Raw genomic sequence first — 72,089 nt, 5'->3', positions numbered from 1 at the left:
ATCACATGACTGTGAACAAGGAGAATTTAAGAGATTTTCGAAGTCTCAAAAATGCTGGAGTAGTAAAGTTTGGCAACAATCAGAAGTGTCAAGTCAAGAGATATGGGAAAATCAAAAATGGAAAATTCACAGTGAATCGTGTTGCATATGTTGAAGGTCTTCAACATAACTTGATTAGTGTTTCTCAACTTGTAGTGGGCACTAGCAATCAAGTTCTCTTTAACAAAAAAGGAAGTGTCATTTCGAATGTTAACACAAAAGAAATATTACTGAGATCTAAACGAAAGGTGACATGTTCACTCTGGACATCAATCCAATTGTAGGCAAACCAGCAGTATGTCTTCTTTCGAAAGCTACATCTGATTTAAGCTGGTTATTGCATCGAAGACTTTCACATCTCAACTTTCGAAACATCAATAAACTTGTGGTACAAGATCTAGTAAGAGGTTTACCTGTACTTAAATTTGACAATGATTCTTTATGTGCAGCTTATGAAGTTGGCAAGCAACATAAACAAGGTCATCCAATCACAATTGATTCGAAAATTGTTGCACCTCTGGAGTTGTTACATATTGATTTGTGTGGCCCTTCGATTGTTTCAACTCTCAACAATAAACGGTACATTTTAGTTATTGTTGATGATTTTTACAGATTTACGTAGGCTTATTTTCTCAGGCTCAAATCTGAAGTTGCACAAATCATGATTGACTTCATCAAAAAGATGGAAACCACGCTAAAGAAAATTGTTCGAAAAATCAAGAGTGATCATGGAACTGAATTTAAGAACAATGTTCTTGATTCATTTTTGGTAGACAAAGGGATTTCACATATTTTTCATCTCCATACACACCACAACAAAATGGTGTTGTAGAAGGAAGGAATCGCTCATTATGCGAAGCAGCAAGAACCATGTTGGCATATGCGAATTTACCTCAATATCTATGGGCTGAAGCTGTTTCAACTGCATGTTTTACTCACAACAGATTGTTTATTCATCGTCGGTTTAATATTACACCATACGAAATTTTGAATAATCGTAAACCTAATGTGAAGTTCTTTCATGTTTTCGGATGTAGGTGCTTTATTATGAATCTCAAGGATCATCTTTCGAAATTTCAAGAAAAAGCTGATGAAGGGATTTTTCTTAGATATTCGCACAATTCTGTTGCATATCAAGTGTTAAATAAGTGAACACAAAAAGTGGAAGAAACTTTCAATCTCACATTCGATGATTACTATATTAAACAAAATGGGCATACATTTGCAAATCATCCAATTTTGCAAGAAACTCAAGTTGAAACTGAAACTATACAAATGGATGATACTGATTATGATTTGATTTTTGGTATTTCAGATCATGCAGTTGATGCTGAAGTTCATGATCCTGATAATCACAAACCAGAATTTGCAAAGTTAACTGATGAATCTACATCAACTTCACAACAAAGCGAAAGTATGCAAAACAGTCCAGTGGAGGGGGAGTTATTGGATTCGAATACTTTAAATGATGAAGAGCATTCTTTCGAGGGGGAGAAAGATCAAATGAATGTTGAAGTTGAGGTGGAGCATGTTGTTGAGGGGGAGCATAATGTTGATGATGCTTGCTCGAATGCAGGCTCAGAAAATGATGAAATATACGAAGATGCACCTTTGGAATTTGATCCAGCATATACAACAATGGAAAAATGGACAAGAAATCATCCGAAAGATCAAGTAATTGGGAATCCACAAGGAGGAGTTATGATAAGAGCTCAAATTCATGCAAAGCATGAGGTATTGAATACTCATCAAGAATTTTGCATGTTTAATGTTTTCATATCTAAAATTGAACCAAAAACAGTTAAGAATGCAATGGAACACTCAGATTGGGTTGTTGCAATGCAATCTGAATTGTCAGAATTTGAACGAAACAAGGTTTGGAGATTAATTCCTAAACCTGAAAATATTTCGATTGTCGGGTTAAAATGGATTTTCAAAAATAAACCGACAAAGATGGAAACATTGTTCGAAACAAAGCCAGACTTGTTGTAAAAGGATATTCACAATAAGAAGGAATCAACTATGAAGAAACTTTTGCCCCTGTCGCAAGACTTGAGGCGGTTCGAATATTTCTGGCTTATGCAACTCACAAAGATTTTGATATTTATCAAATGGACGTGAAGTGTGCATTTTTAAATGGAGAGCTTGAAGAAATTGTTTATGTGGAACAACCTCCAGGTTTTATTAACGAAGAATATCCTATTCATGTTTATGTTTTATATAAGGCAGTTTATGGTTTGAAACAAGCACCACGAGCATGGTATGCAACTCTTACATCATTTTTGAAACAATCTAAATTTAAACAAGGATCTGTTGATCCCACTTTATTTCAAAAGAAAGTAGGGACTCATCTTATGCTTGTTCAAATTTATGTTGATGATATTATTTTTGGCTCGACTGACCCTGCTTTGTCTAGAGAATTCGAAGATTTGATGAAAAGCAAGTTTGAAATGAGCATGATGGGAAAAATCAATAATTTTCTTGGCTTGAATATTCGTCAAAACAGAGAAGGGATTTTCATTAATCAGGAAAAATATACAAAAAATCTGCTAGAAAATTTTGGATTGACGAATAGCACAAAGCTTTGTGTACCAATGGCAACGGGCATAAAGCTAATACCATTGTTAGACAAACCTGTTGTTGATATAATGTTGTATAGGAGTATGATTGGTTCATTACTTTATCTTACAGCAAGTAGACATGATATCATGTTTTCTGTGTGTAATTGTGCAAGGTATCCGTTTAATCCACGCGAACCACATCTAACTACTATGAAGAATATTTTCGTTATCTTAAAGGAACAATTTCGTTAGGATTGCGGTATCCTTCGAAAACTGGATTCTTCGTTCAAGCATACTCAGATGCAGACTTGGGTGGTTGCAATCTTGATCGAAAAAACACAAGTGGAGGATGTCAATTTGTTGATGGCAAATTAGTCAGTTGGCAGTCGAAAAAGCAAATGTGTGTGTCAATTTCCACAACTGAAGCAGAATATGTGGTTGTTGTTGCTTGCACTTCACAAATAATATGGATCCAAAGTCAATTACGTGATTATGCAATTAATATGAAATGATTCCATTATATTGTGATTCTCAAAGTGCAATAAGAATATGTCATAATCCTGTGCAGCATTCGAAGACTAAGCACATAGCTCTTCGTTATCATTTTATTAAAGATCACGTAGAGGATGGGAACATTGAAGTACATTCCGTGAAAAAAACTGATCAGTTAGTTGATATTTTCACGAAACCTTTGGATGAAAAGTCATTTGTGAGAATAATAGAAGGGCTTGGAATGATCGATGGGAATTTTGTTCCATGCGAAAAAGAAGAATGATGGGTGACAAAGAATGAATAAGAGGGTTGTATAAAACATAAAGCAAAGTCATTCAGTATTCAGTGGTTACTGTTCATGGTCAACGCTTTGACCACTTCGAATTCGCATGTTTGATACTTATTTTCAGCGTTGAGTTAGTGGTTACTGTTCATGGTCAACGCTTCGAATTCGTATATTTGTCACTCTTAAAGGAATGGAAAACATTCGTTTGTTCGCAACAAATTTAGTCTCCTTGTCATTTTTTCGAAAAATCAAAAATCCAAAAAGATATTCTTTTGTTTTGTTTTTTATATTTTCAAAAAATCAAAAATCCAAAAAGATTTTCTTTTGTTTTGTTCTTTTTTTTATATTTTCGAAAAATCAAAAATCCAAAAAGATTTTATTTTGTTTTGTCCTTCATTTTTTAGAAAAATCAAAATTCCAAAAAGATTTTCTTTTGTTTTGTTTTTTTTAATTTTCGAAAAATAAAAAATGCAAAAAGATTTTATTTTGTTATGTCTTTATTTTCGAAAAATTTGAAAACAACAAAAATATTTTTATTTTTTTTCAGAATTTATTGCAGATTATGATGATGATTCAGAGGGGACAATGCAAGCAGTATAAGGGTCAGGTAAAAAAATCGTATGAATCGATATGTTTCTCATTATTCAAACTAGTTACGATGTCCTTAGAAGCATGCTGATGCGTGTTGTCCAAAGCCTCCATGGCTCAATGTGTGTGTACGAAAGCCTTAATGAAAATTTTCATTCGGAAATTTCTTCCCAATCAGGCTTATATACACATTAGTCTTTGAGCTACCTTACTCTTCTCAAACTGAGTAAAGAGTTTTCTGTTTGGTCCAAAACATAACAGAGGTACTTTTCGTGTCTTATACCAATATTTTTCATCAATAATATTCTTACACGATCACACACAAAGACGTATATCCGAGAGGTCTCTGATCAAACCCATCGAGACTTAGATATATAACAACTATGTGTTTATGATCTGACATCATGAGTCCGTGATGAAAGTGAAACCCAAACATCTTGAAAATTAAGGAATTGATGGGGAACATTGTTCCAGATATATAGGAAACTTTTGTATCTGTACCAAGGTTCAAAACTCCAAATCATATTCATTTCGAATGAGTGGTCTTGATCAAACATTCGAAACCCATGATGTTTGTTACCCAACAAGATCCAATACACAATTTTTTTTTATGAATATGATTTTAGTGTGAGTTTTATTCGAATGTCCTAGTTATGTTAAAAAAAATTCCTTGTCACTGACTACACTTGTCAAACAAGTAATTTCTATTACACTTTATCACCTTATGTTTAGGTTGACATGTAACAGAATTTTAAACCTACCCACGAAGCATTTTCAAAAGAAGCCCGTTGATACTTATTTAAAAGTATTCGGTTGGACTTCACGGGAACATACACAAGCTGTTGATCATCTTTCTTGATGATTAACGAAGCAACCTTTGCCTGGGGTTTAACTGCCTTCGTGTCAAATTGCATTTTTGACATCACCACATTCCAAAAAAAAATTATAATTGTTTCTTGTCTAACTTTCTTTGGAACACTGCACACACGAAATCCTTGAGGTTCTGAGTAATACCAACTTAGGCTGATGATTTCGAACATTTGGCATATGAGTTCTCTTTTAATCCCAAAAGTGAAAGAGCCTTACTTCCATTCGAAGGGATCTCACGGTTACAATTCTCTTGAGGGAATAATGATAGGCTGTTTATCCATGACGTATGGTATTATGTCTGGTTTTCTAGGTGAAGTGATAGCTACTTTTTGATGCATGGCTATCTTTACGCAATAATGGTCCGATTTTAAAGGTGCCACGTCGGATATCATTAAATGCATCCCGCTTCAAATTCAAATCATTCAGGGTTACTTATAAAAGGGGGTTCAAGAGTACTTTATACGTTTACGCGATCAAACTCAAAGATTTCCAAATTCTCTGTTCTTGATCTTCTTCAAACCCTAACAATGGCAACTGCTGCTCTTGTTGATCCTTCAACTGAAGATATTTCCTCTGCTCCAGTTATGAAGATTCAATGTACAAATTATTATGTCAATGGTGAAATTTCTCAATGTCCAGAGGAACTCAAGATGCTTATTGTTGCTTTAAAACACTCTATTTTATCCAAAGCAATGTTCAATTCCTTTTCTGTTCCGATATCCTGGCTTTCTCAAGCAGGATCTATTGCCACATATAACAAAGCCTCTGATTTGATAACTTTCCACCTGATCAATGACAAAGAGGTTAGGCTTTCCAAGAAACTATTTTGCCAGATTCTTGATATTCCGAATACCCCTCCTTTTGCTGAATTTCAATTTCCCCAAATTATTCATATGTTTAATGAAATGGGATATCAGCCCCCATTGTCAAAAATAAGTGATTTTAAGAAGTCTGGACTTCTAAAAGTATGGAATTTCTTGTTTGGGATCTGCGTTGTTTAACCGGAAGAACAGTTGGGTTAGACAAAAGAAGGATGGAAGTTTACGCCATGGTGGCAGGATTATACTATGATCTTCCAGCAAATTACTCTACACAACTATGGAAGGAATTCCAAAAAGGTGTAGAACATATGGATGTTGTTCATGGCATTTCATGTGCTCGGTACTGGAGCCTTATTTTGTCACATTTTTACAATAAGGAAGGCATCTTGGTTTCAAATGAAGAAGAGAATCTTACTTTTCAAGATTATCACTTTCCGAAGGAGGTTGTTGATGATGCTGATGAATTTCCACACGTTGCTCGGATTCCAGATGCGATGCTTAAAAGGGTGGATCCTAAGAATCCTGTTTTGATTGCCTACCTGAAAACAATCGATTCATCAATTCCAACGGGAATTTTGTTGCCACGAGAAGAAAATAAATCAAAAAAGTCAAAGAAGGTTGCTCCTGCTTCATCTGAAGAACAGAAAAAGGGTTCGAAATCCTCTAAGTTTCCAAAGCTGCAGACTGAAAATGTTGAAGTGACAGTTGATGAAACAAATGTGATTGAGCCAATTGTGGAAGAGACTCAAGAGAATGTTATTATTCCTTCGAAAACTGGATGTTTCGAAGAATCAAGATGAAATCTACTCACAAACGAAAGTCATCATCACTGAACTGGTTCGCAAACCTCAAATTAATCACCAAGGAGTTTTAATTCGTGATATACCTGCTCCTGTTTCTCCCGGGTCCAAGAAATGAGTAGCAGAAGATATGGCAAAATACTTGTCACAACCGAAGAAGAAGAAGACGAAGAAGTCTCAAAAGCTTTTTTTATCTACTGAGTCTACAGACAAAGATGAACGAATACCACAAACTCCATAGTTCACTCCTATCATTACAAGTTCCATTCCTGAGAATACTGTTATCATACCACCTGAAGTTTCGATTGCCGAGTCAATTTTTGAGGAGGTTCGAACTTCAGGCATCCCTGCACACGTATCTGATACGGATGCAAATTGCAACAAGGGTGAAGGAGGTTCGAAAGATGCAGATCAAGGTCCAATTATCTTTACACCAACATCTCCTATTCCTCTCACATCATCCACTGTTTCGCCAACCTTTGAACATATCATCAATCAACCATTCACTCCCATTTTTCCTTCTCAATCCACTGATACACCCAAACCATCTTCACCAACTGACACTGATAATGAAGGGTTTGGCGATACGTTCGAAAATCTGGAATTCAATGAAGATGAAGAAAAATTTCCTAATCACATGTTGATGAAAATGAAGCAATACAAAATTCTCAATCAAAAGTTGAACTCCATCATTCAATCCCAAGCTGATCTTGGAGGAAGTTCATCTATTTCTACTTTGAAGGTTGATTCCATGCTCAAGATGTTCGAATAAAGAGTAATCAACAAAGTTTCTGGAATGTTGAAAGCCTCAGAGTCTGCTATTTTAGAGAAGGTTGATTACACAGATCAGAATTCTGAGCATCGTGTTAAAACTCTTTGGTATGATTTTATAGGAGAAGTTAAGAATTTGAAAAGCACAACAAAAGAACGTCATGTTCTTTTTGTTCAGGAGGTGAAGAAGGTGAAGGAGGACGTTAACTCACAAATTCATGAACTTCGTGAAGATATGAAAAAGGAAATTATTTATGTTCAACATGATTATGCATCCTTACATCAGAAGGTCGATATCATTTGTGATGTTGTAACTCGTTTTGTCAAGCTATTTGAAGATTTGAGTCTTCAAATAAATCAAATCTCCAAATCTGAAAGTGAAAATTTTGAAGGTGTGATGAAGTTATTAAAGGAATTGAAGGAGATCTCAACAAAAACGGTTTTGTCCCCGTTGATTACTCCATAATTTTTATCTCAGAAGTTTGTGCAGTTCGAAGCCATAGTTAACAAGCAACTTTCTCCACTATTTCGCACATCCAGTCTTCTTCCCTCAACTACTGCCCCTCCTGTTTTCACAGGGGTGCAAGGAGGAGAAAGGAAGTCAGCAGAAGAAGAAGCAAAAGTGTTGGGCAAGGTATTTTCTTCAAACATCCCTTCAACCAAACCAGTGATAGTGTCTGTCGAACTAGTGACTTCAACAATCGTAACAACATTGCCAATTACAAGAACAATTTCGAAAGGAATTGTAATTGGTAAACCTTTGGAATCTGGATGAAGTCATTCGAAGCCAAAAGAGGTAACCATAGACAAAGGAAAATCAATTCTTGTGGAAAAAACTAAAGAAGAAAAGAAGGTTGAGGCTGAAGTTGAGATTGAAAAGATTAGAATCGTTCAAAGTATAATGGCTCATAGGGCTAATGATCCGAAGGGGATGGATAAAGGTGATTCGGAAAAACACTATAACTATGAAACAATTGAAGCCAAGGTTGCTTTCAACCACATGTATACATTCGAAAAGAAGCCTAAGCAAAGTTATGTGATCACAAATTCTGATGTTTGCCAGTTGGATTTCCCTATAAATGAGATGATGTTTATCATGCCTCAATTCAAAGATGAAGGGAATTTCAAAGAAAATGATGAAGGGACTCATATGAAAATTCGTTTTCATGCGGTACTTCGCAAAGCTCCTGAGGATGTTTGGTCACTGATCAAGATTAAGAAGGTGATAAGCATGAAAAAGGATGTTGTTTTTTAAAACACAATCCAAGATATCAAGTATGTGGTTTCTAGGGCGAATGGAAAAACATGCGAATTCACGATTGCAGATTTTCCTCTGATGAACTTGTATGACCTTATACAAGTTGCATTACTTTTGAAAGACAAATCTCTTTCTTTTCTTCAAAACACGGATCTAGAGGAATTCAAACTTGGAGTTTCTCACATCAAGATCTTCATTGAGAATTACTACGAGTGTCTAGCTCTAACTGATGTGGAGTTGGCAACTGCCAAGGGAGTGGAGATAAATGCTCTAATGGCTCCTTCAAAGACACAGGCTGAGCTAAAGAAATATGTTGATGGAGAAATTTGTCTTAAGCCATTTGGGATAGCTTTTGCTGGAAAGGATAAAGCTGGAAAGGCGAAGCGGTTTTTATTCCAAGCTAGCGAAGTGAAGAGATATTCTACATCTCAATATACAAACTTGATTGTTCGTATGAACCAATGCAAGAAAAACAATGAAGGGTACAAGAAGGAGTTGAAGAAAGTTATTTGTTGGTATACTGAGGTTCGAAGAGTTTTGCTATACTCCATTACACTTCTCACAAACTGAAGACTTCGACTTTTATTACAAAGGGGGAGATTGTTAGAGTCAAAATGTTGTAATGAGTCGAAATTTGTCTTTAGTATCTTCGAACATTTTTGTAATGTATTTTACTAGGGCATAATATTCGAAGCATTATGTTTAGTCCTTAGTATATTTTTTTTGTATGCTTTCATCTCCTATAAATAGGAGTAGTTACAAGTGTCTTAGTAACGAACTCTTTACAGAACTTTCATTTGTACTCTGTAAAATTGATAAAGCGTAATAGAGCCAAACATATCATATTTACATCGGTGTTCAAATCTTTCAATCTTACTTTAAATTTACATTCTAATTCAATCAACACTTGATTCTTTGTCTCATCATAAACAGCACGGAACACATGAACATTTAGCCTAAATACTTCTTGTCTATTAATTATTTTAAGGAAGTCAGTCGCATCGAAATTACAGTCTTTGATTAATTTGTTATACTTGAGGAACTAGAAAGTTATAATATAAAAACTAAATGAAAGTAGATTAATAATTTATGCATTTAGGCATTGATGAGCACATGATACCTAAAAGAAAAAAGATGGTTGGAAAATGTGCAAACTTAGAATGGTGTTTTGTATTAATAGTTTAAAATGGTGTGAATTAAGGTTTAAATACAAAAAGAGAGCACTTACCAACTCTGATATAGTATAGAGCAAGTTCCTTGAAAATGGCAATCTTTACTATATCAGTCTATTCACTCTATTCACGAAGCTCCATCTATATGCATTGTTTAATGTAGAAGTGTTGGGTCTAAAAATTGGTTTATACTTTCCTTTTCTAAGAATTTATTGTTTTTAGTCTTGGGAGAAAATATGTTTGGATTTATCTATAGCTAGGACCGAAAACCCATGTGTTTTTGGTCTAGCATTTGCGTTTGGGCCTTGGGTTTTCGATCCATATATACATACACACACACACACACACACACACACATATATATATATATATATATATATATATATATATCTTGTCATTAGGAGTGTGGGTGGGGGGGGTGAGACAAAAGTTGAGGGGTGTTCTAGAGAGAGAAAGTTGGAGAGAAGAAGTGTGTGTGTGTGTGTGTGTGTGCGTGTATAAGTCTGATGTTTTTTCATCATTCTTATCTTGAATACAATGAAGATCCATCAAGTTCTTCTTCTTCTCCTTCTTCTCTATTTGATCTTGCATCATCCACTTGATTGGGATTCTGCACCATCAAGTGGATTGGATTGATACGTCAAGCGAATTCGGTGACTTACAGTTTGTATCGGAGCTTGGATTGTATCAATCTCTTTATCAAGATCTGGAGCGTTTTTGCACCATTTCTTGAAACATTTTACGTTTTTGGATAGCTTTTGAAAAAATATTGGGGTTTTTTTTTTCGTGTTTTTCATATAAATGAGTTTTTGATCGAGTTTTGGAGCTAAAAAGGTGAAAAAATCGTGTTTTTTTAACGTAAATTTGTGAGATCTAGCGGCCATTTTCGAACAGTAGGTTGCGTGTCCGAGTTGTTTTCGGCTTGAAACTCATTTGCGGTAAGCAGCATTTACAGCTGAAGTGTTATAGTCGAAATTTGTTTTCGGCCTCAGACGTTTTCGGCTTCGAACATTGCCCATGTGTTCGGTCAGCAATTCTAGCACTTGTTCGGTCGAGTCCTCGTTTGTGGTCCTCGCAGGTTAGTAGCTTCATTTGTGGTCAGCAGTCTTGTTCAGCAGCGAATATATAAATGTCTTGGTAGGAGCAAGGATCAAACCCTGGTCTCTCATAGCTACAACCCACATCCTTACCAATCGCTCTAGCAACATTTTCCATGATTAGTTCAAACAGCCTCGCTGTTTCGATCCTATTTTCGGAATTTTGACAATTTTAGCCCAAATATTAATTTTTCAAATTTTAAAATTTCATTTTCAGACCAAAAGTTTGACTTTTAATTTTTTACTATCATTTTCAACTTTTGAACTTAAAATTTGACTTTGACTTTCAAGTTTGACCTTTGACTTTAAACTTTGACTTTCTCGTTTAACCTTAAAATTTTCACTTTTAGCTTTTCGGTTTGACTTTTAAGTTTGATTTTTTAGATTTGACTTTTAAGGTTTCAAGTCAAAGGGAAATTTTTGATAAAGAATGAGTTCTTCAAATACTAAAGTCAATGAAGTTTCATGTTCTCAATCCTGTGAAGCTACTATTAAATTTCTCCGAGATCAAATCGATTTATTAAAAAGAGAAAATGAGGACCTTAAGTACGAAGGCTATACTCTTCGGAAAGGTCAAAAACCTTTAAAAGCACAATTAGAGGCTAAAATTAAGGATTTTAGGAAACTTCAGGAAGAATACAGTAATAAATGTGTGAATTGTGACTATGTTAAGGAACAACTTGCTAACTTGACTACCGAACCTGATGCATTAAAAGATAAATATAAAGATGATAAATTCAACTTTAAGAAATTTGATGTGTCAAGTAAGGTAGTTGCATCCATGATTGAGAAACAATTAACATTTAAAGATAATCAAACTAAGGGTCTAGGATATCACAGTGTGCCTCCTCTTTTCAATGATAGTTATAACCCACCCTTGAGACCAACGAGGAAGAAATACTTGTTCGGTATGGACAAACCCGTGTACCAGCTCCAGTTAAGACTGAACAATCTGGGCAAACTGAGAATATTAAGGAGAACGTTTTTGATGATTCTACTTCTTGTGTAGGTAAAGTAGTGGAAGATGAGAACAAGGAGAATAATGTTGAACAAACAAATGACTCATTGAACTTTGAATCTGTTGCTTGTAATCAACCTATTGTTGGTAAATATAGGCTACCAATTTAAGCAAAACAGAGTACATGTTGGAACTGTGCTTGTGGGAACAATCAAAGAAAGGAAAGGGCGTGCTACCAGGGGCAAGCAGAAACAATTCCTACATGAAGAAAAAGACGTATTTTCACTGCAGAACGCCTGGACACATTGCCAGAAATTGTCCAAATCGCGCATATGTTCCCTACTATGCTCAAGGTTGGCAAAATGCGCCAAGAGGGAGATTTTCCAAAAGAAATCATTCGAGGCCATGCTCAAACATTGATATCTGGAACGCCAAAAAGGCCAAGAATCCAACTCCCAAGGTCAATATTGGAATGTATGACAAGAAGCAAAATTTAAAAGATGCTCTAGTGAAACCAAGACCGGTTAGGTTAAAGTCATCTCGACAGCCAGTTTCAAGTTCAAAAGCAAGTGACAAGGAATCCATCTGATCGAACAAGAAATGGGTTAAACCCGACTACAGATGAGTACCAAAGGTTCAATCTCCCAAATCTTCCAATGATTCTAATATTTCTTGATCTTTTGTTTATGATGAATAGGATAAGTCATGGGAGAGAGTACCTTGCATTGATGACAAAAGTCAACCTAGCTTCAAAATGGACTGGGTTCCAAAGACTAATTAATCCCTCACTCTATGTCGGAACGGTTATGGAGGCATATCATCATACTTCAACTTGTTGATACTAGTTGTTCCAAGCACATGATAAGGGACATCTCTCAACCGTACAACACTCAGAACTTTAAGAGAGGGTATGTGTCCTTTGCAGGAAAGGAAGAAAGGAAAGGATCACACATCGGGTTTGTGCTTAACGATGTGAGGATTTTTTTGGATCCGTTCTGAAATTGAAATATGCGTACTATTCTCAGATCTTCTGGATGTAAATTCAATTCGTGACTTACAGTTTGAGTTTTCTTCTCGATACTCCTTTACAATGGTTCATTTTGAAGACAATCTCTTATTTTCTTATATTTTTTCGTTTGTAGGTATTGTTTGTTGGGATGTGATATGAAGTATAGTGCTAAAGGGCAATATGAAATTTTTGTAATACACTGAAGCCAAATTGCCTAGACTCTATGTTCAATGTGCTGGTAGGCACAAAGAATTTAAAAGGACTAGACAATATGGACTTAGATAGTTTCATTTGGACTGACCATACGAAACTCGAGTAGATTGAGCAGTGAGATAAACATGGGAACCTGCGAGATACACTAAAAGTTAATTATCTAGAACTGTGACTCAACATTTCCTTGACGTATGGACTTATGTCCTAAATTTCAGTATTGATAGGGCAACTGGGGATTCTGATAAAGAAGGTTTGTAGGAAATTATTTTCTTGCTTTTTATATGTTAGTCATATGTTGCCTCCTTTGCGTGATTGGAATATATCCAACCTGGAATGCAACATATGCAAATCTATCTCTATGCATCTCGATATCTATGCAATTCTTTCTATCTGTTAGCCATATGTTGTCCCCTCTGTGTGATCAAAAGATCCGACCTGGGACACAACATGTGCACCCTACTATCTCTGTAACCCTTTATCTATATTAGTCATATGTTGTTCCCTCTGTGTGATTGGAAAACATCCAACCTAGGATACAACATATGCATTTGTATTTCTGGCTTCTTTCTTAATGATTGAATATTCACCCAAAGTAAAGAGTTCTTTGGAAGTTCTTGATTACTGGGGTATGTCGGGAAGTGGGAAACACGTTCTAGTACATCTAAAATTGAATCATTTAATAGGTTGTTTGCAGAGCTTGCTGGTTAATTTAAGTGGACAAGAATATACGTGGTCGTCATCAGTTAAATGTCCATTTAGGAATATAGATCACAATGTCTTGTCACTTATAATCTGTCAAACTTTCCCACATCCTTTGTATTTAAGTGGACCACAATACCGGTGATTGGCCAAATCTAGACATGCAGGCGTCTGCTGATAAACGATATTGGATTGCCTTACAATTTTCATCCCAAATTAGTCTTAAATTTAGCTATTATTTTTGTTTTTGTTAAAGTTGTTCATAGTTCTCCTCTATGCACAAATTTAGGGGGAGAATTAAATATTTTAAAAAACCCAAACAAAAATCAGCAAACCAAAATTCCAAAATAGTGTTATTTCTGTTTTTTATTTCTTTTTCAGAAAAATATAAAAAAAAATCCAAAAATATATTTGTTTCTATTTTATTTTATTTTTTAGAAAATATGAAAAATCCAAAAATATTGTGTGCTAAGTTTTCTTTTAGTTTTGTTTTTATCTCAAATTTTCTTTTTCTTGAAAAGTGAATTCAAATGTTGATGAGACTTATGGAGACTGTATCGAAAATTTCGAGCCAAGGCTTTATCCGTGGTTGTCGAATAATATTCATTCGAAGGAACAAGAAATGGAGATTATTCTTTCAACATTCAATCCTTCATCTCTAAAAGCATGGTGAAGCTATATTTGATGAATATGTGACAGATTGCATTGGAATCTCCTCAATCAATTTGTTGCTATCTATGAACCTGCTGAAGTGGTTCAGAAGATTCGTTCTCTGTTTTCCTCTCTGGGGATTCTCAAGCTGAAAGTGATGATTTTCAAGAATCTTTTCAAGAAGCCTCCATACCCAACGTGCGTTCAAAGTCAAATTTTGAAGAAATGCCCAACTGTTCAAGATGAAGTCACTCATCTTGAAGTCGTAAAAAAGATGAAGATTAATGTTGAATCCAAGCTCATATTGAAGATTGACAAGCAAAGCAAGTTACAATTTTAGGGGGAGGTTGTTGGGTCAAAAGAAAAGAAAGCTATAAACCAAGGGGGAGATTGTTGGGTCTAAAAATCGGTTTATACTTTGCTTTTCTAAGCATTTATTGTTTTTAGTCTTGGGCAAAAATAGTTTTGAGTTTATTTGTAGCTTGGACCTAAAACCCATGTGTTTTCGGTTTAGCATTTGAGTTTGGGCTCTGGGTTTTCGGTCCATATATATATATATATATATATATATATATATATATATATATATAAGAGTGTGTGTGTGCGGGGGGGGGGGGGTGAGACACAAGTTGGGCATTATTGTAAGGAGGGGTGTTATAGAGAAAGAAAGTTAATGAGAAGAAGGTTGTATGTGTGTGAATCTTATGTTTGTTCATCATTCTTACCTTGAATACATTGAAGATTCATCAAGTTCTTCTTTTTCTTCTTCTTCTTCTTCTACTACTACTACTACTACTACTACTTCTCCTTCTTCATCATCTTCTTCTACTCTCTATTTGATCTGGCATCATCCACTTGATTGGGATACTGCACCGTTAAGTGGATCGGATTTATACATCAAGCGAATTTGGGGACTTACAAGAAGCTATGATCAGTTTTGGATCCTAATCAAGGAAAGCATTATTAGTTTTATGTTCAACCATTATTAAATATCTTAAGTGCCCAATGTCATTATAACAAAATCAACTAATTATGGTACCTTCACCATAGCTATAAAACTATCACACCCACATCTTCCATGCACCCTATTTTAACAGTTACAATTATATATATATTTCAACATAAATATAAAAATACACCTAGCAAATTTTAATCAAAATAACATCTTAGACCATTGTGTCACTTAAAAATTCTAATGGCATCTACCTAACCGAAAAATATTATGCATCATGTTCGTGAAATTGGAGCATAATTTGAGTAATTTTATTATTTACGACTTAAAGCTAACAAGATTTCTTAGTTCCTGCATATGCATCTTTAGTTTGACTCCATAAGGTGGTCAAAGTAGACTAGAGAATAATCCATAAAACTCGTAATTCAGAAAAAAGAGCCTTGATTCATAATTACAAAATATCAATCTACCACAAACAATATCATTACCATATTCTAATCACTATAATTAAACAGGGTTAAAATAATCAATATGATAAGCATTAACAACTTGCAGACATAAATGTAAAACAGTGACCATTTGGAAGATCGACTATAAATGTGAATTGTACTAACGAAAACTTAAAGTAGCAGTATTCAATCTAAAAGGAGAAGTGTCTAGTGGATGAACTATCAAACTTTCAACATTCAAAATGTCAAATAAAGTCATACAAAGCAAAAGATCAATTTTCTAGTGCTAATCTCCAATTAAATTCTAGCAAACAAATGTAAGTGTTTTGCATAAGAGAATAAGGTTGACTTACCACGTGACGGCTTGGGGAAACGAAGTAAGAGCGATGAGCTGTTTGTCCTTTGGGAACGCAGAGAGCAGAAATCGATAAGTCGGAGTAGCCAACGCTATAGCTGTGGTAGAGACTACTGTGATTTAACGGAAAAGGAATTGCAAGCAAACATAGCGTAGGAGGAAAAGGAATGTTGTGAAGATTCAGGTTAACAAGAAACTACATGGTTTAACAACAAACAAGAAATCCACTGACGAAATCACCGAAGAAAATGTCAAAGGAGAATTTCAAGTGTTTTTCGTCACTAGAAAGTAAATGGTAAAGGCAGAGATGCGGATTCTGGCCGCCGTGGGGCAGCATTCTCTTTTTTCTCAAGGTTTTTCTCAATCTCACTCAAGCACGATCTAAGACATATTAAGTACATAACCTCATTTAGACAAAGGTTTAGAAGGGGGGAGACATCGATCCCGTGTTTGTATTAATGTTTTAGTTTGAACATGATTCCTTGAATGTTTTTAATTGTCATTTGGATGTCTAAGACTTAAGTTTCAAAAAATTCAGATATGTTTGCATCAAGAACTTATTCATGTTTAATTATCAATTTTATTTATGGAATTTGACACACGAACACACAAACCCAAATCTAACCCACGAACATTATCACACCCCAAAACAGGAACGATGGAAACGTTCGGGGGTGGAGGACGTCATGTTTAGTATCACAAGACATGCATCACAGTAATCAAAGTAATAAAAAATCATTTCATTAGAAAGAAAGTGTTTACAAAGTATGTAGTTTACAAAACATAGACTACATAGATAAATAACAAAACAAGACTTGAAGCTATTATGCTCCATCTTATAAATTCCCAGTGCGCGTACCTGTTTGCTAGTTTCCTGAGAATAAAAGTTATTTTGAAAGAGAGGATCAGCATTTAAGCTGGTGAGTTCATAAGATTCTAGTGATGTAAGTAAGTTGTAAGAAAGTTGTAGTAATTTGTATGTTCTGTTTAGAAAAGTTTGCCTGTTCCTCCAAAAAAATCCTATATTTCCTACTTTGATGGAAGTACAAATGACTCTACAATCCTTTCTATGAGTACTAAGTGGATACAAGTTATATAAAACCCAGAGTAAACAAACAATCGATTGTGTGTATCTACCCTAAGCCCACAACCAAACAAGGAAAAGGGAATAAGGTGGATGGCACACATCCCATTGGTTGTTAGCTCTTCGTTGTGTATAACCCAGGTGTATTCACTTGGTACTCACGGAGTTAACTGTAATAGTTCCTTTGTATTTGATGAAAATATTCTTTAAGAAAACCCTTATTTCTTTTAGTAAAATTGGTAACCACCATGGTTCCTTCTGTAATCTCCTAGCTTATACTAGCTATGTATAATCTAATATCGAACAGATAGTTAATTGTGTGAATCTTCCTTAAGCCCACAACCATACAAGGAACAGGAAATGAAGTAGAAAGCACACATCTAACTATCTATCGGGTATTAATCATATATAACCATGATGTATAAACTAAGGTATTATAGAATTAACCACCTAAAGTCCTTTAAGTTATACTGGTTTAATAAAATGGATTAAACCCTTTACTGGTAAGTCTCTAGTTTTGTATACCAAATGTTCTATTTGAAAAGTAAGTTTTGTACTAGAAAAATGTGCATTGAATTAGTATCCTATGACCTGACCCATACCTGGTACCCCTTGTGATTACTTGGTGTATACGGAACATATATATAGCTAAGATCGAACAGATGGTAGGCTGGGTGAATCTGCTCTAAGCCCACAACCGAACAAGGAGCAGGAAATGAAGCAGAAAGCACACATCCTATTACCTGTCGGATCCGATTAATATATATCCCTGATGTGTACACTAAGGAATCATAAAGTTAGCATTATAGACCCCTTTCTATTGAATGTACTAGACTTGACTGTTTTGTTTGTCATTTGAAAAGATGTAAGTTTTCCCTAGTTTATAACTATCTTAACTCGAAAATAGTTTGCATTAACTTTCAAGTGGAACTGTCACAATATTAAAGTAATGGGAAAATGTAAGTACTCAGTTGTCTTTTGAATTGACATTTTGACGTACTGATTACCTTAAAACAAGTTTGTTTTATTAAGGTCACAATGTGATGAGTAGTACCCATATTATACGCTCTCCCTACAAGAGATTCTGGGGACCAAACGCGACTTCCGCAAACAAATTGCTAAGTCGTGTAAATTTGCATTAAAGTTATATGATCATGTATACCGAATTTACTATCACCTTTTGAAAATTTTTGATCACTTATAAAAACATAAGAAATCATTTGAAAGATGTTTATAACAAACATTTACACAATTAACATTGTGTTCAACTTGTATTCCCCCCCCCCCCCCCCTAAAAGCATTTAAAACAGTTTAACATATTGATTATAGGGGTATTAACTCACCTTATGTGGGTGATTCAAACGAATATATAAGGATGATAAGTTCCACGAATGAAATCCCGAGACACAAACAAGTCCTAAATGACATATATTGTCATGAATATAGTGTTTAGAAGCAACCACATGCAAGGAAACACCTTTACGGACTAGGAAACACTAGGACCAAGTGTTAGAATCACATGTGGTTCATCTAAAGGGAGTGTACGGCCAAAAAATGGAGTGTGCGGCCATGGGTGTACGGCCAGGGAGTGTACGGCCATACACTCATGGTAACAAGTGCACAAAATTTTGCTTGGATGATAGGGAAGCTTGTGGGACTATTGCTCATCAAGTCTTGAAGTTAGATTTGCATTTTAGAGGCCCCTTAGGGGTGTTTTGAGGGGTGTATGGCCACACATGGGTGTATGGGCGTACACTCCTTATGATCTTGAGTTTTAGTCGTTTTTAGGGTGCTAATCAAGTGTTCCTAACATTACTAAGCATAAGGAAAGCGTACTTACGATTTGGAGGCTTAAAAGGGTTCATAATCACCAAGGACAAGTGTGTGTTCTTGGTGGTCTTGGTGAAATGGATGAAGATTTGAAGATCTAGCCAAAAGATGATTTCCATGGATGAAATCAAAGGGTGTTACTAGGAGAAGAAGGATAACAACAAATCAAAACGGCTGAAAGGCTTACATTCTTGAAGATCGAGTGAAAAGCTTCATGATAGTTTAGAGAAAACTCAAGTTCTTGGCTTGGAAACTGAAGAAATGACTTAGGAATGAAGGGATATCACTTCTATGGAGGGGGTATATGACCAACATGGGTGTACGGCCGCATACACATATGTACGGTCGTACACTCATGTGTACCGTGGTACACTCCCTCACATGGAGTGTATGACTTGATTTCCAGATGAAGAAATTACACAACTCAATCCTATACTCAGTGCTAGAATGTACTGAGCTTTAAACCCTTAAAATGGACTCTAAACAATGCTAAAAGATATCATAAATGAGTCTGACACAGTGTTGGATTGAATGGCTGAACTTACAAGGCAAAGATTTCCAGGTTGTCACATCATCCCCCCGTTAGATGGAATTTCGTCCCGAAATTAGCTTTCTTAGCAGTACTACTGGGGTTGTACTCCTCTGATTGGCAGAATACCCACTCGTAGACCTAGCAAATTTTCCCTAATGTCCATGATAGGATTCATACTTGGTCCATTTATCATTACCTCATGTATACAAATCGTATATAATTTAAGATTGTGCCCCAGGTCCACAACGAAATAAGGAACATGAGATAAGGAAAAACACATACTAAATCTGCATAATCATAATCATATAACACTCTTGCGTATACACTGAATAGTGATAGGTGGACTGTATTCGTCCTTAGCCTCTATGCTCGAACTCGGTCTGCTGGACGAGTGGTATTTCGTGACGGTCTATGGAACATACGGTGATGATGTTTCGGAGGGAAAGTACTCTTTGCATGAGTACTTCAGGGGTTAGAATACGAGAGACAAAACTGAGGTCTAGGTCGGATTGTCGTTACGAATGAAGAAGGTTTCGCGAATTTGACGGTCAAAGCGATAGAAACATATGAACTTACTATGGTGAGGACCACGCCAACTCATGATGAATGATAGAAACAAACTCTTTACTAAACAAAAGTTTGGTCGATTTGAAAGAAACGTATGTTATATGATGATGTACTCCTAGTGTGTTCGACAATGTACTCTTTGTAAATGTTCTAGTGCTTTCTGTTTTCCCCTTGATGTTAACACTTCTACGTATCGTACCGCGATGAGCGAGTACGTAGAATGAAAATGCTTTGATAACTAGTGTTAATAATTTATACTATGATCCTCCTTGGTACCACTATGATCGCCTGTCATATACAAGTTATGAATAATTAAGATGAATAAGACAGTCGACTGAGTAACTCTTCCTCAAATCCACAACCAAACAAGGAACAAAAATTAAGGCGGAAGCACTCACTCTAAGTCTGCAAAATCTTAGCTATGCATAACCCTGATGTACATACTAAACCATCATAGCTTCTTTGAACGGATCTTTTAGTTCTCTTGGATATTGTGACTTGTTTCAATACGTGAGTTATTATAATTACTTTAAACTATTTTCACCAAATTTTCATCTTATATAAATATAAATTAATTTTTTTAAAGTAATTACTATTTCGAAAATGTACCGCTACTCGCTAGTGACTCCAGGGTTGATTCTCCTGCAGTGATCATCAGAATTTGTCCATCCGCTCCTGAGTTCTTTGTTATCTGGCACCACATCCTATAGTGTCCATTCTCACCTATTTGCCAATTACGGCTGAATCTACATTGATTTGGTGCATTGGTAAAGCAAACTTGATTGGAAGATCTACTCCCCAAACTTCCATGGACATTGACAATGGTAACATTGGAAGTCTAGAAGAGCTTTCTATAACGCCCGCAGATCCGGGCAAGTCAATTTAGAGGCAATAGGGGTCGAAAATGACTTTTCGACAAAAGATTATTTAGAATAAATAATCTTAACCAAGTTTTAGAATATTTCACAAGGTTTCCGTAAATATAAAGAACGCCGAAATCCGAGTTATAACGAAGAAGTTATGGCTCGTCGAAGTTTCGCGACGGAACCGGCACGGCATCGGGAAGCGTAAATAGTGAATTTATGATGGAGGACTTTTTAGCCATAGTGATCTAAACAAAAGTCATAGAATATGTTAAACCGAGAAAATCCATAAAAAGAACGCCCAAATCTGACTTCGTATGAAGAAGTTATGATTTTTCTAAGATTCGGCTTAGCAGTGCACGGCCCGAAACTCGAATTTTAGTTCGAGCGGTTTTTGGCTTACACGACCTAAATGAGAGTTGAAGATCTCATTCATAGGAACTCAACAGTAAAAAGACAGACGAAAACGGAGTCCGTATGAAGGAGTTATGAACTCTTCGCGGTCATTTAACAGTCTAAACGCCTCCTACTGCTAAATTTGAGATCGGTCGAGAATTAGCCGATGGAGTCTAAACGAAAGTTGTAGATCTTAATTTTACCTACATGTGGATATAAAGAACGTCGAAAACGGAGCTCGTATGCAAAAGTTATGATTTTTCTAAGTTTGAGGGCTGATACGCGATAGGGATGACGTGGCACCACCAGAATTGGACACGTGGCACCACCAGAAGGCCACCACATTGACCAACTCGGCGAGTAGGTCCCCCCTACTCGGCGAGTCCATCAGAATCCTCCCCTATAAATAGAGGTGCCGGGTTCCCTCATTTCCTCACCCCTCACCCCTCTTCTTTCTCTCTCTAAACTCTCTCTCTAAGCTCCCTAACCCCCCTAAAAGCCTAGGTAAACCCCCTAGCACCCGAAGGAAGCCCCGAGGCTCCCGGAGTCCCGAGAAAAGAGCCTTTCGGCTCGGGAATGCTGCTCCAGCGAAGCCCGGTTTTCGAGAAAAACCCGCCGTAAGTGAGCTGTACCTATCCTATCTTTAGTTTAGCTTATGTTTTAATATAGGAATGTTATTAGGTCCTTAAAATAATTATTTGGGCTATTATTATGAGTTATATTGAGTGTTATTAATGCTTATATAATAATAATAATAGTCAGACAATTAATTTGTCGCGGTTATCATTAGACTAAACCCTAGTGGTATCAATACTAGGTTTTATCAAAGGAAAATCGTTGTGAGAGTATCGAAGCGCTGTCCGAGTGCTGAGTCACCACCTAATCAGGTGAGTGCATAGTTACTTTCAGCTTACACATAGATATGAAGTATTTTATATAAATTACGTGCTGTGTGTGTATATTATCTGTATACTTGCTATCTATGCTGGATGAACGTTTTATACATGTTTTCAATGATTTAAACTGTATATGTATTTTATATCTACAAAATGTGTTGGGTAAAACATGGGTAGATGTATTAGTTGCTGTGTGATAAAATGAAATAATGAGATGCCTCGTTATAGATGTTATTGATGATCTAGTCATCTAGCGGAGTATAGATGACGACCACGGACTATTCTAGACAGTCCAGTGGAACACTAGCAGGCTCGCAACCTGTAGGTGTTTATTCGAACTGTGTGTTTAACCGAACTGTGTGTTTGTTCGAACTGTGTGTTTATTCGAACTGTGTGAACTGTGTGCTCACCAGGTATACTCCATCCCAATGATAGTCCTTTGACTAGGTCCCTTGTGTTAGATGTTTTAGGGACGTAATGTGAGGATAACGGGAATGGGTAATTGGGTTGATTGTTTAATGTTTAAAAATAATAATTATATTATTGTGGGTTGAAAACCCTATGTGCTCACCAGGTTTCCCAACCTGATTCGCTCAGTTTATTTATATCACAGGTGTTGATATGAAGTGACATTACACTAAGAGATTTAAAGAGATGTAGACCACTAGTGTGAATAATTGTAAGTTCTGTTTATGCTTATGTTCCTGTATTAACGATGACATCCCAAACGTTTTAAAAATGAAATAAATACGTTTCTTCGAAAATGTTTTAATAACGTATTTACCAAGTTTTTCTGGGAACAAATTCTGCAACATTTTTATGAAATGAAGTACTCTGATTTTTATAAAGCATAAACAAACCGGTCTTTTCTGGCCGTGATTTTGGGGATGTCACACTTTCTCTTCCCAATGGAAAGGGATCGGCCATGGTCAAGTCATTTGACCAAATGGTACAGAGAAAGGCTAAGTTTGAGATCTTCCTTTGTACCAAAGAGTCCATAGGTTTCCATTATCATGAGAAGGGGTATTGGTTGCAAAACCGCCCTATTTACCTGAAAGATCATAAGGATGGTATAGTCAAAAAGTTTGACTCTGCTTCAAGTAAGTCCACTATCTAACTCTATTAAGTTCCTACTTGGAGATTCTTAATACATGATGTAATGTAATTACATTTTGATGTTTTGAAGAATCGAAGAAATGAAAGGAAGCTTAAAGGAAGACTAAGCTTATTCTAATCATGAATACATGGATTTTGATCGCTTATTGCGGTGATCAGAATTTTGAGCTACTGCTTAAGAGTTATGATATATTGCTTAGGAATAGATAACAACATAGTTTTCACTTGTATTTGCATTGTAAGGAGAAGTTTTCCGCAAATGTTTATAAATAAAGAAAAGTTTTGATTTTATTTTAAGTATCCTTACAATGGAATATGTGAAAATTGTTGTTTATGTGTTTCCATTGTTAGCAATATTGGAAAATGGATTTGATTCTTTCATTTGTGGTAGTGTCAAAATTTACCAAATAAGGAAAGATTCTCATCAACCAAGTTTCAATCGGACACATGCAATCATGCAACTTGTATTGCGGGATCACTGAGAACCTTTGTTTTTGGAAAATTAAGATTAATTCCTTTTTCACATGAATATGTGAGTCAAATGAAGGACTAGGAGATTGGGTACACTTGGTTGTGCGTTGGTCAAGTTGGTCCATCATAAAGATCGATAAGACTATTCATCATGATTTACTAAAGTTAGTAAATATGGTTATGCTTACAAGTTTAAGTATAATTCTAAATCCCTGAAAAGGTTTCAATGTATAGCAGGACAAATAAGAAGAATCAAATTAGGCTGAAAGATAAAAGTTTCTCCAATCTGAAAAGATGGGAGAGTACTTTAGTATCATGTTTTATGATCATCTTAATGATTATGGAAAACCATATCACAATTGATCCTCTAAGCATATCTTTGTGCATTTGTATGGCTAAGAAGAGGAATCATTAATTGTTGAAATGTTTAAATCAAGAAGATGAGTCATACTTCGTTCCAAAAACAAGTCTTAGAGTCATACTCCAAGATTGTAACTTGAGTGACATAATCTTAAGAAAGGTTTATAACACTTATCAAATGGAGAGTAAAATGTTTTCTACTATTGTACATTTGAAATTGGTAAGTTGTGATGTCTTGGATAAGACAAAGACCAACTAAGACCAATTGTGTAAAGTGTTTTTCTTGATAAGAATCCGCACTAACTCTTGAATATTTGTTTGTCAAGGAATGGTTCTTGACATAGAGAAACTTATATGTCAAGAGGTCAGTGGAAGTCTTAAAGATCTTGAAAAGGTTCAAGAACTAATCAAGAGTAAACCTATTGTTAATCACTAGCTCACGACTTGAGGTTTATAACCTATCGTGTTGTCATATTCCTATTTTTATGTCTGTTCTAGTTATAAGTTGACTATGCATGTCAGTTCTATGAGTTCTCAAGTTTTTGCATGAGGAAAAGCACCTGGATCAATGAAAGTTTCATTGAACAGTGTGGGTGAGCTGCTTAACAACTTGGAAGACATGGTAGGCCCTTGTGCTACCAAAAGGTAGGAAATTAAGATTGAACAAGTTCAATCCATATGAATTTGGATTTTTCACTAACCTTGTCTTATGATTATGGTTTGACAAATTCACTTGGATAGGAACGCATAAACCATAAAATCTAAGTGCCATAAGGTTTCTCTCTGATTAATGAAAATGATTGTGAGGAAACACTTTCACTAAGTAGATTTTAAGGAGATAGCAATTGTGATATTTGCATTCTCAAATTCGATTATGATTACAACATCCCTCTTCATAGTTCGAACTGTGAGAAATGGAAAAATGGTCTAAACATTTGAGACTTATTACTGTATGTTCTAAAATTGTTTAGACACACATGTGAACTATATAAGGAAAGGTGTATGATTTTGAAAAGCCTAGATAAAGTCTTATAGAAGCATCTCGAATTAGAAATTTGAACTTTGGTAAGGAAGTCAATAAGTTTTGGTTTCTAGAAGTCCAACTTATTTCTGGGTACATGTCAAAGCTAGTGGGAGCATAAGTGTTATGCTCGTTAGAATGTAATTATTAAGCTAGTGGGAGCATAATTGTTATGCTCGTAAGAATGTAATTATTATGCTAGTGGGAGCACAATTATTACGTTAAGTGTTGTGAGTTAGCAATGTTAATTGTAGAAAACAAAAAGTTTCAATTCGCAAAGTTGCAGGGTTTGAAAAGTTGTTTTTTTATAATTAAGGGAGAGGAATTCAGACTTCATTTCAATTCTAAAAGCTTAGATTGAGTTTTTTAATGAAATTTAGTAAAGAACATATATGAATGTTATGTTGAAATGATTCAACATGAGGAAATTCTATATGTGAAAATGTTATAGCATGTATCGTATCCCATATGCTTCGGGTATAGGATTGATTACATATGCTATAATATTAATCTGTTCTAATTTTCCAAATGACTAGGGCATTAAGAGGGAAAAAGGACCAAAATTGGATACAAATAAAATGGTTAAGAAATTATCGAGGACAATCTGAGGTTTACCAAAGATTGGTTGCTCATAGACAGTTGGAAGTATAGTGTAAAATTTTTGGAAGGACCATATTGACATATTCTAAAAAGAGGCACCTCTTATTAGAAGTGATAGTCAAAATGGAAATATGGAAATGTTTCCATAAGTGGAAGCTATTCTTTAAATCTATGTAAGATTAGAAAACTTAATCAAGAAGGATGTTCAAAGGAATATACTTTGAATTTGAGACTTTGTTTCCATGGAATTGCTCTCCATTGGAATACTTTGTATTGCATGTTGCCAAGTCTCTTTGATTTTTGTGCATAGTCATTACAAGAGAATCATTGTATATAAGTTTAGAATCTACCAAATTATAGTAAATGGTAAGAATTTGATATTCTTACATTTACGGTAAGGATTTGGAATTGTGAAATGAGAATCATTGAAATGTTGTCAATTGATCTATTTCACAAAATAAGGACCACAGATAAACATAGTGTGTATGCTTGGAGCATGGGACAATTATTGTTTTAATTCAAGTATTAAGTTGATTATTTGAAACATTATACAATGAATAACGAGTAATCAATATGACGATTAAATAAAAGGTGTTTTATTTACACTCAAAAGTGTTGGGGCCATATAGGATTAGTATTATTCTTGTGTTTCACTTTGCATGTTTTGACTTCCCGAATAACTAGGTTATTTAAACCATCCACAGTCGATCATACTTTGGAAGTAGGTATTGAGGCAAGATTGTCATGAATGGGTCTATAGTTTGTCTAAAGGCATTTAGACATAGCACAAGTTTGCTTGTAGCGTTCATGATTACTCCTGTAATAAGATTTGAGTATTGGATTCAACCCACGCTCATCAGAATCACTTCATGGATTTTAGCACAAGTGATTATGAGACGATAATATCTTATATTCTTGAAACCAAAACATGTTAGTTGTAGTTTAAATTTGGATGCAATTGACGTATGTAAACACAGACACACACACACACACACACACACACACATATATATATATATATATATATATATATATATATATATATATATATATAAATGTGCGATGAGGTCAGCCTCAGATTTAGCTAAAACTTAAACTTTTCTCATGTGAAAACTCTTCAAGAACTCAAGGTTCATTGCATTGATGTAGTCCCCACTGTAACATGCCAAAAGGGGATAAATGTATACATAAACATAAGATTTCATGCAATTACGATTGTAAACAAACAAAACAATTATGTTCATTCTATACATAACTTTAGATCTTTAATCTCGAATCTGATTAAAAGAAAACTTAAACATTAGAGAACGATTATATACCTGATTTCATTATGATCTTTGGATCTGAATAACTAGGATTGGGTTTTCCAGTTTATCTCAAGAGTTCTCTCTAAAATCCCTCAACAAATCCTAAATGAATTATCATGTGTATTTCGTGTGTCTTGATTGCTCCTTATCACATGTATATGTAGATGGAGATATACCCTAAAGTGAGAGATGGAAGGGATCTTGAGGATCTTAAGTCAAACCGGGAACTCAACCCTCAAGGTAAGTTAATATTCTATAAATCGGTCCATTAACAATTTATATTCCTACCATAATAATTAGATTTAATAATATAGCGTACATATTTATGAAGTGGTCCCATAATTATCCAACATGTGATTCCTATAGTCATCGAATACGATAATTTTTATTAATACATGAACAAGATTTTGTTGAGATTCTTGAAGAAGGCATAAAAATGGAAGTTTCGGGAATACAAACTTGCAATAGGGACAAAACGTGATTCAAAGGAACATTGGAAAAAAATTATAATCTGCAAAATTGATTAATTACTAAGCTTTTATTTATTAATAAACGGGAATACAAACTTCATAAAAATACTTCTCTTTAACCCCCTATATATACTAAACGAATTAGACTGATAAACTAACTAAAAATGTTTAAAAAGAAATAATTCTGAAAATACCTATGAGACTAATTTTTGTCCTAAATTTTTGGATTATAACATTAGTTATTTCGTTTAACATGTGGTATAAGGTGGTGATGTTTCAAGGTGGCACATGGTTGTTAAGGTTGTTTTACACTGAATCTATACTAATAAATAAAACCCATTTTCTACCACATGTCATGTCCTTATTAATTTGGACACATGGCATTTTAATAGATTTTTAAAATTTATTTATTTCTACATGAAATTTTTTGATTTGTTCACATATCATAACTTATTTCGGTTACAATTGAGAGAAATAAATGCTTCCTTGAAAAAGAAATGATATATTTATAATGTAATAAATGACATAATTAATGAGAGTTTTAAAATTAATATTGATATTAAATTTAATGTTTAAATATTGATATTAAATTTTTATTTTCAATAAACCCGTGTAGTATACGGGTCTTACACCTAGTAGAAAAATAAAATACAACTCCTATCTATTCTATTATACTCTCTAGTCTCCACTCCTACACTATGCCCCGTATGGACTTTTTTTTTTTTAATATTGCTTCTCTAGGTATTATTTATCCAAATCCATAGTCACCTTTTAATTGTAAAGCATATGTAAAGACAAAAAATCAAGGGAATGGTAAAATTTTCTAAATGTCCAGAAAACCAACTACAAATCTCTCCATCCCTTAAGATGAAAGTAAGATGCCTTAATGTGACCATTTCAAAAGTACATTGCTATATTTTAGTTTCAGATTTTTTTAGAAAAACGAAACTGTTTAATATTCTAAAGTTCATTGCTATTAAAAGTATTATTTGATTCCAAAGTTTTTCTATTATAAAGCATTACACTTTGAAAGTATAATCTTATAATTCCATATAATATTAAAAATAAATTCCCACTCTTTTTGTATTAATATATGCCCGAATTCATTAATTTGCTTCAATTTGTATTAATTGTATATAAGCTATTATTCCAAATTTCAGTTTGGCCATTGAACTTGAGCTGAACTCTACTATTTGCTGGTTTTCGTGATTATCTAAACAAATGTAATAAACTAAGTTTCCATAGTTTTTTTTATCTTTGATGATGGCTTCAAATATTAAATACAATTTCGTTGTCATATTTGCATATTTTTGTTAATATCATACATATTTGCTAGTGTTATACTGAGAGCTTATTCCTTACAATTGTTTATCTTTGGCCTGTCTATTTTAAAACTTTATATATTTGGCTAAGTGTAAGAATTATCATTTTACTTTCATCTATTTGTATAATATAGTATCCTACTTTCATATTACTCTATTATGCAATTACACTTCCAATATTTTTTTGATTCAAAACTTGACTGTATTTCATATTTATATAATATAACATCAAAATTTCATGTTATGATACCATACCCCATACATATATAAAAACAGCCACATATACACACACTACCGTACACAATTACATAGATACTCAAACATTATATTGATTGATTTTATTTTATACTGCAATAAAAAATTACTTTTCCAGCTGTTTTTCAATGTGTTCACTATTTTTATACTTTTTTTTTTTTTTTTACGTTTTATAATATCATACTTTCCTCTATTTGCAAATTAAGGGAAGTATGATGTTACTTCTTGCACTTAACCCAATTCCATATTGTGTTATGTTTGAATCAACTACATGATGTCTTACATTGACTTTTGATGCCAATATTTACTTAATTCATCCTTAAAAGGAAAAGGAGTTCTTCAAAATGTTCCAAATGTTTTTTGAGTTTACAATAATAAGCAAAACATTTGTGATAATTTATTAGTCCAAGCTTTTTCAGTAATACATTTTGTCCAATGACCATTTAATACGATTTGGAATTATCACTAGTGTTTTTTTTTTCTCTTAACTGTGGTTTCGACGGGTTTAAAGCTAGTTATGTTACCTAGATAATCCACAGAATCACACACAAAACAATTTTGTGGAAAATCATAGTGTATGCCAACCTTCCTTAAGCCAAATGTAGGGTATCCAATATGTGGTGAAGTCGTAACAATTTTTTAGATAATCCATGGGAAAATATGTGGATAAAAATATCTGACTCTGGAAAATCCTTGGGTAAACAGCCTGTGGTAAATTTTTCGGTCAAAACTCGGTGGTAAATTTGTGTATAACAGAGTCGCGGATTCCATCCCGTTGCAAAAAAAAAAAAAAAAGGTTACATACGACCATATCACCCAAAAATATGCTCATTACTATTACCAACAGATATATGGTCGTGGGTGAAGGTCTTTTCTTTTGTAGTGGTGAAAGAATTCCGATAAAAAGAAATTTTACTGAAAAATCAAGTGGGTAAAAATTTCTGACGCATTTTTTATGGACTTTGGTTCAGACCACTTTGTGGTAATTATAGATGGACATCCTACAATATCTGATGGATTCTCGAGGAAAGGCTTTTGTTATGGTTATCCGGCAGCCAATGTTAATTGTGACAGATATTAGGGATGGAAATATTTTGTGACTTCCTCTTATTATTCACGGTTCATGCTGGGTTATTACCGATGAACCTAGTTTGTAATGGATTGCCAACGAATTATTTGCATTTAACACATCCCCTTAATAGGCTCTCCAATCTTACGTGATATCACAACTGAATTAATAACGTCATCGTCTGGATGAAAAACGGAGAGAACTTGGAACCCTTGAAGTTGTTGTGGTTCTACCACTGGATAGAGAAAGACACGGGCACCATGAGCGCTCCTCAGCATGAGCAAAGCACCTGGGGCCATGTACTTTGCCAAATGATCGATCACCTTAACCTTCTCATCAATGTCCATCCCTACAAGTGCAGCCAATAAAACGACATCATATCCCTTCAACTCATCTGTCACATCCATTATATTGGCAGTGTGGAATACCATTCTTTGGGACAAATCAGAATCAGAGGAAACAAGATGAGAGGCCATGGAATTTGCGGAAGAGTCGATGTCATAGTTGTGAAAAATGGTGTCCTTGAGATGATAAGAGGCTAATACAATAGATGTGAGAGGCAAGGGGCCGGACCCCACAAAGGCAAGACGCTTAGGGTGGTGGGAATGGAAGCGTGTTAGCTGAGATGACAGTGAGGTGGCACTCCGGCACCGGCATGAACACCACCCCCACATACCCATTACCGGAAAGAGGTGTTTGACGTGGGATCCAAGGATTCTTAGGCAACCACTCCATCCACCCTTTGAGGCTTGTTTAAATGAAGAATAGTGTTTAGTAAGAATGTCAAACTCAAGACGGCTAAGCTTCAGGTAATTGGAGTAGTAAGGGAATTCTTTTAGATGACGAAGAGGATTCGGGAAAGAGCCAAAAATGGTGGAGAAGAACGCCTCAAGAAGGCCTTCAGCTTCACAACAAAGTTTTATGAGCTTTGACCTTATTTCTTGAACATCAGCCCGGAGAGTAGATATGTTGATAGAAGCCGGCGGAATGCATGTGCGGACTAGTTCAGTGAAGAGGGTATCAACATCTTTGGAGGGTTTCAGAGTGTCAAGCTTTGAAATTTTGTGATAAATCTCACACACTTTCTCTACCAAAATTATCTCTTTCTGGAGTGATTCCATAAATAATTGAATATTTCTTGGACAAGCTTTTAGAATAGACTCTTTGAAAGCAAAGAACCAATTATGTCTATATGTAATTGTCAAAGGATGTTTATTATTTATATAAAGCCTTATTCAGGTCCCGCGTAACATTTGTGAAGAGGGACGAACCTTGCTCTATTTTCGATTTGACAACAACACCACGAATAAGTTTTGATTACAAAATTATGTCGTTATTATTGTCTACTCGGTTTGTTAGGTTATTATTATTATTATTATTATTATTATTATTATTATTATTATTATATATATATATATATATATATATATATATATATATATATATATATATATATATATATACCCACACACACGTAGGTTCCGTTGAGATTAAAAAAAAAAAAAAATAAAGACCTTGAGATTCAACCTCAGCCATGTATTTTACATCTGCCGCTCTAATCCTCTGGCATACCGGCGCAGTAAGCCTATTATAATCAATAATGATTATATAGTGTCACCCGTTCCTTTCCCCTCTGTCAGCATCCCCATCACCACAACAGTTACCGTCACCACCGTTACCACCACCTCTGACACCAGTCGACTCATATGTGGATGAGGCTGAATCTTATGATCTCTACTTTTTTTAATCAAGTATATATATATATATATATATAGAGAGAGAGAGAGAGAGAGAGAGAGAGAGAGAGAGAAGGTTTATTTGGAAAACAAAAAAAACCCTAAAAATCATAAAAATACATAAAAAAATACCAAGACATCACAGAACCTTTTTATGAATTTTTTTATAAAAAAAAAATCAATAATTTTTTTCAGTGATTTTGACCTAAAAGTTGCGATTTTTTGATAAAAAAAATTCAATTTTTTTTTTTTTTTTTTTTTTTGTGATCTCTAAGTATTTTTTTATGCATTTTAATGATTTTAGGGTTTTTTGTTTTTCATAGAAGCTAAACCTATGTATGTATGTATATATATATACACATATATATATATATATATATATATATATATATATATATATATATATATATATATATATATATATATATATATATAAGGTTCACTTCAGATTAAAAGATAAATAGAGATATTGAGATTCAACATCAGTCATATATTTCTCATTTGTCACTCTAACGTTTAAGCGTACAGACAACAACGACGTATGCCTAATCATAAATGATTATATGACAAAGAGGTATAATCGTATATGATTATATATATTTATATGTATATGGATAATCATAAATGATTATACATATATGTCTATTCACACATTAAGTAATCATATATAATTATGACAGTTGGTGGCATAAAAGCTGGTGGTGACAAAGTTAGCGGTGGTATAAATGATGGAGGTGACAATGTTGGACTCGGTTAGTGTCACAGCTGGTGGTAGTAGTGGTTGCGGTGGCAGTTGTGATGGTGGGGATGGTGGCGAGAGAGAAAGGAATGAGCAACACTATATAATCATTTATGATTATTATAGACCCGTCACGCCGGTATGTTCGAGGGTTAGAATGGTAGATGTAAAATCTGTGGCTGAGGTTAAATATAAAGATCTCTATTTGTTTTTAAATTTCAACGTAACCTCTCTCTCTCTCTCTCTCTCTCTCTCTCTCTCTATATATATATATATATATATATATATATATATATATATATATATATATATATATATATATATATATATATATATATATATATATATATATATATATATATATATATATCAAGTAAGAACTAACAAAGGTTAACCTTAGAAACCATTCCTTTTTAACTTACTATTTTTCAAATAAATATTTATAAATATTAAAAAGAACATTTTCATCAACCAATTATTTAAAAAAACTTCAATGATCGTAAATAACAACAAATATTAAACTAGTTTCAAAAAGAATAATAAGATCTTACAAACTAGATCTAAAAAATAGATCTAATTCATTCTATCAAAATTCTTAAAATCATCAACCTCTCCATTCCTTCCGTCCTTCTACCACCGTCAACCTCCAACTGCGTCGATGTGTGCCCCACCAATCACTTGCCGGAAACCAAATCAGAATTGATGCCGCTATCCAGATCTTTTATTTCAACTCCTCATCAACCGGATCCGCCGCTAGCATTGTCCTCCTGCATCTCGAGATTATCTGTGATTTATGCTACCTCCGACGTTTTCCACCATCGACCTTCGAGAAAATATAAGCATAACACCAACACCACTGTTATTGTGCTAGTCGTCTCCCCCCACTGCTTCCCTACGTTTGTCGATACTGTCGTCGAGTGTCGGACTGCTACTCTACCAACGCCTCATAATGTTGTCTCCTTCACTGTTGCTACCTATCACCATCACCGATGTCTCCGGTGAGTTAAAAACTCCAATGATAAGTGAATGCAATGTTATAACTGCAAAAAGAAGATGGAGGTGCATCTTCAAATTTTTAATATTGAGATGATCTCTACTCTAATTGTTTCAAATTTTGATCGCTAAACAGATTCCTGTGAGCATGTCAAACATTCAAAAAAGAGTATTTGGAAAGAATAGAAAAAAAATTAATAGAAGAGAAATACTAAATAAAGCATTCAAACATTTATGTATTTTACTGTATATCCTTTACATTTAATGAGTGTCACGTTTACATTTAGCAACTCTAAGTCTACATATTTATACTTATGGTTAATAGAAATTGTTAACATATTAGATTTTTCATAAACTATTAAATGTTATTATCATTCTGAGCTAATTAAGTTTTATTAAGTTTCATTAAGTTTTATTTAATGCACGTTTTAATAGTTATCAAGAATAAATCAAAGCCATGTAGGCTATGAAGTCCGGGTCTCATGTTAGGTGGAGTTAGTTGCTAATTAGTCGCAATTTTTAGTAGTTTACACTAGTACAGAAGATGTTTAATAAAGCGGTTTATTTTATTTTTTGATGCGGTTATTCAACCGCTTCAAAAAATATAGCATTATAAAATCGTCTTGTTTATTGAGGCGGTTCTTAAACCGCCTTAGAAAATGTACAAAACCGCCATATAAAAAGTGCTTCATGAATTAGGCTTGTTTTTTGAGGCGGTTGTTAAACAGCATTAGAAAAACACAATTATTTTTTGATGCTGTTACTGAATAGCCTTAAAAAATAGAGTTATTTTTTGATGCTAAATAGAGTTATTTTTTGATGCTGTTAGCCTTAGAAAATAGAGTTATTTTTTGATGCTAAATAGAATTATTTTTTGATGCTGTTAGTTTTTTGATGCAGTTATTTTTTGAGGCTGCAATACGAATAATGGCAACATAAAATATCATAAATCAGTTGCTGATGCTTACAGTCAACATCATTAGAAAATGGAACCACCTTAGGCCAAAAAAAAAACGCTCTATTAAATAGCACAATTTGGTTGCCATCAATGGAAGCAAAAAAAACTAATACCAATAAACAAAAAGGTATTACAAAATACTACACCATTACACAAAAAACAATTAATTTATAGTTTAAATTTTAGTTATAATAAAATACAAAACATCCTAATGAATTCTTACTGAGTTATTTTCCGACTATCATTCACCATTTCAATCAAATGCGGTATCAATTCTAAGACCATATCTTCAAGTTTATGAGGCGAAGCAAACATCTTCTTTTTCCAAAACTGCAACAAACAAACAAATTATATAAATATATATACAACTAGATAGAAAAATTGATATTTTAAATATATACTAGACACTTACTTTATTTTGAAAATCATGTTGAATGGTCTCAACAAACTCTTGCATGTGTTTAATCACTATATATCCACATTCCCAACTACCTTTTTGTTTATAGCACTACATTTAATTCACAATTAAATATTTCAAACCACTTGAAATAAACTGATAAAAAAAAAACAACAAAAAACATACCTTTACCATTTCCCACTTATGAAATTGTCCTGGGAAAAATTCTATTGATCAAAGAAGTAAAAATGTATTCGTCTGATTTCTTTTCATCATTTTTTGAAGAATCCAGAATATAAGCAGATTTGCTATTCAGACATAGGATAAAAAAGAACTCAATGGTCACTACAAAAATAAAATATATAGAACAAGTAAGCATATACGTGTAGTGTGTATATGTATGCGTATGTATTATGGAAAGAAAAAAAATACCCCTGTAAATATGGAGCAATAAAATATTTTTTGCTTTCATGATACGAAAATACTTCTTCGATATGTTCGGCGACAGCCGTAAACCTTATTTGCGTATCTAATCTTGCAATGCGTAACGGATCAAAAAAAGCGCATTCGGAATTGGGAGACCTAGAAAAACACCTATATATACTACACAATGTTAGTAAAATTAATTATATCTAAATGTTATTATACCATATTAAAAGTATAATAACTTACATCGCAAACCAATGTATAATGCTATAATCAAGCCAACCCCTTAGAAATAACTGTAACACCTCGCTATATAGGATGGGAAGTCGAACTTTGTTGCGATACATCCCTCTGGGTGAAAAAATATAAGTGCCATGTGTATTCTTAAAAAAGTCTGCTTCTTGAAAAGCAATAGCTTGAATTTTAGGACTTTTTTGTTGTACTTTGCTCAAGGATATATAAAGAGCATCATCTACGCATGTAAATGGTTCGATTTCGGGTTCGGATTCGGATTCTGGTTCGGGTTCGGGTTCGGGTTCGGGTTCGGGTTCGGGTTCGGAATCGGGTTCGAGTTCAGGATCGGGATCGAGATCGGGATTGCGTTCACGTTCTAGCCTGGGCCCGGGCCCAGATCCGAGTGCATTTAAATCAATTTGTTGTGGATTCATAGATAATATCTAAAAACAAACATAAAACATTAGTACTACATATGATTGTATACAAACATTAAACATCTAGAAACAAACATAAAACAAGTTTTCTTAAGACTAACCATATCAACCAAACCACCTTGAAAAGGTTCATTAGCATCCATTTGATGATGATAAGGAAATTGGTTTTCCTCAGACTAAAATAACAAACAAATTGTTATAATATTAACAAATAAAACTAAATTAACAACATTTTATAAAAGTGAACCGGTCGAGTATGACTACCTGTGGACGATAAAATGAGGTTGTGGTGTCATCAACGTGTATCTGTGGAGAGGAGTGATTCGAGCCCATTCTTGTACCACTATTTGACTTGCTCGGTGTTTTGTTCGCAAGCTAAATAGATTGCAATATTTAAATAAAACTATATTAAAATATATTTTTGTATTTAAATAGAAATATACCTTTAATGCATATCTCGGCCACTGAACGATGCTATGAAGCAGATGTTTAACAAATTCAACTTCATCCGTTTGTGTTACGGCATGCACAGGCAAGTTCTCATATATTTCTACGATCTCATCAACTTGAACTTTAACACAACCTTCATTTATTGGTTTTGAATGTATAACCGTTTCTAAGGTCGGCCATGCCATACCAGAAGCTACTTTCAACTCAGTATCAGCAACTTTTAATAGCAAATCACATGCTGTCATAACCTACAAATCATACAAAAAAAACTATAAATCTAATATAAGTTTATATAAAAACTATAAATATATTACCTCAATAGGTGGATATTCTACCAATCGTCCATCGGACACACCATTAGATTCACGGAATGTTTGATTCGTGTCGACCCGCGGCATCGATTTTCGACTTTTTTTCACATTTTTAAACAATCCACCCGAAACCTTGGTAGGCCCAATGATATTGGATACTGTCCGTGATCGCCCCCCGTGCTCGGGCCCCAAAAGCCTAACTAACGGGTCTTCCTCATTTTGATAATAGCTCCCATCGGCTATCATATTTTTCTCTTCTCGTTCCTATATAAAAAAAAGTACTTGGTAACATTTATTTACTAAAAATAATCAAAGTCTCATTATTTAAAAAACATAATTGTTACCAAAAATTTGAAATTTTCAATTGCCGTTTGTGGAAGATCATACATCTTGGTTTCTTTGTCTTTTTTTGCGAAAGACATTAAATACAACTTAGACCTTTCATTTTGTATGCTTTCTAGAAACTCATATTTTGCTACAAGTTGAGGCCATATAATAGGTGCTTTTTTTTCAAGACCCGGCCATCCACCTCGTCCTACGTGGTTTTGGGATTTCTTTTTAGCACTATTTTTTTTAGCTTTTGCACTTTTTGCCTACACACATATCAACAAAATTTTATTAATTATTTGTAAACATACTAATAATATTATCAATAATAATAATAAATAAACAATTAAAACATACCAAAAACTCAGGGGTAGTTTTTTGTGCAACGAATCTATCCCAAACATCGCGAGGTATAAAGGTATATACAGCACATGCATCTAATTCATTATTTACAAATTTTGAAACTAGCCTTGATTTAAAATTTGATGCAAGTTTAACAGCTCTCCTCTTCATATAATCTTTCATGTCATCAGACTCGATATTCCATTCCATTGCTTCTACAATTTCAAGACAAAAAATGTTAAACATAATAACTAACTAACAAATTATTCATATTTGTAATAAATTAAAATATAATACCTTAGCTTCCAACCATAAATCTTCAAAATATTTATCTTTAACTTTACCCGGATCTTCATCTATCGGAAACCTATGTTGAACATTCATGCCAAACCAAGACATAAATTGGGTTGACATGCCACCATTTGGGATATTATTCTCATTGAATTTAACATTATACTCTTCAGGTCGATAATTTTTCTTGAATGCAGCAATACCACGTTGACCTCTTTTTTTTGTTATTGGTCTTACCTCATCCATTTTTATAACCTAACAACATTATACAAATTAAAAATAATTTTATCCATGATAAACACTAGAACATGATAAACACTAGAGTATAACATATTCCAATACAATAGTATATTGCAAGAAAAACAAAAACATAATCCACATAAAAGTTACAGATCCAATGAAATTGGTAGACCCCATATATGTGGGCCAAATATTACATTTATTAAACAGAATAAAACATCTTCTCATATTCTAAACATATTCTAAAGATTCCCGACATCATATAGTTTGTTCTCATATTCTAAAGATTCCTAAAAGATTCCTAAATATAACCTAAAGTAATAGCGCTTTTTGACAAAAAGAAAATCAATACTATAGTCACGTGTTCATCTTATCATATATTCTAAATATTCATCATCATCTTTTCATATTCTTCTCATATTCTTACAGATTCCTAAGGTATAAAAAGAAAACAAATCGATATATATATACATACCTTATTGGAAAAAGAAACTCGAAAATGCCAACCTATTGAAACCGAGGAGACTTGTGGAGCGATTTAAGCGTCGGGGACGGCCGGAATAGAGGTCGGAATGGCGTCGACTATGGATGTTTTACAGAAAGAATGGGTTACGAATTCAGCTATGGAACACAGAAGAAGGCGCGCAATGAAAATTTTAGAAAGCTAAAACTAAAATTTTAGAGGGAAAGAGATGATTTGGGGCGGTTTTAGGTTTTATGATGCGATTTGTGTGGAATTTGGGGAGGCTATGGAGGGTTTTTTGAAGCGGTATCCTGGACTTTTTTGAAGGGTTTTTTGATGCTATTAAGGGTTTTTAATGTAGTAACCACGATCAAAAGTTTAAAAAAACGGCAGCTCCTAAATTTTAATGTGAGGTGGTAATTAATATTTGATAAAATAAGTTGATTTATTTAATGAATTGAAAGAACATTTTATTCTTTTTAATGGTAATTATTCCTTATTCATCCTGGCGTTCCTCTCGTTTGGTAATTTATTGAACTTTTTTTGATGCTTTTTTTCTATTTTTTAATGCCATCAATTATAATCCCATAATTTTTTGATGCGTTACTATATTTTTTGATGCTATTTCTATTTTTTTTGGTGTTTTTTGAGGCGGTTATAGGATTTTTTTAATGTTTTTTGTTTTTCTAATGTTATTTATCTTTTGATGCTGTTATAAATATTTTTTAAAGCTATTTTGTATATATTTTAGGGCGGTTTATTTGTTGAGGCGGTTTTTGAAATTATAACTAGGTTGCCTTTTTCTGAAAGTGAATTTGTCCATTTTGTTAACAGAGCAAGTAAAAGTTTTACACTCATACTAATACATTTTAATGGATAGTAATATAGAAACATTGTAATTATCAAAAGATAAGGACCGTATTGTAATTACTCTTATCAATAGATAGTATTTCATACAAAAATCATGTAATCGCAATAGTAAAAAATGCATAAGAAAAACCCCAATCATGTCCTTAATCAACATATGTCCCTTCAATGTTAGATCGTACGAATGTTGTGCGTTCGACATTATCGTAATTATCGTGTTCAATACCAACTGAAAATGGTGGTAGATCATCAAAGTGGTCATATTCTTCCTCATCAACGACATTATCAACACCAACAATTCGTCGTTTACCTTGTAAGACGATGTGCTCTTTTTGTTTGCTCGGATCTTTGACATAGAAAACTTGTGTGACATGTTTTGCGAGAACGAATGGTTCAGATGCATAGCCATTAGTTGTAAGGTCGACAAGTGTAAAACCATCTTTGTCGACTTGAACACCTGTACGGTTATTCACCCACTTGCATTTGAACACGGGAATAACGAAGTCAAAATAGTTCAACTCCCAAATATTTTGTATAACACCGTAATAAGAATCTTTGGCTATTCTTATCAAAGTATCATGATCCCGTCTGTCGAATTCGGTCGTTGATGCTATCATTGTAACTCCACTATTTTGCATTGTACTTTTTTGATCTTGATCTTTCGTGTAAAAGGTATACCCGTTAATGTCATACCCTTCATAAGATTTAACTCTACAATCTGGCCCATGTCCTAATCTTTTCACAGTTTCATCAACATTAGTTTCTGCTACCTTATTTTTCAGCCACCTTGAAAACTCTTTATTATGATTGTTTATGTACCACATTTGTTCCTTGCCCGGGTATTTCGACTTCAACATGTCCATGTGTTCATCAATGTATGGAGTAAGACATTTCATGTGTTTTAGGACCACTAAATGTGCAACTTGTAACTCTTCATAAGTTGGCATGGTTATTTTTAAACCGACTCCTCCCTTACCTTCAAGTCGACCTGAATGACGAGTTTTAGGAACACTAACACTTTCGACATCTTTCATATAGCCTATAAAAAAATAAATTATTATATTATATGTAATATATTATAAATGTTTATAACTGTAATATATTATTAATAGGATTACCTTGGCAGAACTCAATCACCTCTTCAGAAGTATACCCTTCAACAATACTGCCCTCAGGTCGATTACGGTTCCTTACATAACCTTTTAGGATACCCATGTATCTTTCAAAAGGGTACATGTACCGTAAGAATACGGGACCACAAGCCTTAATCTCTTGTACGATGTGAGATATCAAGTGAACCATTATATCAAAAAATGAGGGTGGAAAGTGCATCTCTAATTCACAAAGTGTAACATAAACGTCTTTCTCCCATTTATCCAAATCTTCTATGTCAATAACCTTTGAGTGAATGTTGTTAAAAAACAAGCAAAGCTTAGTGATAGAATGTCGTACATCATCTTGTAAAATTCCACGAATTGCGATAGGAATCATATGTGTCATCAAAACATGACAATCGTGATACTTCATTCCAAACAATTTACAGTCTTTCATCGACACAAATCTTTTAATGTTTGCAGAATAAGTTGATGGAACCTTAATATCATGTAAACATTGACAAAACTTTATTTTTTCTTCTTTGGATGTAGTATAACAAGCAGCTGGGAGATAAATACGGTTAGCACTTTGTTCGGGAGCAAGATCTTCACGTATCCCCATCTCGACCATGTCCTTTCGGATATTAAACTCTCTAGTTTTATGCATCATACCTAATAATAAGCATATCAAGCTCTCACATACGTTTTTTTCAATATGCATAACATCTAGACAATGTCTAACATCCAAATGTCTCCAGTAAGGCAATTCAAAAAAAATTGACTTTTTTTTCCAAAGGGCATCTTTATCAACACGAAATCTTTTTCCCAACACTACATTTATACTTGCAACTCGTGAAAATGCATCAAATCGTTTCCTCATCGTTCTGATCTCGATACTTCCATCAAACTCAATAGTTTTCTTCCTAAAACGGTGACTCTTCGGAAGGAATCTTCGATGTCCCATGTATACAGTTTTTTTGCAATTTTTTAACCATATCGAGCTTGTTTGATCTTCACAAACTGGACAAGCTTTCTTACCCTTTGTTTTGTATCCTGACAAGTTACCGTACACTGGAAAATCACTTATAGTACAAAAAATCATGGCCCGCAATTGAAAGTGTTGTTTCTTATAAGCATCATATACGTCTACACCCGAACTCCAAAGAGTTTTTAAGTCATCAATCAAAGGAGACAAAAACACATCAATATCGTTACCAGGTTGTCTCGGCCCCTGAATCAACAACGACATCATAATGTATTTCCGTTTCATGCATAACCACGGTGGAAGATTGTAAATGCACAAAAGAACCGGCCACGTACTATGACGACTGCTTATGTTCCCAAAAGGATTGATCCCGTCTGAACTAAGCCCAAACCGTATGTTTCTCATCTCTTTTCCAAATTCAGGATACTTCTTATCAATGTTTCTCCACTGAGGTGAATCTGCAACATGTCTTAGTTTTCTGTCAGTTTCACGTTCTTCCGAATGCCAACAAAGTAACTTTGCTTCTTCTTCGTTTGAAAATAACCTTTTCAGTCTCGGTATAATAGGGAGATACCACAACATTTTAGCCGGTGGTCCATTTTTTGTCACATCATCGTCAACTTCATCCAAATCTTTTTTCCGTTTATACCTCGATGCACCGCAAAAAACACAATTATGTTTATTCTCGAACTCCTTTCTATACAACATACAGTTATTTGGACATGCATGTATTCTTTCAACTTCCAATCCCATCGGACACATTAGCTTTTTTGCTTGGTATGTAGAAATGGGTAATGCATTGTCTTCCGGAAGAATGTCATGCAAAAGCACTAATAGACTTGTGAAACTTTTATCACTCCATCCGTTTTTCGACTTTAAGTTCATCAACCTCAATACAACATCAAGTTTCATAAATTTGCAACCGCTATATAACGGTGTTTCTGCTTCTTCAAATAGGCCATGTAATTTTTCTTGTTCAACATCACCCATATTAGCCTCCATGTCATCGAACATTTCATTGAAATTGTCATTGGGATCATTTGAATGGTGATCATCATCAACAACATATGAATCTTTGTTGCATGTACTATTATTAATATGTAAATTGGTCGAGGATGTACTACAATCAAGTAGTGTTTCTCCATGTCTTGACCAACAAGTGTAAGGGTTTTTTGATGCTATTAAGGGTTTTTAATGTAGTAACCACGATCAAAAGTTTAAAAAAACGGCAGCTCCTAAATTTTAATGTGAGGTGGTAATTAATATTTGATAAAATAAGTTGATTTATTTAATGAATTGAAAGAAAATTTTATTCTTTTTAATGGTAATTATTCCTTATTCATCCTGGCGTTCCTCTCGTTTGGTAATGTATTGAACTTTTTTTGATGCTTTTTTTCTAGTTTTTAATGCCATCAATTATAATCCCATAATTTTTTGATGCGTTACTATATTTTTTGATGCTATTTCTATTTTTTTTGGTGTTTTTTGAGGCGGTTATAGGATTTTTTAATGTTTTTTGTTTTTCTAATGTTGTTTATCTTTTGATGCTGTTATAAATATTTTTTAAAGCTATTTTGTATATATTTTAGGGCGGTTTATTTGTTGAGGCGGTTTTTGAAATTATAACTAGGTTGCCTTTTTCTGAAAGTGAATTTGTCCATTTTGTTAACAGAGCAAGTAAAAGTTTTACACTCATACTAATACATTTTAATGGATAGTAATATAGAAACATTGTAATTATCAAAAGATAAGGACCGTATTGTAATTACTCTTATCAATAGATAGTATTTCATACAAAAATCATGTAATCGCAATAGTAAAAAATGCATAAGAAAAACCCCAATCATGTCCTTAATCAACATATGTCCCTTCAATGTTAGATCGTACGAATGTTGTGCGTTCGACATTATCGTAATTATCGTGTTCAATACCAACTGAAAATGGTGGTAGATCATCAAAGTGGTCGTATTCTTCCTCATCAACGACATTATCAACACCAACAATTCGTCGTTTACCTTGTAAGACGATGTGCTCTTTTTGTTTGCTCGGATCTTTGACATAGAAAACTTGTGTGACATGTTTTGCGAGAACGAATGGTTCAGATGCATAGCCATTAGTTGTAAGGTCGACAAGTGTAAAACCATCTTTGTCGACTTGAACACCTGTACGGTTATTCACCCACTTGCATTTGAACACGGGAATAACGAAGTCAAAATAGTTCAACTCCCAAATATTTTGTATAACACCGTAATAAGAATCTTTGGCTATTCTTATCAAAGTATCATGATCCCGTCTGTCGAATTCGGTCGTTGATGCTATCATTGTAACTCCACTATTTTGCATTGTACTTTTTTGATCTTGATCTTTCGTGTAAAAGGTATACCCGTTAATGTCATACCCTTCATAAGATTTAACTCTACAATCTGGCCCATGTCCTAATCTTTTCACAGTTTCATCAACATTAGTTTCTGCTACCTTATTTTTCAGCCACCTTGAAAACTCTTTATTATGATTGTTTATGTACCACATTTGTTCCTTGCCCGGGTATTTCGACTTCAACATGTCCATGTGTTCATCAATGTATGGAGTAAGACATTTCATGTGTTTTAGGACCACTAAATGTGCAACTTGTAACTCTTCATAAGTTGGCATGGTTATTTTTAAACCGACTCCTCCCTTACCTTCAAGTCGACCTGAATGACGAGTTTTAGGAACACCAACACTTTCGACATCTTTCATATAGCCTATAAAAAAATAAATTATTATATTATATGTAATATATTATAAATGTTTATAACTGTAATATATTATTAATAGGATTACCTTGGCAGAACTCAATCACCTCTTCAGAAGTATACCCTTCAACAATACTGCCCTCAGGTCGATTACGGTTCCTTACATAACCTTTTAGGATACCCATGTATCTTTCAAAAGGGTACATGTACCGTAAGAATACGGGACCACAAGCCTTAATCTCTTGTACGATGTGAGATATCAAGTGAACCATTATATCAAAAAATGAGGGTGGAAAGTGCATCTCTAATTCACAAAGTGTAACATAAACGTCTTTCTCCCATTTATCCAAATCTTCTATGTCAATAACCTTTGAGTGAATGTTGTTAAAAAACAAGCAAAGCTTAGTGATAGAATGTCGTACATCATCTTGTAAAATTCCACGAATTGCGATAGGAATCATATGTGTCATCAAAACATGACAATCGTGATACTTCATTCCAAACAATTTACAGTCTTTCATCGACACAAATCTTTTAATGTTTGCAGAATAAGTTGATGGAACCTTAATATCATGTAAACATTGACAAAACTTTATTTTTTCTTCTTTGGATGTAGTATAACAAGCAGCTGGGAGATAAATACGGTTAGCACTTTGTTCGGGAGCAAGATCTTCACGTATCCCCATCTCGACCATGTCCTTTCGGATATTAAACTCTCTAGTTTTATGCATCATACCTAATAATAAGCATATCAAGCTCTCACATACGTTTTTTTCAATATGCATAACATCTAGACAATGTCTAACATCCAAATGTCTCCAGTAAGGCAATTCAAAAAAAATTGACTTTTTTTTCCAAAGGGCATCTTTATCAACACGAAATCTTTTTCCCAACACTACATTTATACTTGCAACTCGTGAAAATGCATCAAATCGTTTCCTCATCGTTCTGATCTCGATACTTCCATCAAACTCAATAGTTTTCTTCCTAAAACGGTGACTCTTCGGAAGGAATCTTCGATGTCCCATGTATACAGTTTTTTTGCAATTTTTTAACCATATCGAGCTTGTTTGATCTTCACAAACTGGACAAGCTTTCTTACCCTTTGTTTTGTATCCTGACAAGTTACCGTACGCTGGAAAATCACTTATAGTACAAAAAATCATGGCCCGCAATTGAAAGTGTTGTTTCTTATAAGCATCATATACGTCTACACCCGAACTCCAAAGAGTTTTTAAGTCATCAATCAAAGGAGACAAATACACATCAATATCGTTACCAGGTTGTCTCGGCCCCTGAATCAACAACGACATCATAATGTATTTCCGTTTCATGCATAACCACGGTGGAAGATTGTAAATGCACAAAAGAACCGGCCACGTACTATGACGACTGCTTATGTTCCCAAAAGGATTGATCCCGTCTGAACTAAGCCCAAACCGTATGTTTCTCATCTCTTTTCCAAATTCAGGATACTTCTTATCAATGTTTCTCCACTGAGGTGAATCTGCAACATGTCTTAGTTTTCTGTCAGTTTCACGTTCTTCCGAATGCCAACAAAGTAACTTTGCTTCTTCTTCGTTTGAAAATAACCTTTTCAGTCTCGGTATAATAGGGAGATACCACAACATTTTAGCCGGTGGTCCATTTTTTGTCACATCATCGTCAACTTCATCCAAATCTTTTTTCCGTTTATACCTCGATGCACCGCAAAAAACACAATTATGTTTATTCTCGAACTCCTTTCTATACAACATACAGTTATTTGGACATGCATGTATTCTTTCAACTTCCAATCCCATCGGACACATTAGCTTTTTTGCTTGGTATGTAGAAATGGGTAATGCATTGTCTTCCGGAAGAATGTCATGCAAAAGCACTAATAGACTTGTGAAACTTTTATCACTCCATCCGTTTTTCGACTTTAAGTTCATCAACCTCAATACAACATCAAGTTTCATAAATTTGCAACCGCTATATAACGGTGTTTCTGCTTCTTCAAATAGGCCATGTAATTTTTCTTGTTCAACATCACCCATATTAGCCTCCATGTCATCGAACATTTCATTGAAATTGTCATTGGGATCATTTGAATGGTGATCATCATCAACAACATATGAATCTTTGTTGCATGTACTATTATTAATATGTAAATTGGTCGAGGATGTACTACAATCAAGTAGTGTTTCTCCATGTCTTGACCAACAAGTGTAAGGGTTTTTTGATGCTATTAAGGGTTTTTAATGTAGTAACCACGATCAAAAGTTTAAAAAAACGGCAGCTCCTAAATTTTAATGTGAGGTGGTAATTAATATTTGATAAAATAAGTTGATTTATTTAATGAATTGAAAGAAAATTTTATTCTTTTTAATGGTAATTATTCCTTATTCATCCTGGCGTTCCTCTCGTTTGGTAATTTATTGAACTTTTTTTGATGCTTTTTTTCTATTTTTTAATGCCATCAATTATAATCCCATAATTTTTTGATGCGTTACTATATTTTTTGATGCTATTTCTATTTTTTTTGGTGTTTTTTGAGGCGGTTATAGGATTTTTTAATGTTTTTTGTTTTTCTAATGTTGTTTATCTTTTGATGCTGTTATAAATATTTTTTAAAGCTATTTTGTATATATTTTAGGGCGGTTTATTTGTTGAGGCGGTTTTTGAAATTATAACTAGGTTGCCTTTTTCTGAAAGTGAATTTGTCCATTTTGTTAACAGAGCAAGTAAAAGTTTTACACTCATACTAATACATTTTAATGGATAGTAATATAGAAACATTGTAATTATCAAAAGATAAGGACCGTATTGTAATTACTCTTATCAATAGATAGTATTTCATACAAAAATCATGTAATCGCAATAGTAAAAAATGCATAAGAAAAACCCCAATCATGTCCTTAATCAACATATGTCCCTTCAATGTTAGATCGTACGAATGTTGTGCGTTCGACATTATCGTAATTATCGTGTTCAATACCAACTGAAAATGGTGGTAGATCATCAAAGTGGTCGTATTCTTCCTCATCAACGACATTATCAACACCAACAATTCGTCGTTTACCTTGTAAGACGATGTGCTCTTTTTGTTTGCTCGGATCTTTGACATAGAAAACTTGTGTGACATGTTTTGCGAGAACGAATGGTTCAGATGCATAGCCATTAGTTGTAAGGTCGACAAGTGTAAAACCATCTTTGTCGACTTGAACACCTGTACGGTTATTCACCCACTTGCATTTGAACACGGGAATAACGAAGTCAAAATAGTTCAACTCCCAAATATTTTGTATAACACCGTAATAAGAATCTTTGGCTATTCTTATCAAAGTATCATGATCCCGTCTGTCGAATTCGGTCGTTGATGCTATCATTGTAACTCCACTATTTTGCATTGTACTTTTTTGATCTTGATCTTTCGTGTAAAAGGTATACCCGTTAATGTCATACCCTTCATAAGATTTAACTCTACAATCTGGCCCATGTCCTAATCTTTTCACAGTTTCATCAACATTAGTTTCTGCTACCTTATTTTTCAGCCACCTTGAAAACTCTTTATTATGATTGTTTATGTACCACATTTGTTCCTTGCCCGGGTATTTCGACTTCAACATGTCCATGTGTTCATCAATGTATGGAGTAAGACATTTCATGTGTTTTAGGACCACTAAATGTGCAACTTGTAACTCTTCATAAGTTGGCATGGTTATTTTTAAACCGACTCCTCCCTTACCTTCAAGTCGACCTGAATGACGAGTTTTAGGAACACCAACACTTTCGACATCTTTCATATAGCCTATAAAAAAATAAATTATTATATTATATGTAATATATTATAAATGTTTATAACTGTAATATATTATTAATAGGATTACCTTGGCAGAACTCAATCACCTCTTCAGAAGTATACCCTTCAACAATACTGCCCTCAGGTCGATTACGGTTCCTTACATAACCTTTTAGGATACCCATGTATCTTTCAAAAGGGTACATGTACCGTAAGAATACGGGACCACAAGCCTTAATCTCTTGTACGATGTGAGATATCAAGTGAACCATTATATCAAAAAATGAGGGTGGAAAGTGCATCTCTAATTCACAAAGTGTAACATAAACGTCTTTCTCCCATTTATCCAAATCTTCTATGTCAATAACCTTTGAGTGAATGTTGTTAAAAAACAAGCAAAGCTTAGTGATAGAATGTCGTACATCATCTTGTAAAATTCCACGAATTGCGATAGGAATCATATGTGTCATCAAAACATGACAATCGTGATACTTCATTCCAAACAATTTACAGTCTTTCATCGACACAAATCTTTTAATGTTTGCAGAATAAGTTGATGGAACCTTAATATCATGTAAACATTGACAAAACTTTATTTTTTCTTCTTTGGATGTAGTATAACAAGCAGCTGGGAGATAAATACGGTTAGCACTTTGTTCGGGAGCAAGATCTTCACGTATCCCCATCTCGACCATGTCCTTTCGGATATTAAACTCTCTAGTTTTATGCATCATACCTAATAATAAGCATATCAAGCTCTCACATACGTTTTTTTCAATATGCATAACATCTAGACAATGTCTAACATCCAAATGTCTCCAGTAAGGCAATTCAAAAAAAATTGACTTTTTTTTCCAAAGGGCATCTTTATCAACACGAAATCTTTTTCCCAACACTACATTTATACTTGCAACTCGTGAAAATGCATCAAATCGTTTCCTCATCGTTCTGATCTCGATACTTCCATCAAACTCAATAGTTTTCTTCCTAAAACGGTGACTCTTCGGAAGGAATCTTCGATGTCCCATGTATACAGTTTTTTTTCAATTTTTTAACCATATCGAGCTTGTTTGATCTTCACAAACTGGACAAGCTTTCTTACCCTTTGTTTTGTATCCTGACAAGTTACCGTACGCTGGAAAATCACTTATAGTACAAAAAATCATGGCCCGCAATTGAAAGTGTTGTTTCTTATAAGCATCATATACGTCTACACCCGAACTCCAAAGAGTTTTTAAGTCATCAATCAAAGGAGACAAATACACATCAATATCGTTACCAGGTTGTCTCGGCCCCTGAATCAACAACGACATCATAATGTATTTCCGTTTCATGCATAACCACGGTGGAAGATTGTAAATGCACAAAAGAACCGGCCACGTACTATGACGACTGCTTATGTTCCCAAAAGGATTGATCCCGTCTGAACTAAGCCCAAACCGTATGTTTCTCATCTCTTTTCCAAATTCAGGATACTTCTTATCAATGTTTCTCCACTGAGGTGAATCTGCAACATGTCTTAGTTTTCTGTCAGTTTCACGTTCTTCCGAATGCCAACAAAGTAACTTTGCTTCTTCTTCGTTTGAAAATAACCTTTTCAGTCTCGGTATAATAGGGAGATACCACAACATTTTAGCCGGTGGTCCATTTTTTGTCACATCATCGTCAACTTCATCCAAATCTTTTTTCCGTTTATACCTCGATGCACCGCAAAAAACACAATTATGTTTATTCTCGAACTCCTTTCTATACAACATACAGTTATTTGGACATGCATGTATTCTTTCAACTTCCAATCCCATCGGACACATTAGCTTTTTTGCTTGGTATGTAGAAATGGGTAATGCATTGTCTTCCGGAAGAATGTCATGCAAAAGCACTAATAGACTTGTGAAACTTTTATCACTCCATCCGTTTTTCGACTTTAAGTTCATCAACCTCAATACAACATCAAGTTTCATAAATTTGCAACCGCTATATAACGGTGTTTCTGCTTCTTCAAATAGGCCATGTAATTTTTCTTGTTCAACATCACCCATATTAGCCTCCATGTCATCGAACATTTCATTGAAATTGTCATTGGGATCATTTGAATGGTGATCATCATCAACAACATATGAATCTTTGTTGCATGTACTATTATTAATATGTAAATTGGTCGAGGATGTACTACAATCAAGTAGTGTTTCTCCATGTCTTGACCAACAAGTGTAAGGGTTTTTTGATGCTATTAAGGGTTTTTAATGTAGTAACCACGATCAAAAGTTTAAAAAAACGGCAGCTCCTAAATTTTAATGTGAGGTGGTAATTAATATTTGATAAAATAAGTTGATTTATTTAATGAATTGAAAGAAAATTTTATTCTTTTTAATGGTAATTATTCCTTATTCATCCTGGCGTTCCTCTCGTTTGGTAATTTATTGAACTTTTTTTGATGCTTTTTTTCTATTTTTTAATGCCATCAATTATAATCCCATAATTTTTTGATGCGTTACTATATTTTTTGATGCTATTTCTATTTTTTTTGGTGTTTTTTGAGGCGGTTATAGGATTTTTTAATGTTTTTTGTTTTTCTAATGTTGTTTATCTTTTGATGCTGTTATAAATATTTTTTAAAGCTATTTTGTATATATTTTAGGGCGGTTTATTTGTTGAGGCGGTTTTTGAAATTATAACTAGGTTGCCTTTTTCTGAAAGTGAATTTGTCCATTTTGTTAACAGAGCAAGTAAAAGTTTTACACTCATACTAATACATTTTAATGGATAGTAATATAGAAACATTGTAATTATCAAAAGATAAGGACCGTATTGTAATTACTCTTATCAATAGATAGTATTTCATACAAAAATCATGTAATCGCAATAGTAAAAAATGCATAAGAAAAACCCCAATCATGTCCTTAATCAACATATGTCCCTTCAATGTTAGATCGTACGAATGTTGTGCGTTCGACATTATCGTAATTATCGTGTTCAATACCAACTGAAAATGGTGGTAGATCATCAAAGTGGTCGTATTCTTCCTCATCAACGACATTATCAACACCAACAATTCGTCGTTTACCTTGTAAGACGATGTGCTCTTTTTGTTTGCTCGGATCTTTGACATAGAAAACTTGTGTGACATGTTTTGCGAGAACGAATGGTTCAGATGCATAGCCATTAGTTGTAAGGTCGACAAGTGTAAAACCATCTTTGTCGACTTGAACACCTGTACGGTTATTCACCCACTTGCATTTGAACACGGGAATAACGAAGTCAAAATAGTTCAACTCCCAAATATTTTGTATAACACCGTAATAAGAATCTTTGGCTATTCTTATCAAAGTATCATGATCCCGTCTGTCGAATTCGGTCGTTGATGCTATCATTGTAACTCCACTATTTTGCATTGTACTTTTTTGATCTTGATCTTTCGTGTAAAAGGTATACCCGTTAATGTCATACCCTTCATAAGATTTAACTCTACAATCTGGCCCATGTCCTAATCTTTTCACAGTTTCATCAACATTAGTTTCTGCTACCTTATTTTTCAGCCACCTTGAAAACTCTTTATTATGATTGTTTATGTACCACATTTGTTCCTTGCCCGGGTATTTCGACTTCAACATGTCCATGTGTTCATCAATGTATGGAGTAAGACATTTCATGTGTTTTAGGACCACTAAATGTGCAACTTGTAACTCTTCATAAGTTGGCATGGTTATTTTTAAACCGACTCCTCCCTTACCTTCAAGTCGACCTGAATGACGAGTTTTAGGAACACCAACACTTTCGACATCTTTCATATAGCCTATAAAAAAATAAATTATTATATTATATGTAATATATTATAAATGTTTATAACTGTAATATATTATTAATAGGATTACCTTGGCAGAACTCAATCACCTCTTCAGAAGTATACCCTTCAACAATACTGCCCTCAGGTCGATTACGGTTCCTTACATAACCTTTTAGGATACCCATGTATCTTTCAAAAGGGTACATGTACCGTAAGAATACGGGACCACAAGCCTTAATCTCTTGTACGATGTGAGATATCAAGTGAACCATTATATCAAAAAATGAGGGTGGAAAGTGCATCTCTAATTCACAAAGTGTAACATAAACGTCTTTCTCCCATTTATCCAAATCTTCTATGTCAATAACCTTTGAGTGAATGTTGTTAAAAAACAAGCAAAGCTTAGTGATAGAATGTCGTACATCATCTTGTAAAATTCCACGAATTGCGATAGGAATCATATGTGTCATCAAAACATGACAATCGTGATACTTCATTCCAAACAATTTACAGTCTTTCATCGACACAAATCTTTTAATGTTTGCAGAATAAGTTGATGGAACCTTAATATCATGTAAACATTGACAAAACTTTATTTTTTCTTCTTTGGATGTAGTATAACAAGCAGCTGGGAGATAAATACGATTAGCACTTTGTTCGGGAGCAAGATCTTCACGTATCCCCATCTCGACCATGTCCTTTCGGATATTAAACTCTCTAGTTTTATGCATCATACCTAATAATAAGCATATCAAGCTCTCACATACGTTTTTTTCAATATGCATAACATCTAGACAATGTCTAACATCCAAATGTCTCCAGTAAGGCAATTCAAAAAAAATTGACTTTTTTTTCCAAAGGGCATCTTTATCAACACGAAATCTTTTTCCCAACACTACATTTATACTTGCAACTCGTGAAAATGCATCAAATCGTTTCCTCATCGTTCTGATCTCGATACTTCCATCAAACTCAATAGTTTTCTTCCTAAAACGGTGACTCTTCGGAAGGAATCTTCGATGTCCCATGTATACAGTTTTTTTTCAATTTTTTAACCATATCGAGCTTGTTTGATCTTCACAAACTGGACAAGCTTTCTTACCCTTTGTTTTGTATCCTGACAAGTTACCGTACGCTGGAAAATCACTTATAGTACAAAAAATCATGGCCCGCAATTGAAAGTGTTGTTTCTTATTAGCATCATATACGTCTACACCCGAACTCCAAAGAGTTTTTAAGTCATCAATCAAAGGAGACAAAAACACATCAATATCGTTACCAGGTTGTCTCGGCCCCTGAATCAACAACGACATCATAATGTATTTCCGTTTCATGCATAACCACGGTGGAAGATTGTAAATGCACAAAAGAACCGGCCACGTACTATGACGACTGCTTATGTTCCCAAAAGGATTGATCCCGTCTGAACTAAGCCCAAACCGTATGTTTCTCATCTCTTTTCCAAATTCAGGATACTTCTTATCAATGTTTCTCCACTGAGGTGAATCTGCAACATGTCTTAGTTTTCTGTCAGTTTCACGTTCTTCCGAATGCCAACAAAGTAACTTTGCTTCTTCTTCGTTTGAAAATAACCTTTTCAGTCTCGGTATAATAGGGAGATACCCAACATTTTAGCCGGTGGTCCATTTTTTGTCACATCATCGTCAACTTCATCCAAATCTTTTTTCCGTTTATACCTCGATGCACTGCAAAAAACACAATTATGTTTATTCTCGAACTCCTTTCTATACAACATACAGTTATTTGGACATGCATGTATTCTTTCAACTTCCAATCCCATCGGACACATTAGCTTTTTTGCTTGGTATGTAGAAATGGGTAATGCATTGTCTTCTGGAAGAATGTCATGCAAAAGCACTAATAGACTTGTGAAACTTTTATCACTCCATCCGTTTTTCGACTTTAAGTTCATCAACCTCAATACAACATCAAGTTTCATAAATTTGCAACCGCTATATAACGGTGTTTCTTCTTCTTCAAATAGGCCATGTAATTTTTCTTGTTCAACATCACCCATATTAGCCTCCATGTCATCGAACATTTCATTGAAATTGTCATTGGGATCATTTGAATGGTGATCATCATCAACAACATATGAATCTTTGTTGCATGTACTATTATTAATATGTAAATTGGTCGAGGATGTACTACAATCAAGTAGTGTTTCTCCATGTCTTGACCAACAAGTGTAATTAGGCACAAAACCATTTTGCAACAAATGATACTCTATTTCTTCGGTACAATTAAACGTTTTAAAGTTTTTACAAACGTTACAAGGAAAACAAATCGATCCACTTCCTTTTTCTAAGCGATTTTCTTCGGCAACCCTAATAAAAGTTTGAACACCCTCTATATAAAATTGAGAAAAACGTGAAGTGTTGTACATCCAATAATCACGATTCATCTGAAAATTAAAATAAATATTCAAAGAAGGTAAATATATTGATTCTAAACAAACAAGTTATGAAAATTTTCACATGTTCACAGTCTACACTAATCAATTTAAAAAATATCAATAAACAATCATTTAATAAATAAATACTTAGAATAAAATCAAAAGTACAATAAAATTAAAATTACCTTTAGTGAAGATAGCAAAACAATTAATAAGGGTATTTTGAGTTAATACGCATTTATGTTTATGTTTCATAAATGCAGAGAATCTTCATATTCCAAAAGTTCGAAGTATAAGAGTTTACAGAAACCCTAAAAGACGGATATAGCTGGTTTTCATTTGATGCTTTTTTTTTCAAAATATAGCATCAAAAGATAAAGATTTAATAATGCTTTTACAATGAAGTAGCACTAAAAAATCAAAGTGTTTTCATTTGATGCGTTTTTTAAAATATATCATTAAAAGATAAAGATTTAATGATGCTCTTTTATAAAAAGAGCATCAAAAACTCCTTATTTAATGATGCTGTTACATGAAGCAGCACTAAAAAATCTTTTTTTGATGCTATTTATTTTTAACCGCCTTAAAAAATCGTTTTTTGATGCTATTTATTTTTAACCGCCTTAACAAAAACTTTTCAGAATTTATCCGGTACTTTTTTAAAGTGGTTATTGGATTATTTAATGCTTTATACATTTAATGAGGCGGTTTTTACTATCAACCGCCTCAAAAATAAAAAATGGGTCGCATTATTAAATCACTTGTGTAGTAGTGTTAAATTGATCATGCGTATGTACGTTGAGAATTATCTCTTCCAATTTTGAATTCACACGAAAAACTTTAAGCTTGTGAAATTTCTGTCCTCAACTACTATTCTTTCCAAAGTATCAGTCTAAAGAAGAAATGACCATTGGAAATGACAATCGGCTCTTGCAGTAGAAATGGAAACGGTGAGAAGGACAGAAATGTTACGCTACACTATCCGATGTTGTCAAAAACCAATTACGGTGCATGGGCGACTAAGATGAGGGTTTTTATGTTGGCACAAGGTGTCTGGGACACGGTGGAGCCTAGAACGATGAATACCATTGTTGAAGCAAAGAAAGACAACATAACCTTAGCCGCAATCTATTAGGGTATACCTGAGGATTTACTGATGGTGCTAGCTGAGAAAAAGACGGCAAAAGAAGCTTGGGAAGCACTAAAAGTTATGTTTGTAGGGGCAGACAGGATGAAAACTACACGAGTTCAGACGTTGAAGACTGAATTTGAGGCTTTAAGTATGAAGGAATCAGAGAGCGTTGACGAGTTCACCGCGAAGGTGACCAACACTGTCAGCACACTGAGAACGTTGGGGGATAAGGTTGAAGAATCTCACGTGGTGAAGAAATTGCTTAGAGCTGTGTCGACCAAATTTCCTCAACACTTGAGCAATTTAGGGATTTGGAAACTGTGTCCGTCGAAGAAGTGCTTGGAAGACTCAAGGCTTATGAAGAACGTATGAAAGGCCATGGAAATAGTGACGATCGAAAGCTCCTGTTAACTCACAAAGAATGGTCTGAAAGAAGCAAAAGGAAGCAATAGGGTGATCCAAAACAATAATCAAGTCGGGGTGGATTCGGAGGTTCACGTGGTGGTCGTGGCACGGGCAGAGGAAGAAACGGCGGCAGTCGAGGTGGTCGTGGCAGAAGCGGGTCACACCACCAGAAAGATGGAGGTCAAATCACATCAGGCAGTCATGATAAAAGTCAGATTCAATGTTACAACTGCCTGGAGTTTGGTCATTATGTTGCTGAGTGCAAAAATCCAAGAAAAGAACGAAACTTGGAGAACAATTTGATTCAAGAACACGAAGATAATGAGCCTGCTCTGTTATTAGCAAGCTTTGAAGATGGCGATAAGGTGCTCTCAAATGAAGAAAAACTGAAACCTAAATTAAAATCTCATGGTGATATGAAAAAAGATCACGCATCTGGTACCTCAGTTCCGGTGGGAGCAATCACATGACGGGGGACAAGTCAAAATTCAGGAAATTGGATGAAACAGTGCAAGGCTTCGTGAAGTTTGGAAATGAGTCCAAAGTCAAAATTGAAGGGATAGGATCTATTGGTTTCAAGTGCAAAGATGATCAGAAAAGAAAGCTAGATAAAGTATACTACATTCCCGATCTATGTAGTAACATTATAAGCATAGGGCAATTGGCAGAAGGTGGAGATGAAATCAAAATTAAGGATCCATTTTTACGGGTCCATGATTTTCATAGAAATCTGTTAATAAAGGTTCGCAGATCTACAAATAGGCTCTATAAAATAGAGTTGGAAGAAGATGATGAAGTCTGTTTAAAGATTGATAAAGATGATTCAATGTGGATTTGGCACAAACGTTTAGGGTACACAAACTTTATCTCTATAAAGCAAATGGTAGAAAAGGGAATTGTAAAAGGAGTGTCGAAACTAGATATTCCAACATCACCCTGTGAAGGCTGTTTAGTTGGAAAACAAAGAAGAAATTCTTTCCCCACTCAAACACAATTCACAACATAGAAAATGTTAGAATTGCTCCATGGTGATCTGTGCGGATCAGTCTCACCACCAACTCCCTCTGGAAACAGGTACTTCATGCTAATTGTGGATGACTTTAGCAGAGTGATGTGGGTGTACCTAATGAAGATGAAAGACGAAGCCTTACAGATGTTCAAGATGTTTAAAAAGAAAGTCGAAACAGAGATAAGGGAGAAGGTGAAAGTTCTCAGAACTGACAGGAAAGGTGAATTCTTGTCAAATGAATTCACTAAATACTGCAATGAGACCGATTTGGAGAGACATTACATGTCTCCCTACTCTCCACAGCAAAATGGAGTTGTAGAGAGACGTAATAGAACAATATTGGAGATGGTGAGGTGCAATTTGAAGACGATGACAATGCCAGATAGCCTATGGGGAGAAGAAGTGTCACACTCAGTTTATGTCTTAAACAGATTTCAAACGAAAGCATTAAAGGAATCAACTCCATATGAAGCTTGGACTGGGAGAAAGCCACATGTTGATCACCTTAGAGTTATTGGATGCGTAGCCCATATGAAGATCGCGAAGGGGTACTTAAAGAAGCTCGAAGATAGAAGTATGCCTCTGGTTTACACGGGAATCGAAAAAGGGTTGAAATCGTACAGATTGTTAGACCTAGATACTGGAAAAATGTATGTTAGCCGGGATGTTGTGTTCGAAGAGAATAGAAAGTGGACGTGGGAGAAAAATGCTAAAATCAGGGCAACACCAGAGAGTTTTACAGTTGAAGGTTTCAATCTTGATGATGTACTGTTCGATGATGAAGATAACTGGGGTGAATGGGTGCCGGACATGCCGGATCAAGAAACAAACGCGCCTCCGATAAGTGAAGATCGGGTCAATTTTAACTAGTCAAACGATCTGGGTCACCCAGCTGAAAGCCAAATGGATACCCCGATAAATTCCCCAGCGATCCCTAACTCTCCCATTAATCAAAATTCCCCAATTTCGGTATCATCTACGAGTACATCCTCAAGCTCCACCGGCGGAGGTGCTCCAAAGTGATATCGTCTCCTCACTGACCTCAACGAAACTACAGATGAGGTACATATACCCCCAAAAGAACTGTTATTGATTCACAATGATGAGGAACCAATATCATACAAAGAAGCTAGTACAAAGAAAGAATGGCGAGATGCAATGAATGTGGAATTAGATGCAATCGAGCGAAATAACACATGGAGATTGGTTGATCTCCCACATAATCGGAAAGCGATTGGCATGAAGTGGGTATTTAATGTGAAAAGATATCCTATGGGAAAAATTATCAAGCACAAAGCACGATTGGTGGGGAAGGGATATGTGCAGAAACAGGGTATCGATTATGGTGACGTGTTTGCACCTGTAGCTAGAATCGAAACAGTCAGATTAATTCTAGCCCTCGCAGCCACACATGGATGGAAGGTGCATCATTTAGCCGTGAAATCAGCATTCCTGAATGGCGATTTAGAAGAAGATATATATGTATCCCAACCAGAGGGCTATCATAAGAAAGGCGAAACTCACAAGGTACCAAAGCTCTCTAAAGCTATGTACGGCCTCAAACAAGCTCCCAGAGCTTGCAACTCATGCCTAGACAAGTACTTGAAAGGATTGGGATTCAAGCGGTGCCCTCAGGAATACTCAGTCTACACAAGGAAGAAGAAGGAGAGGACTCTCATTGTTGGGGTCTATGCCGATGACCGTCTAGTCAAAGGGAGATCATCTGATGAAATCAAGAAGTTCAATATGGAAATGAGTGCAAAATTTGAAATGAGCAACCTGCGACTCTTAGCATACTATCTGGGAATTGAGGTATGTCAACAAGACCATTACATCACTTTGAAACAAGAAATTTATGCTAGGAAACTCTTAGAAAAAACACACATGCTTGACTACAATCCTACCTAGTGTCCCATGGAGCACAAACTATCACTAACCAAAGAAGGAGATGGGGAATTGGTGAGCCCCACGGAGTATAGAAGCATTGTAGGTGGACTTAGGTACCTGACCCATACATGTAATACCGTAAATTTCCAAAACAATTTTTCGCATTTATAAAAACATCATTCATTTGTAAATCATAAAAACATCATTGTTTGAAAGTCAATTTATAACATATAACAATCCCAAGATCTCATAGCATAAAAATCTCGTGTGTGTACTGATCAAGCCGACGCCTTCCCGCGATCCTCACTAGTACCTAAAACACATAACACAAAACACTGTAAGCACAAAGCTTCGTGAGTTCCCCAAAATACCACATATAACACATATTAGCCACTCGAGGCTATAACTTTGTCGGTCCGTGCACCCAACTCTGTGAACCCTCAGGTTCTAACTCTGCAAGCATGCACAACATAAATCTCATAGAAGAATGCAGTGCAACAACAACAATATATATATATATATATATATATATATATATATATATATAACACTGTATCACATAACTCTATTTACCTACTCAAGGTAAAGTATAGTGAGAAGACTCACCTCGCGTATCTCGGTAATATCTGTCTCGAAATAAATGTGATCTAGCCTCCGCCTAATCACACAAAGTAATACACTCATAAATACAACTGAACTCAACCCTAAAGGTCAACAAGGTCAACAGTCAACTTTGACCGGACTCGGCGAGTGCACTAAGGCAACTCGGCGAGTCCATACGTGTCCACTGACTCCCTTGGATCCTCTCTTGACACGTCGAGTACTTCTCTGTCTCGACGAGTTTCACCTGGCATAAATCGCGGGGCCACCACGACTCAACTCGCCGAGTCTCAAGAACAACTCGGCGAGTTTCGGCTTGACTCAGTCCCCCTACCCCCGACTCTCCCTGACTCACTGAGTTAACCCCTCAACTCGACAAGACCACTCGCTGAGTGGTTACGGGCAAACTTCATGCTACTCGCTGAGTCTATTCTTCAGACTTGGCGAGTCCATGCCATGCATAAACTCAAACTCACTTCTGAGGTAAGATCTGTTCCATACAATCATAGATATGGCCTCCCCAAGCATGATAATCACATAAAGTCCAAACTTTGGTGCTCAAACAACAACTATTTGCTCCTACATGATGTTTTAGCCCCATATCTCATAACTCTAGGTCAAAACTCCCATGAATCCTCATAAAGTTTAAGTAATAAAGCTTCTTTGGACCTCTATGGATCCCATCTCAAGCCGCATCACAAATAGGGACGAAATGGACATCAAATCTAACCAACAAAGGGGTCAAGAAACTCTAAACCCCCATGTTCATCATAACAACAAAAAAGGGAGCCAAAATATACCTCCAAAATGATGCTCTGAGCTCCAAAATCGAAGGATGTCCACCTCCCTTACCTCCTCTTAGCTAGAATCTCCTTTTCCTTGCCAAACCAAGCTTCAAAAGTCAACAATGGCCTCTTCTCTCTCCCAAAACGCTCAAAAGCTCTTTAGGGTTTCTCTCTGGGGTTGGTGGCCGCAAATGACGGCCATAAGCCCCTTTAAATAGGTCTCAAACCCTGGAAATTAGGGTTTCATTAAACAGCATGGACTCGCCGAGTCCAGACGCAAGCCCGCGCACAAAACCGCGATCCCACTCGGCGAGTTTAGACTCCAACTCGCCGAGTCTCCTCACAATCACCCAAAAATAAAAGAATAAAAATAGTACCTGGGAATCTAAGGTGTTACAATTCTCCCCCACTAGAATTAGACTTCGCCCTTGAAGTCTCACTCCACAAATAACTCCGGATGCTGCTCACGCATCTCACGCTCCAGCTCCCAAGTTAACTCTGACCCTTTCTGATGTTGCCACTGGACTTGCACCAGTGGCACCTCTTTATTCCTCAGGACCTTAATCTTTCGATCTCTGATCGCCACTGGTCTCTCAGCATAATTCAGGCTCGCATCCACCTGAATATCCTCTAGTGGCACTACTGCTGACTCGTTGGCTACGCACTTCCGCAATTGCGACACGTGGAAAGTGTCGTGAATCTGACCCAACTCTGCTGGAAACTCCAAACGATAGGCTACCCTACCTACCCTCGCGACCACCTTGAGGGGACCAATATATCGGGGCCCCAACTTGCCCTTCTTCTTGAATCGAATCACTCCTTTCCAAGGAGAGACTTTCAGGAGCACAAAGTCGCCGACCTGAAACTCAAGCTCGGACCGGCTTCTGTCCACATAACTCTTCTGATGACTCTAAGTGGTCAACAACCTCTGTCTGACCTGCTGGATCTGCTCTGTCGTCTGAAGCACGATCTCGGTACTACCCATCACGCGCTGCCCTACTTCTCCCTAACAGATAGGGGTCCGACACCTTCTCCCATACAACAACTCAAAGGGCAGCATGCTAATGCTCGAATGATGGCTGTTGTTGTAAGAAAACTCTGCCAAGGGAAAATACGTGTCCCAGCTCCCACCGAAATCCAACACACATGCCCGAAGCATATCCTCGAGCATCTGAATCGTCCGCTCGCTTTGTCCGTCAGTCTGGGGGTGGTATGCGGTACTAAAATGCATCCTAGTACCCAATTCCTCATGAAATTTCTTCCAAAATCTGCAAGTGAAACGCACATCTCAGTCTGAGACAATCGAGATCGGCACCGCATGTCGCGATACCACCTCCCTCACGTACACCTCGGCCAACTTGTCTGCAGAAGAGTTCTCGCTAATAGCAAGGAAGTGGGCGCTCTTTGCTCTGCGACTCAGGGCGCCGGCCACCACATTAGCCTTGTCCGGGTGGTACAGGATCTCGCAATCATAATCCTTTACCACGTCCAACCATGTCCTCTGATGCATGTTCAGATTCTGCTAATCCATCAAATACTTCAAACTCTTGTGATCCGTGTATATCGTACACCGAAACCCATACAGGTAATGGCGCCAAATCTTGAGGGCGAACACCACAGCCCCCAACTCTAGATCGTGGGTGGGATATCTTGCCTCATGGGGCTTTAGCTGCCTCGATGCGTATGCGATCACATGCCCCCTCTACATCAACACCGCACCCAACCCAAATATCGATGCGTCACAATACACCACGAAGTCCTCCAACCCCTCTGGAAGAGTCAACACCAGGGCTTCGCATAATCTCTGGCGAAGAGTCTCAAAATGACACCTGCTACTCTGGGCCCCAGCTGAACACCCTTCCGGGTCAATCTAGTGAGAGGAACAACAATATTGGAGAAATCCCTGATGAACCTCCGATAATAGCCGGCCAACCCTAAAAAACTCCTGATCTCAGAAGGAGATTTCGGCACTTCCTAACTCATTACAGCCTCGATCTTGGCCGGATCGACCAAAATCCCCTCTTGGTTAATGAGGTAACCAAGGAACTGCACCTCTCATAACCAAAAATCGTACTTGGAGAATTTGGCGTAAAGCCTCTCCGATCTCAGCACACTGAGGATCTCCCGCAAGTGCTCCTCATGCTGCTCCCTAGACTTTGAATACACCAAAATGTCGTCAATGAACACAATCCCTGATCGATCCAGCATCGATCTGCATACCCTGTTCATGAGATCCATGAATAATGCAGGCGCATTGGTGAGCCCGAATGGCATCACCACGAACTCGTAATGCCCATAACGAGTCCTGAACGCAGTCTTCTGGATATCCTCCTCGCGCACCCTCATCTGATGATATCCAGATCTTAGATCAATCTTGGAAAACCAAGATGCTCATTGGAACTGATCGAACAAATCATCGATTCTCGGCAAAGGATAACGGTTCTTGACCGTTAACTTATTCAGCTCTCGATAATCTATGCACATTCGGTGCGAACCATCCTTTTTCTTCACAAACAGGATCGGTGCTCCCCACGGCGTGCTGCTCGGCCGTATAAACCCCTTCCCCAGCAGCTCCTGAAGCTGCGAGGATAACTCTTGCATTTCTGGAGGTGCAAGGCGATAGGGCACCTTGGCGATAGGTGCTGCCCCTAGAATCAAATCAATACAAAACTCCACTTGCCTCTCGGGAGGCACACCCGGTAACTCCTCAGGGAAAACATCCGGGAATTCACACACTATCGGGACTTCCTCAATCGCACTCGATCTCCCTACACCAACCCTCGTATCCGTCACATACGCTACAAAACCACTACAGCCCTGCTGTAGACTTTGCCTCGCTCTAGCAGCCGAACAAAATGCTGAATCGGGACGGGTACCCTCGCCGTACACAGTAAGAATTCCCCCACTTGGGTATTGTATAGTCACCAGCTATTGCTCGCAGTTGATAACTGCTCCAAACCTGCTCAACCAATCCATGCCTACGATGACACAGACGTCCCCCATCGCAATCGAGACCAAATCAATAGGAAAATCTACACCGAAAATCTCAAGTACACATCCTCAAATCACCTCCATGGCATATAATGCTCTCTCTTCAGTGATGGAAACTCTCAGTGGTCGACTCAACGCCTCTCGACTAATGTTGATGTGCCGACTGAAAGCCAACGATATAAAAGATCGACTCGCACCCGAGTCAAATAACACCAAAGCAGGTACAGAATTCACAAGAAAAGTACCTATGCATATCATAATATAAGCATAAAATCTTAAACATTAAATAATTACATGAAAGAATACATACCAGCCACGAGCTCGAGCGCTACGCGGACCTCCTCCGCAATCAACTAGAAGGCTCTCCCTCGCGCCTTCGGTACCTCGGCCTTCACTGGTCGGCTCTTAGTAGCTCTGATAGCAGTAGGGGCAGATCCTTGTGGTGCTCCCTGGGTAGTCCCTCGCAACAGTGGACACTCTGCCTTCCGGTGTCCGGTCTGGTTGCAGTGAAAACACACTGCAAACCCCTTTTGGCAGTCTTTGGCGATATGCCCCTCCTTGCCACACTTGTAGCAAGATCCCGCTCTACAAACTCCATCATGACCCTTGCCGCACTTCCCACAAGTGCGGCCCTTCTGGCTCCCTGCCTTGGAATCAGCGGGTTTGGCCCGCTTGGCTGCCAGCTGAGACTGTGCCGATCGCTGATCCCTCCCCTGAGACTCCGCCTCCTCCTTCGCCTGAGTCTCTAGCTCGATCTCCCTCTTCCGAGCATTTGGCTAAAGCTCGGAAAATGTACGGTATGAGGAGTTCGACACGAACTCCCGAATGTCTCTCCTTAAAACACTCAAATAACGGCTCATTCGTGCCTGCTCAGGAGACACGTGTTCAGGGCAGAACATTGCCCTCTCATGAAACATCCTAGTAATAGCCGTAACAGACTATGTACCTTGCTTGAGGGTCAAAATCTCCTGTTCCAACCGATCTTGTTCCATTGAGGGAACATACTCATCACGAAACATGGTGGTGAACCTATCCCAGGTCAACGCAGCAAGCTCTGCTGGAGAATAGTGTGCTGTTGCGAACTTCCACCAGTCCTTCGCCCCTAGGCAAAGTTAGTTCAGCACAAAACGAACCTTCAAGTGCTCCAAATACGAGCAAGTATGGAAACATCCCTCAATGTAAGATACCCATCTCATCGCTGCAATCGGATCTTGCATCCCATCAAACTCTGGTAGCTTCGTGTTGCTAAACTCCCTGAACATCAACGACTCACCGCCTTGCCGCCTAGCAGCAGTGACAGCTGCAGTGGCCGCTGTGACAGCAGCCTCAGAAAGAGCGGCATAACGCTCGTCAAAAGTCTCAATCAGCATGGTCTTAATACACACCCGAACATCTCTGGTAGCTCTACTGTAACGACCGAAAAATCCAGCCAATTTAATTTTTTTTTTTAAAACAACCCAATTACATTAAATCGTTTACAAAAATGTTTTCATTACAAATCATTTAGAGTATTCCCAGAATCACATTGCTACAAAATCATGAGGAGCGGTACGATCACGCCTTCGCCTTGCCACAGTCTCCTGAAGAACCTGAAAAACATTAAACCACAACTGTAAGCCCGAAAGCTTAGTGAGATACCCCCAAAATACCAACCACGAATACCATACACATATCACTCTATCTCATAACGAATCACAGAACATACATGCATAACGGGTCTACTGTGGGACTGGTCCGCCATGACGGGCCTTCAATCCACCTGGTCCACCCTCCGAGTCTAATCAAATACCTAGAGTCTACAGTGTGGTTGGTCCGCCCGCACTGGGCCTTCAACTCACCTGGTCCACTCTCTGAGTCTACAGTATGACTGGTCCGCCCGTATAGGGCCTTCAGTCGACCTGGTCCACTCTCCGAGCCTCGGCACATCTGGTCTGCCCGCGTGGGGCCTACAGCATATTCGGACCGCTCGCTGGGCCTTCGGAACAACCGGTCCGGACTGAGTATCTTGGACTACAGCACAAAGCAGGACCGCCTCAACCCATCTCCAGTCCAAACAACCATGTACACATAAACATATAATCATAAAACAGTTCACATTCAAACAAGCCGATCTAGCAGATCACATAGCATAACATACTCTAAGCAGGGTACCGACCTAACAGGTCATTAGCATAGCATCTCCCTATCCCTCAGGATACCGATCTCAGTCAGGTCTCTAACATATACTGTCCTAACTCTCAGTAATGCAAGCATATCACAACAACAGAGTAACAACAACTACCCGGATCTCAATCCGATAAGGGCCGGCCTTGGTGCCTTAGACCCTGTTGATATAGTGAGGATAACTCACCTCGAAACTGTCGGCTGAAAGGATAAGATCCCGCTGCTCCAACTCTGTCACGAACTCCTCCACTGAACACCAAAACATTCAATTCAATAAATTCCCTTAATTACCAAAATACCCCTGGAAGACAACTGGTCAACCTTGGACAAAGTCAAAGTCAACCCCCGACTGACCCTACTCGTCGAGTCAACCCGATGACTCGCCGAGTCCCTATGCTCAGTACTTCCCTCAATCAGCGACCCAATTCGCCGAGTCACCCCAAGACTCGTCGAGTCCAACAACTCTGAGTCCACTCGCACCCAACTCACCGAGTCATCCCTTGATTCACCGATTCTCGACTCAACCAGAAAATATTGGGACTCTTCGACAAGACTCGCCGAGTCCAAGAACAGACTCGCCGAGTCTGAGGCAATCTTCAACCTACTCGCCGAGTTCCAGGCCATCTTCAAGCAACTCGTCGAGTCCACCCATGTGACTTGCCGAGTATCATCGGTCTGAATCAATTCAGAAGCACTCCAAGCCATGCAATTGATCCAAAACATAGATCCAACCTCCTACCATCCATCCATCACGTAAAGTGGCAAACTTTACGTGAATCCAAAGAGATCTTGGCCTTATTTACCTTAGAACTAAGGTTTGGAACATGATAGATCCATTAACAACACAAGAACAGGGGCTTTAATGCTCTTAAGATCTTCTCCACTCCAGATCTGAGGTAGCAACCTCAGATCCATCCTTCAAACTCAAGATGCCACACAACTAAGCTTCCCACACAACCCCAAAATGAGAATCTAAGAGAATACAGCCCAAAGACGAAATATTACCTCCAAGGAATTCCCCAACAGCAATGAAACTCGAATCCAAGCAAAGCCCTTTGATCCAAGCCTCTTCTCCTTCAAGATTTCTTCAACAACACCTATCCAAGCTCCAATTTGCTCAACAATGGGGTTCCTCCATGAAATTAGGGTTTCTGGGACTCAAGGGGGATTAAGGAGGCTGTGGAGGAAACATAATGATCTTTATATAGGGCTCATTCCCCGGATTTAGGGTTTTCTTCGCCGAGCACCTACTCGCCGAGTCCATCTTTGGACTCGCCGAGTAGGTCGCTTGACACACGACCAAAGTCGCGACTCTACTCGCCGAGTCCATCCATGGACTCACCGAGTCGCCCTTCAAGATTTACACTTTTAGCCCTTCAACTCTACTCTTTCTATTTCGGGATGTTACAATTCTCCCCCACTTAAATTAGGCTTCGTCCTCAAAGCTTACGACAACTCAATTCCAAAGACTCCCACAACGCGCCTCCTGGCTTTAACCGGACCAGGTCCCTCAAGGCATACCCCACGAAACTCAACTCACCTTCTCTTTCCTTACGGTGTCCTGACCACCGTCTCAAATCGGGCACCGGCTGTACCCTCCGATAGTCGCACTCACAACCGCGAATTACCCATGATGCCTTACTACTCCAATTCTCATCATTCACTTGACTCATATGGCTAGAAGATCATGAACCATCGGATCCCCGATCCGAATCCCACTCTATCCATTCCATGATGACAGAAAGACCCATTCTTCAATCCCGAAGAAACTCCCACGAGTTCTCCTCTTACAATCACACACACATGTTGAACTAGCTCTAGCACCCTCAGGTTTGGAAAACACGATACACTGATGATATCCTCAAACATCCCTCCAGGATGAACCACTAATACATACCCAAAACCCTGATCAGAATCTCATTGAGAGTCCAAGACTCTCTCCCTGCATCCCTTCCGAACCCCCCCTTGGCTCTACGTCTGCGGAATTCCCTCCGCGCCCTGAGCAGACATCTCTAGTCGGATGAGCTTTTATTCCACTGCCGCATACACGCTACTCAAAAACCACCGTCGGACCACTCCAATCATAACTCTACACTGCCGCTTTCACTTCCGTGAATTCGCACTCCCTTTCGGAATTTCATTCCTCCCTCTTTCCTTACCAAGGAAACCACTCGCCCGCCCTATCACCATGACAGGTACTTTGGTGCTCACCCCACGCTACACTACCTCTTTAAAGTGCACCCGATATCCATTCGACCCAACTACTCTGACTCTCAACGCAGGGACTCTTAAGCCCATGCACTATCTTCACTGATCAAGATCACTACCCGGGGCCAGACCTTCCAATGCAATCATACGGCAACATACACACTCCATAACCTCAAACCGATCCAACAGTACTCGCAGAGTCTTCAGCATGAATGGACCGCCTCACCAGGCCTTCAGCCAATCTGGACCACTCTCAGAACCTTCAGCCAATCTGGACCGCTCACAGTGCCTTCAGTCTGGCTGGACCGTCCTCCGAGCCTTCGGCCTGACTGGTACGCCTACCGGCCTTCAGTCTATCCGGACCGCTCAACTAGAATTCATCATTCCGAGCTATCTCTTCGGGGAGTCCTCCCGTGCATACCGTTCTAGCCCTCTAGGGGTTCCGAACTCTAACTCCATCATACATACTCGATCCCGGCCTGCTCCCAGGCCTTCCATAATCAAATGCCCTAGGTCTTTATTCCGCCCCGCACGCCTGCTACTCACCCATACGAGCCTGCTCTCGGCTGATCGAAATACCGCTGAATTCCCAAAGCAGCTAACCAACCTCTCAAGCCTAACGACCATCCGGAGAATTTCCAATTCTCCCCCACTTAAGACACTGAAAATTAACCACCGGTCGCCATCACCGATCTCCCAAAACAACAATGCAGAGAAAAACAACACTTACACGCAATTAGTTCCTCACCAGCGCTAACAACTTTCATAAAAACATATTTCCACACTGAACAACCTGCTCGAAAGGCACCCAATCTTTAACTATCCATTCCTCAGACTGCAGAAGCTACCCGGCCTTCAAACCAACGCCGCATCCGCCACTAATCCTCACAAAGATAATCAACGATAGCTCGAAGCACTAATCCCTAACCATACCGATCCTTTAAGGAACAAATGGTACCAAAACGAAATCTCGAACACAACTCGCGCAACCCTCACGGAACAATGGATACCACACTAAAACCCGAAACGCAAACCCATAACCATCCAACGAGACTAGCAGATAAACGATATCCCACAATAATCATAAATAATCAAGACAACAGGAAAGAAACATACCCGCAACAACAAACTGAAAAGCACGACCCTAAGCCCTTGGGGGCTCCGCTCCATCCTGACCTCCACCTGTGATCCTCAATGTGGCCGGTGCTGGAGCCCCCACCGGCCCTGCAGCAAGCTGTGGACAGTTGAACCTCAAGTGTCCAACCTGACGACAATGATAACATATCCTCAAATCCGGAACCGACACCGATTGCCAACAATCCCTCGCATAATGCCCATCCTTTCCGCACTTGCGGCATGCACCACCGGACCGACAGACTCCGGTGTGACCCCTTCCACACTTTCCACAAACGTGGCTACCCTAATCTTGCATCCTGGAATCAACGGTCTTAGACCGTTTCGTTGCTGGCTGCGACTGAACCGGAGCTTGCCTCAGCTCACGCACCTGCAACTCAATCTCTAACTCACGCCGCCTGGCGGCCTCCTGCAACTCTAACAAGGTCTCGCACCTCTGTGCAGACACAAACTACCTGATGTCTCTCTTTAGCATACTCAGATATCGGGACATCTGAGCCTGCTCCGAAGCGAACTCAAGGCAAAACATCGCCCTCTCAGTAAACATCCTGGTGATTTCCGTCACCGACTCCGAATCCTGCTTCAGCTCGAGGAACTCCTGAGCCAACCTCTCCCTCTCGACCTGCGGAACATAACGAGTACTAAACATCTCTCTGAACTAATCCCATGAAATCGCAGCCCTCTGCGTATCCGTGTATGACCCCGTGGTCAATCTCCACCAATCCTTTGCCCCGAGCCTTAACAGGTTCAGAGCACACCTCACCCTCTGATCAGCAGGGCATGAACACGTGAAGAAACATCCCTCCACATCTGATAACCATCTCATAGCAACGATCGGATCCTGAACTCCATCAAAGGTGGGAGGCTTCGTATTATCGAAGTCCCGATACTGAAAACCTCTACTAGCTCCTCCCCCTGCCACTGCTACAGCTGCTGTAGTCGCCGCGACAACTGTCTCAGTGAGAGTCGCATAGTGCTCATCAAAATACTCCACCATGGCGATCTTAATCGACCCAAACAACTCCAGTAGCTCAGCTCGAAACAATGCAGCAACCTCATCATGCAGGATCTCAGGAATCCTCGCATCCAACTCGTGCGTACTCATCTGACTGACAACCTCGGGTTGTATAGACCCACCCGGAACTCCCTCTCCTGCTCCTGATCCTGACCCGGATCCACTCCCAGCGTGTCCTAAAGTCTCCATACTGAAAATAAACCACCAGAAATCTCAAACACTTCCCACTATCCCAGGAACCAACTCCCAACCCAACCGTAGAGGTCATGGTTTGGGTCCTGTGCTTTCAGTAGTACGGGCCCATACTACCTTCCACACCTACCCATATTTGTATAAAGTACTTCCACAACACCCTAGAGACAAATATACATAACAACGCTCTATCCTCACAACTAGAGGAACACTAGAAATCTCTCACAAGGAAACCCTAGGCTAGCAGACATCATAAATCAGGCAACACATCAAGAAATCCTGAAGATCCCTAGCCTAACTCTAGCATGCTGTTCTATCAAAGCTCAATAAAACAAATATCATGTATGGTATTTTGGGGTTACTTACTGGCTCCTGCTGATCGTACCTCCGCGTCCTCCTTTACTTATTTTGAAAACCATTTTAAATTCTCTTTTGAAAACCCTCCTCGATTTGAGACTGGAGTCACACAAGTGTTCCTCCAATTCACTCAAACCAAAGCTCTGATACCAACTTGTAACGACCGAAAAATCCAGCCAATTTAATTTTTTTTTAAAACAACCCGATTACATTAAATCGTTTACAAAAAGGTTTTCATTACAAATCATTTAGAGTATTCCCAGAATCACATTGCTACAAAATCATGAGGAGCGGTACGATCACGCCTTCGCCTTGCCACAGTCTCCTGAAGAACCTAAAAAACATTAAACCACAACTGTAAGCCCGAAAGCATAGTGAGATACCCCCAAAACACCAACCATGAATACCATACACATATCACTCTATTTCATAACGAATCACAGAACATACATGCATAACGGGTCTACTGTGGGACTGGTCCGCCATGATGGGCCTTCAATCCACCTGGTCCACCCTCCGAGTCTAATCAAATACCTAGAGTCTACAGTGTGGTTGGTCTGCCCGCACTAGGCCTTCAACTCACCTGGTCCACTCTTTGAGTCTACAGTATGACTGGTCCGCCCGTATCGGGCCTTCAGTCGACCTGGTCCACTCTCCGAGCCTCGGCACGTCTGGTCTGCCCACGTGGGGCCTACAACATATCCGGACCGCTCGCTGGGCCTTCGGAACAACCGGTCCGGCCTGAGTAACTTGGACTACAGCACAAAGCAGGACCGCCTCAACCCATCTCCAGTCCAAACAACCATGTACACATAAACATATAATCATAAAACAGTTCACATTCAAACAAGCCGATCTAGCAGATCACATAGCATAACATACTCTAAGCAGGGTACCGACCTAACAGGTCATTAGCATAGCATCTCCCTATCCCTCAGGATACCGATCTCAGTTAGGTCTCTAACATATACTGTCCTAACTCTCAGTAATGCAAGCATATCACAACAACAGAGTAACAACAACTACCCGGATCTCAATCCGATAAAGGCCGGCCTTGGTGCCTTAAACCCTGTTGATATAGTGAGGATAACTCACCTCGAAACTGCCGGCTGAAAGGATAAGATCCCGCTGCTCCAACTCTGACACGAACTCCTCCACTGAACACCAAAACATTCAATTCAACAAATTTCCTTAATTACCAAAATACCCCTGGAAGACAACTGGTCAACCTTGGACAAAGTCAAAGTCAACCCCCGACTGACCTTACTCGCCGAGTCAACCCGATGTCTCGCCGAGTCCCTATGCTCAGAACTTCCCTCAATCAGCGAGCCAACTCGCCGAGTCCAACAACTTTGAGTCCACTCGCACCCAACTCACCAAGTCATCCCTTGACTCACCGATTCTCGACTCAACCAGAAAATATTGGGACTTTTCGACAAGACTCCCCGAGTCCAAGAACAGACTCGCCGAGTCTGAGGCTATCTTCAACCTACTCGCGGAGTTGTTCTTCCAACTCGCTGAGTTCCAAGCCATCTTCAAGCAACTCGTCGAGTCCACCCATGTGACTCGCCGAGTATCACTGGTCTGAATCAATTTAGAAGCACTCCAGGCCATGCAATTGATCCAAAACATAGATCTAACCTCCTACAATCCATCCATCACGTAAAGTGGCAAACTTTACGTGAATCCAAAGAGATCTAGGCCTTATTCACCATAGAACTAAGGTTTGGGACATGATAGCTCCATTAACAACACAAGAACAGGGGCTTTAATGCTCTTAAGATCTTCTCCACTCCAGATCTGAGGTAGCAACCTCAGATCCATCCTTCAAACTCAGGATGCCACACAACTAAGCTTCCCACACAACCCTAAAATGAGAATCTAAGAGAACACAGCCCAAGGACGAAATATTACCTCCAAGGAATGCCCCAACAGCAATGAAACTCGAATCCAAGCAAAGCCCTTTGATCCAAGCCTCTTCTCCTTCAGGATTTCTTCAACA

General features: G+C 37.1%; 6 protein-coding genes across 6 annotated transcripts; 1 reads left to right on the top strand and 5 right to left on the bottom strand.

Annotated features, from left to right (window-relative positions):
• Positions 1 to 30,313: 30,313 nt before the first annotated feature.
• LOC145007183 (putative nicotianamine synthase 4) lies at positions 30,314 to 31,321 on the bottom strand. Its single transcript, XM_078966166.1, has 2 exons — positions 30,960 to 31,321; positions 30,314 to 30,806 (listed from the first exon to the last, which is right to left on the bottom strand). The coding sequence occupies exons 1-2, from the start codon at positions 31,319 to 31,321 to the stop codon at positions 30,314 to 30,316; spliced, it is 855 nt and encodes a 284-aa protein (XP_078822292.1).
• A 12,020-nt stretch (positions 31,322 to 43,341) lies between these two features.
• Positions 43,342 to 46,276, bottom strand: LOC145007182 (uncharacterized). Its single transcript, XM_078966165.1, has 2 exons — positions 44,314 to 46,276; positions 43,342 to 44,234 (listed from the first exon to the last, which is right to left on the bottom strand). The coding sequence occupies exons 1-2, from the start codon at positions 46,274 to 46,276 to the stop codon at positions 43,342 to 43,344; spliced, it is 2,856 nt and encodes a 951-aa protein (XP_078822291.1).
• An 849-nt stretch (positions 46,277 to 47,125) lies between these two features.
• Positions 47,126 to 49,037, bottom strand: LOC145007181 (uncharacterized). Its single transcript, XM_078966162.1, has 2 exons — positions 48,098 to 49,037; positions 47,126 to 48,018 (listed from the first exon to the last, which is right to left on the bottom strand). Exons 1-2 carry the CDS (start codon positions 49,035 to 49,037, stop codon positions 47,126 to 47,128), a joined length of 1,833 nt encoding a protein of 610 aa, XP_078822288.1.
• A 1,872-nt stretch (positions 49,038 to 50,909) lies between these two features.
• LOC145007180 (uncharacterized) lies at positions 50,910 to 52,821 on the bottom strand. The gene is made up of 2 exons (XM_078966161.1): positions 51,882 to 52,821; positions 50,910 to 51,802 (listed from the first exon to the last, which is right to left on the bottom strand). Exons 1-2 carry the CDS (start codon positions 52,819 to 52,821, stop codon positions 50,910 to 50,912), a joined length of 1,833 nt encoding a protein of 610 aa, XP_078822287.1.
• A 15-nt stretch (positions 52,822 to 52,836) lies between these two features.
• Positions 52,837 to 55,298, bottom strand: LOC145007179 (uncharacterized). Its single transcript, XM_078966160.1, has 4 exons — positions 55,216 to 55,298; positions 54,292 to 54,307; positions 53,417 to 54,218; positions 52,837 to 53,300 (listed from the first exon to the last, which is right to left on the bottom strand). The coding sequence occupies exons 1-4, from the start codon at positions 55,296 to 55,298 to the stop codon at positions 52,837 to 52,839; spliced, it is 1,365 nt and encodes a 454-aa protein (XP_078822286.1).
• Positions 55,299 to 55,365: 67 nt separating this feature from the next.
• Positions 55,366 to 56,216, top strand: LOC145007177 (uncharacterized). Its single transcript, XM_078966159.1, has 2 exons — positions 55,366 to 55,676; positions 55,817 to 56,216. Exons 1-2 carry the CDS (start codon positions 55,366 to 55,368, stop codon positions 56,214 to 56,216), a joined length of 711 nt encoding a protein of 236 aa, XP_078822285.1.
• Positions 56,217 to 72,089: the final 15,873 nt, after the last annotated feature.

The sequence above is a fragment of the Lactuca saligna genome, chromosome 7 (assembly GCF_052625555.1).
Source record: "Lactuca saligna cultivar CGN05327 chromosome 7, ASM5262555v1, whole genome shotgun sequence".
Taxonomy (NCBI): domain Eukaryota; kingdom Viridiplantae; phylum Streptophyta; class Magnoliopsida; order Asterales; family Asteraceae; genus Lactuca; species Lactuca saligna.
This window is presented reverse-complemented; position numbering and strand designations above follow the sequence as displayed.

Excerpts from the sequence above, each read along its gene's own strand:
- LOC145007183 (XM_078966166.1), bottom strand. The coding sequence starts at position 31,321 with ATGGAATCACTCCAGAAAGAGATAATTTTGGTAGAGAAAGTGTGTGAG. Across the intron at positions 30,807-30,959 it reads CTTACTAAACACTATTCTTC|TTCCCACCACCCTAAGCGTC; the intron begins ATTTAAACAAGC and ends AACACGCTTCCA.
- LOC145007182 (XM_078966165.1), bottom strand. The coding sequence starts at position 46,276 with ATGGAGGCTAATATGGGTGATGTTGAACAAGAAAAATTACATGGCCTA. Across the intron at positions 44,235-44,313 it reads GGTGATTGAGTTCTGCCAAG|GCTATATGAAAGATGTCGAA; the intron begins GTAATCCTATTA and ends ATTTTTTTATAG.
- LOC145007181 (XM_078966162.1), bottom strand. The coding sequence starts at position 49,037 with ATGGGACATCGAAGATTCCTTCCGAAGAGTCACCGTTTTAGGAAGAAA. Across the intron at positions 48,019-48,097 it reads GGTGATTGAGTTCTGCCAAG|GCTATATGAAAGATGTCGAA; the intron begins GTAATCCTATTA and ends ATTTTTTTATAG.
- LOC145007180 (XM_078966161.1), bottom strand. The coding sequence starts at position 52,821 with ATGGGACATCGAAGATTCCTTCCGAAGAGTCACCGTTTTAGGAAGAAA. Across the intron at positions 51,803-51,881 it reads GGTGATTGAGTTCTGCCAAG|GCTATATGAAAGATGTCGAA; the intron begins GTAATCCTATTA and ends ATTTTTTTATAG.
- LOC145007179 (XM_078966160.1), bottom strand. The coding sequence starts at position 55,298 with ATGGTATTCATCGTTCTAGGCTCCACCGTGTCCCAGACACCTTGTGCC. Across the intron at positions 53,301-53,416 it reads ACCACCGGCTAAAATGTTGG|ATTCACCTCAGTGGAGAAAC; the intron begins GTATCTCCCTAT and ends GACATGTTGCAG.
- LOC145007177 (XM_078966159.1), top strand. The coding sequence starts at position 55,366 with ATGGTGCTAGCTGAGAAAAAGACGGCAAAAGAAGCTTGGGAAGCACTA. Across the intron at positions 55,677-55,816 it reads AAACTGTGTCCGTCGAAGAA|TCGGGGTGGATTCGGAGGTT; the intron begins GTGCTTGGAAGA and ends ACAATAATCAAG.